At 49.1% G+C, this 68892-nt stretch overlaps 5 protein-coding genes and 1 long non-coding RNA gene across 9 annotated transcripts; 3 read left to right on the plus strand and 3 right to left on the minus strand.

Annotated features, from left to right (window-relative positions):
• The first annotated feature begins 2083 nt into the window (after positions 1-2083).
• Positions 2084-5851, plus strand: LOC114808945. Its single transcript, XR_003756703.2, has 4 exons — positions 2084-2116; positions 3497-3614; positions 5316-5336; positions 5434-5851. It is a non-coding gene; the product is annotated as an uncharacterized LOC114808945 (long non-coding RNA).
• A 6196-nt stretch (positions 5852-12047) lies between these two features.
• Positions 12048-17969, plus strand: LOC100085360 (myelin-oligodendrocyte glycoprotein-like). 3 transcript variants are annotated; one of them, XR_005659738.1, is made up of 6 exons: positions 12048-12404; positions 13722-13815; positions 14085-14177; positions 14414-14761; positions 16556-17295; positions 17395-17969. XR_005659738.1 is itself a non-coding variant. In XM_039911061.1 (5 exons), exons 1-5 carry the CDS (start codon positions 14075-14077, stop codon positions 17427-17429), a joined length of 624 nt encoding a protein of 207 aa, XP_039766995.1. In that variant the 5' UTR covers positions 13921-14074; the 3' UTR covers positions 17430-17969. The 3 variants fall into 3 exon arrangements, 1 of the variants encoding a protein (XP_039766995.1); XM_039911061.1 differs by lacking the exons at positions 12048-12404; positions 13722-13815 and having other exon boundaries at positions 13921-14177; positions 16556-16672; positions 17275-17295; XR_005659737.1 differs by lacking the exons at positions 12048-12404; positions 13722-13815 and having other exon boundaries at positions 13921-14177.
• Positions 17475-19705, plus strand: LOC120638208 (butyrophilin subfamily 1 member A1-like). Its single transcript, XM_039911063.1, has 2 exons — positions 17475-17552; positions 17865-19705. Exons 1-2 carry the CDS (start codon positions 17475-17477, stop codon positions 18492-18494), a joined length of 708 nt encoding a protein of 235 aa, XP_039766997.1. The 3' UTR covers positions 18495-19705.
• A 9158-nt stretch (positions 19706-28863) lies between these two features.
• LOC114805398 (butyrophilin subfamily 1 member A1-like) lies at positions 28864-37809 on the minus strand. Its single transcript, XM_029057221.2, has 7 exons — positions 37797-37809; positions 34922-35269; positions 32685-32966; positions 31296-31412; positions 30681-30701; positions 30553-30579; positions 28864-30055 (listed from the first exon to the last, which is right to left on the minus strand). Exons 1-7 carry the CDS (start codon positions 37807-37809, stop codon positions 29388-29390), a joined length of 1476 nt encoding a protein of 491 aa, XP_028913054.2. The 3' UTR covers positions 28864-29387.
• Positions 37810-54040: 16231 nt separating this feature from the next.
• On the minus strand, positions 54041-63277 carry LOC100081843 (myelin-oligodendrocyte glycoprotein-like). Of its 2 annotated transcripts, none has more exons than XM_029057226.1 (7): positions 63084-63277; positions 59542-59634; positions 58937-59281; positions 56253-56369; positions 55620-55640; positions 55493-55519; positions 54041-54913 (listed from the first exon to the last, which is right to left on the minus strand). In XM_029057226.1, the coding sequence occupies exons 1-7, from the start codon at positions 63103-63105 to the stop codon at positions 54627-54629; spliced, it is 912 nt and encodes a 303-aa protein (XP_028913059.1). In that variant the 5' UTR covers positions 63106-63277; the 3' UTR covers positions 54041-54626. The 2 variants fall into 2 exon arrangements, with proteins under 2 accessions (XP_028913059.1, XP_028913060.1); XM_029057227.2 differs by lacking the exon at positions 63084-63277 and adding an exon at positions 59901-60152.
• A 3096-nt stretch (positions 63278-66373) lies between these two features.
• On the minus strand, positions 66374-68549 carry LOC114808946 (butyrophilin subfamily 1 member A1-like). The gene is made up of 2 exons (XM_029057238.1): positions 68162-68549; positions 66374-67235 (listed from the first exon to the last, which is right to left on the minus strand). Exons 1-2 carry the CDS (start codon positions 68277-68279, stop codon positions 66655-66657), a joined length of 699 nt encoding a protein of 232 aa, XP_028913071.1. The 5' UTR covers positions 68280-68549; the 3' UTR covers positions 66374-66654.
• Between the last annotated feature and the right edge of the window lie 343 nt (positions 68550-68892).

Here is a 68892-nt window from a genome sequence, read left to right on the forward strand (position 1 = left end):
TTGAGGACTCCCCAATTAGATAGTGGAGGAGGAGGAGCAGCCAGAGAACTAGGAAAAAAATCAGGAGAGGACAGTTTCAGTGATGCCAAGGTGAGATAATGGAAAAGAAAGACTTTGGGTGCCCCAAACTTGCTGGTTTCAATTATATGAACGAAGTAGCTGGTGAAAGCAGCAGGGTCAAGAGAGTGGGAAATGGGAGTATGGAGGGTGCTTCAAGGGAGAGATAAATGTCTGAAATAGTCAATGGGGGCAAAGGGCATGGGCAGGTCTCCTGGGCAAACGTGGAGTGGGGATAGAGGCTCTCACCAGGAAACAAGACACAGCCAGTGGGGTCTCTGTAGACATAATGGGCTCCAGCTCCTTCATCTGCTCCCTGTCCCCCTACCCTGGATCAGTCATGGCTGCTGAGGGGTCCTGAAGGGTCACAGAACTGAGCACAGGGGGAACAGCCTCCCCCAAAAGTTTTATCAGGGGTTCCAGACTGGGTATTGCCCTCACACAATCATTTTTATCCCTCACCATAAGAGGGTGTGGTGGGGAATCCAGTACAAAGTCCGGTCTCCACCCTATTCTACTTTCACTTCTAGAGTGACATGTGGGGCAGGGTAAGGTTGTAGCATTTTGCTAAGAACCAGCTCCGTGGTGAGCCGCTCTGGGTTCTGGGACCCCTGCAGATCCTGATCCAAAGCTCGGCTCTGCACAGTTCCCTCAATCCTGACTGGGTTCTGTAGATCTCAGGAAGAGGCCCAGTAACTGTCTGAGGGTTTCTGATGACCTTTGGTTTCTGATCTCAAACCACCAACTCTCTGGTCAGTGTCCTGCAGCGGAGAATGTCCAGGAGATCCTGGTTGAGGGGGCTCAATTCTGATACCACTGCCTGTGTCCGAGCAAATAGCAAATCCAGATCTTCTCCCTGACTCACCCTGAGGGACAGAGATGGGAATGGACTGAGGGAGACCTGGAGGTGTTGGGGATTTGTAACTGGGCACCTGGAGGTGGAGATTTGGGTTGGGAGAATTGGTGACATATATGATGGGAAGCTGACCTGACCTGATCCTGTCCAGGAGTCTTCCACTGCTGTGTGCCCTATATTCTAGCCCCTGCCTGTCTCTCTGATAGTGAGTGATAGGGAAGCAGCATAGCATAATAGTGGATAGAGCACAGACCAGGGAGTCAGAAGGTCATGGGTTCTAATCCTGTTTCCACCAGTTGTCTGCTGTGTGGCCTTGGGCAAGTCACTTCACTTCTCTGTGCCTCAGTTACCTCATCTGAGAAATGGGGATTGAGATTGTGAGCCCCACATCGGACAGGGATTGTGTCCAACCTAACTTGCTTGTATCCACCCCAGCCTGAACCATAGCAAGTGCTTAACAAATACTGTTATTATTATTAGGTATTGATTGAGCCATCACAGTCTCTTTATGTCCCCAGCAATGAAGAAGATGGCGGGTTTCCCAGAATACTTCACAGCCAGACACTTCGTCATCTTCCTTCTCTTTCTTCAGCTGCCCACTCTGTGCTCAGGTAGGAGTTCCTTTTCCATTTCATTGCCCCAAAAGGACATCTCATCAGAAGAACATAATCCCCTCTGGGTCCTCTTTCTAAATATTTCTCTCCAGAGATCAGAATCAAGAGAGCTCTGTCATTAGGATGCCCTCAGGGTCTTTGGATGGTGGATGGGGGCAGATCTGTCCTTCTCCTAGAGATAGGAGTCTCACGCTCCCACGGAGGTCCCGTGGCAGCTCCTCTTGAATCACCTTCCTTTTACAGCTAGGTTTTCTGTGGTTGGACCTGCTGGGCCCGTCCTGGCCCGTTTGGGGGAGTCGCTGTGTTACCCTGTCACCTGGTCTCCAAGGAAAGCGCCGAGAAAATGGAGGTGCGATGGTTCCGAACCCAACCCTCTAACATCGTGCACCAGTTCAAGGACCAGAAGGACGTGTTTGGAGAGCAGATGAAGGAGTATCAAGGGAGGACGGAGATGGTGAAACATGCCATCGACAAAGGGAACGTGGCTCTGAGAATACGAAACATTGGCCTCTCTGATGAGGGAAAGTATCACTGCTCTTTCAGTGGTGACACCAGCAGGGTGAGACTACAATGGAGCTCCAGCTGGTAGGTGAGTGGCTGTTTTTGCCTGGTGCTCTTCCCTGGCTGTGATCAAGGCAGTTTATTCCTCTCCCCTGACTTAGATAGCAGTGCATATAGTCTCATCCCTATCCAGATTACTTTTCGGCTCAATGATACTGCAGTGTCCACTCCTGCTCAGGGTTCTATCCTGCTGCCCCCAAACTCCCGCTGGTTCACAAGCAACACTGCTCAGTGTAGCATTCCATGGAACCTTTCAAGGGATCAGTCTCTTCCTGGAGTCTGTTCCAGTCAGAATTCTTGGAATGCCCTGTAAGTTGGGGCTATGATGGGGTTTCAAAACAGGACACCCCCATCTCACCTACTGACTGGCTTTTCCCCAGGGGACATTCATGTTTTTTTAATGTCAAGGTCTTCCCTGTCCCGGGGGTTGTGCTGGACCAGGGGAAAGCTCATTTCTTGGTCACGTCCCAACCAGATCTGGTCTGAACAAGGTAAGACCAGTCTGAGTCTGTTTAAGGCTCCATCACTGTGGGGACCATAAGGATTACATGAGGTCAGAGAGGGACTGGATGGCGGTGGGGTGAGGGCAGGGTTGGCGTTGGGGCAGGGTGTGGGAAGGCATAGAGCCATCACAGCATTTTGAGCACCACACCCTCTGTTCATATGCTCACACACATATTCAAACTTAGAGTTGTAAAGGAAACATGGGTCTAGAAGGGGGCACTGGGTTTGGAAAGCCGACAATGAAATGTGGAGTTAAGGTTGGGAGAGAATTTTTGGGTTCAGTCCAAGGTAGAAACAGAGCCCAGGACCCTTCTACCCATACCACACCTTCTTCCCAGTGAGAAACCCTGGGTGCTGCACTGCTGCTCCTCTCCTCACTCCTTTCCCAGGAGAAACACTGGCAGGGTGGGACATTAGGAGCAGAAGCCCAAAAAGAAGCAACGTTTTCCTGGTTCCATGGGGATTCCTGTGTTGGGAGGAAGCAGTCGAAGTCCAAGAATTGAGAGAAAGGAAGACAGATCCTTCCAGCAAGGACAGAGCCCTCTCTCTGGGGAAATCACAAGAGGTCCCCTCTCCTCCCAGAGCCCTCTGTCCCCTCAGCCCAGTCTAGCCTGGCCAGTGTAACCCTCACCTTGGTCCTTCCCCACAGTGACTCTGGGCATTTTGTGCTCCCCAAACCACTGGGCTCTCAGCACTGGCCCCTCCTCGAAGAGAGGAAGGAAGTTCAGGATTCACTGCCCCTGCTCGAGGATCTTAGCTTGGCTTGGGGGAGACACCCAGCTATAACCTGGTGCCCCAGGTCATGCCTTCTCTCATAAGGCTTTAGCCCTTCCAGAAACCAGGTATTGGCTGAATTTATCGTATGTTCTCCCTGATGATAGGATATTGGGCAATTGTGTTTCAGGTCCCTTATTCCCGAGGGCCTATCCACTGAAGGTGGCTTCTAGCTGTGCTGCTGCCTATTCTCGGACTGATCATTGCTGGGGGTCTTTATGTCATCTGGAAACAGCACATGGAAAAAAGTAAGTGATTGAGAACATTTTTTGACATCCACATTGCAGCAGGCAAAAGCAGGAGACCAGAACTAGGGTGGGAAAAGTAAATAGACAAGTCAGAGGTCAGAGCTCCCAGCTGCCTGGGAAATATACCAGCCCACAGGCTCAACCTTCTGTAAATGACTCATGTCCTGACATTTCTATAGTAGAAGGGAGGGAGGAGAGGGTAGGGAGATGAGGGGTTGATTAAGAAAGTCTTCCTGAAGGAGATACGATTGAAGTAGGTCTTGAGAACGGAAGAGTGGTGGCCTGTGGATATAGAGGGGGAAGGAGTTCCAGACAGGTGGGATGCATGAGGAAAAGGTCACCAGTGAGAGAGACAACAGTGAGGCCGAGTAGTGGAGTAAAGTTTGTGACTGGGTTGTAGTGGGAGATGAGTGAGAAGATGTAGGAGGGGAACGAACTGATTTGAGTGCCTTAAAACCGTTTGTGAGGAGTTTCTGTTTGATACCATAATAGGAAACCACTGGAGATTTTAGGGGAAACATGCATAGAATGATTTTTTAGAAAGTAATAGTGGGAGCAGAGTGAAGTATGTGGGGAGGGGAAAGGTTGGAGACAGGGAGGACAGTGAGGAGGTTTATGCAGTAGTCAAGACCATTTGGACAAGCATGAGAGCAGTTTGGATAGCAAGGTGGGGCAGATTCTGCAGATATTGTGAAGATAGAATCGACAAGATATTGTGACCGGCTGAGTATGCTTATTGAATGAGGAGGATGAATTGAGGATCATACCAAGTTTACATGCTTGTGAGACAGGAAAAGGGGCTTACAACTTTTGCCTCATTTGGGACATGGACTATGTCCAACCTGATTGTCGTGTGTCTACTCCAGAGCTTAGTACAGTGCTTGGCACAAAGTAAATGCTTAATAACTACCATAATAATAATTATTATTTGGGATGTTGGTAGTGTTGTCAACAGTGATGGGAAAATCTTGGGGAAAACATAATAATAATAATAATGACGGCATTTGTTAAGCGCTTACTATGTGCAAAGCACTGTTCTAAGCGCTGGGGAGGATACAAGATAATGAGGTTGTCCCAAGTGGGGCTCACAGCCTTAAGGCCCATTTTACAGATGAGGTAACTGAGGCACAGAGAAGTTAAGTGACACCCAAAGTCACATAGCTGACAAGCAGCAGAGCTGAGATTTGGACCCATGACCTTTGACTCCCTAGCCTGTGCACTTTCCACTGAGCCACGCTGCTTCTAGAGATGAAGTGTTTTGTTTTGGACAAGTTAAGTTTGAAGTGTCAGTGGGACATCCAAGTAGGTATTTCTTGAATGCAGAAGGAAATTCAAGATGACAGAGGTGAGACGTTGGGGCTGGAGAGGTAGATTTGGGAATCATCTATGTAGAGATGGTAGTTGAAGTCATGGGAGTGAATGAATCCTCCCAAGAGAGTGGGTGCAGATGGAGCATTGGAAGGAGACTCAGGACTGAGCTTCAAAGAGTGTGGGAATCAGAAGAGGAGATGGTGAAAGAGACTTAGAAGGATCAGCCAGAAGTATAGGAGGAGAATCAGGAGAGGACAGTGTCAGTGAAACCCATTGGCAATGGGACTCTTTTTCCAAAGGTATAGTCCACAGCTATATATCCCAGATGTAGACTCTCACCCCAGTTCTTCCTGCTTGGAGGGTCCCTGACTTATTTCTTTTTCTTTTCAGAGAAACTCAGGGACGAGCTCAGTAAGTTCTGTGTTTCCTTCATTTCCTTCTGTAGCTTGTGTCAGTCTTTGTGTCCATTCATGCACTGCTGACGTCTCCTATCTCTGTTATCTTGCAGAGTCTAACCGGGAGAAGTTAGAAGCACGTAAAAAGCGCTGAAATTCTCTGAGGATCTCAGCTCCCTCCTGCCTGGCGGTCCGGACTCTTCCTGGTCCATTCCAGAAAGCCAGATCCAGGGCCACTCCCACAACTCTTTGCAGCCTCCTCCTCCTCCTTCACCCTGCTGCTGTTAGGGCTCCAGCAGCCTCCTGGAACGCCTCTACCAGAGTGGGGGAACAAAAGGGGGCTGAAAACCCAGGAAGGAATTGGGTATCCCCAGCAAGACTGATGTGGATCATTGGTTCTGAGCCCTGTGGGAAGTCAGCTTCCCTGAGGAAGGAGGAAGTGGGTGAAGGTGTCTACGCTGGGCATCTCCAACCTGGGTCTGTGTCCCTGTCTCTGTTTTTGGAGGAAATAAAGCATTTTTCTCAAGGGAATACCTGTTTCAGAATTTTTGTCAGTAATCCAAAATGCCATTCCCATGTGCCATTTGACATAACCATGCAACTCTGGATTCATGGTGTGGTGTAATGGTGTCACATTCATTCATTCAATCATATTTATTGAGCGCTTACTGTGTGTAGAGCACTGTACTAAGCTAACACATACTGTGTTTTGTGGAAAGGGCTTGTCTTCACCACTGGGTGGGTCCTGTGTGAGTACAGCAGTGCCCGCTGGTGCCGTGGGGTGGGTGCCACAATGCTAGAGTGGACTTTCCGGAACCATCCGGATGAGCTGATGGGATCCGGGCACCCCCCGGGGACTTTCTCTCAACCCGCCTCCCCCTCCAGGCACTTGCTACTGTTCTCCACTGCAGGGACACTCCCAGACTCCATCTTGCCTCTCTGGGGTCTCGGGGTCTTAGCCCCAAGACCCCAGCACTGACCCTGCAGCTGACATTACTCTGGATCTGGACAGGACTTGACTCCTTCTCATCCTGTTTGAGGAACATGTGATAGGAGGAGACACATGACAGAATCTGCCCAACAACCCTGAGAGATTTAATACTTGTTACTGTGCGCTGGACAAGGAGGGCTTCACCTCAGAGAGACCTTGATGGGAGATAAATGTGGGAAATGTCTGACTCAGATCTGGCTGTTTGTAGGGTAAATGTGAGGAGAAAAGGGAGAATTTCACGGTCCCCGGTGGATGGATTCTGGGCACTGGGGTAATTTGGAAATAACTAGCAAGTCCTCACTTACCCAAGCCCCCATCTCCCGTTGACCTCATGCCCCCACCAGGTGGGAGTTTATCTGGACTATGAGGATGTCCTGTTCTACAGTGGGACTGATGGATTCCATATCTACACTTTCCCCCATATAGTTTTCTTGGGGACCCTCTGGCCTTTCTTGACTGAAGATCAAATACATCTGACCATCCACCCATTTCTGGTGGTGCTGAGAGAGACCCAAAGCATCGTGGCTCAGTGGAAAGAGCATGGGCTTGGGAGTCAGAGGTCATGGGTTCTAATCCCGACTCTGCCACTTGTCTGCTGTGTGACTTTGGGCAAGTCACTTAACTTCTCTGTGCCTCAGTTACCTCATCTATAAAATGGGGATTAAGACTGTGAGCCCCATGTGGGACAACCTGATTACCTTGTATCTACCCCAGTGCTTAGAACAGTGCTTGGCCCATAGTAAGCGCTTAACAATGCCACTATTATTCATTCATTCATTCATTTAATAGTATTTATTGAGCACTTACTGTGTGCAGAGCACTGTACTAACCACTTGGAAAGTACAATTCAGCAACAAATAGAGACAATCCCTGCCCACAGTTGGTTCATAGTCTAGAAAAGGGGAGACAGACATCAAAACAAGTAAACAGGCATCAATGGCATCAATATAAATAAATAGAATTAGAGATATATTCACATCAATCATAAAAGAAATAGAAGTATAACTATGTACATGTATATACACAAGTGCTGTCGGGCAGGGAGGGGCATAGAGCAGAGGGAGCAAGTGGGGGCAATGGGGAGAGGAGGGGGGTGCAGAGGAAAAGGAGGGCTTGGTCCGGAAAGGCCTCCTGGAAGAAGTGAGCTTTCAATAGGGCTTTGAAGGGAGGAAGTGTGCTAGTTTGGGAGATTTGAGGAGGGCGGGCATTCCAAGCCAGAGGTAGGATGTGGGGCAGGGGTTGATGGTGGTACAGGAAAGAACGAGGCACAGTGAGAATGTTATCTCAACAGGCACTAGTTACCTCACCAGAAGCGGGACCAGCCTCAGCCTGGATTCATATCCTACCCCTCCTCCCTGTGTCTGAGTTATTCCACCTAGATAGTGGTCTGATATGGATTTGGCTGGGTGTTGCTGCTCCACCCTCTGGCTGGGCCTAGCTCCAGGTCCTGGAACCCCTCCTCTCTCATCTTTTATCCAGTGTCTCTTGTCTCTTATCCACTCTTCCCAGGCTTTGGCGGGTTCCTCTACATCATGACTTGGTCTGCCTTCTGGTAGAAACATTTTGCTTCGTTCTCAATAATTACCATTACTATTTGCTTGTATCCACCCCAGGCTTAGTACAGTGCCTGGACTGTAGTAAGTACTTAAATGCTGCAATTATTATTATTATTTTAATTATTATTATTACTTTGTGCCATGTTTCCCCACTCCTCCCACCTCCTCATCAAATAGGAACTTCTTACCATCATTTTTAAAGCACTCAATCACTTTGTTTCCCCCAACCTTTCCTACTATAGCCCAGTTCACACACTTTGCTCCTTAATGCCAGTCTACTCACTCTATTTCAGTCTTGTCTATCTCATCTCTGACCTCTCATTCAGTCATTCAATCATATTTATTGAGCGTTTACTGTGTGCAGAGGACTGCCTGAAGAGCTTGGGAAAGTACAGTACAAAAATAAACAGTGACATTCCCTGCCCACAATGAGCTTACAGTCTTGGGGGAAAAGGGATGGGCTGTGAAGACCTGAAAGAGAGAATTAAATGGAGAAACATATCCAGTTTTTGAAGTCTTCTCTTATGCTATCGAGTCATCTCTGACCCATAGCAATGCCTTGGACACTCTCTCCCAGGATGCCCCACCTTCATCTGTAATTGTTCCAGAAGTGGATTCATAGAGTTTCCTTCGTAAAAACACGCAAGAGGTTTACCATTGCCTCCTTCCGTGCAGTAAATTTGAGTCTACATCTTCAACTTTCTCCCAAGCCACTGCTGCCCAACACAGGTGAGTTTTGACTTCCAACAGATTGCCTTCCACTGGCTATCCATTGCCCAAGCTAGGAATGGAATGAGTATGCCTCTGCTTGACTCTCCCTCACAGAGTCAAGACTGATAAAGTACTGGAAACTCTCCAGGTGTGACCCTAAGAGGGGAGGTCTTGAAGGCCTAAGGAAAATTAAGGAGGATGTTTGGTATGAAGCCAATCTCTTCCCTCCAGGAGGTGGGACACAAAAATTTGAATGTTTTTTGTTTAGGAAGCTGCATTAATTGTTTCCAGGCGAGACTTTCCTCTTTTCCCTTTAAAGAGTTGCCTTCCTCTTTCAACTGTGAAATTGCAGCTTTTTAGGGCTATTTCACAAGATTTTTCTCTCCAGGGTCCAGGCATTAATGGAGGCGGATTTCTTACTTGGTTCAAGAGGGATTTTGAAGAGAAAATGAATTTCTCTCCATTCTTATCTCAAATTTTGCTTTTTTTCCCCTCCATGTTCCTGGCCATAAAGATCTAGGGTGGAGCTCTCACAAGCCTCTGGGATGTGCTAGGCTTTAAAAGAGTTTCCCTTTATCCATCTCTTGCCTGATTGTCTTCAACTTGATCTATCCTTCTACTTTCCTCTTCACTATCCTCCTTCTTCCACTTTGCTTTATTTTGGAGAATCCAAGCCTCTTGGAGTTTGGGACTTTTGGTCAAACCTTTCGGTATGCCAGCCCCCACGTCCTCCCTCTAGCTTGGAATGCCCTCCCTTTTCATAGCCAACAGACAATCCTTCCCACCACCTTCAAAGTCTTATTAAGAGCACATCTCCTCCAAGAGGCCTTTCCCGACCAAGTCCTCCGCTCCTCTTCTCCCACCTCCTTCTGCTTTTGCCCTTGCTCTTGGATTTGCACCCTTTAATCACCCCTCCCTCAGTTACACAGCACTTATGCACATATCAGTAATTTAATTTATTCATATTAATGTCTGTCTCCCCCTTTAGACTGTAAGCTCATTGTGGGCAGGAAACATATCTACCAATTCTGTTAAATTGTATATTCCCAAGTGCTTAGTACTCTGCACACAATAAGTATTCAATACATACAATTGATTGATTGCTAGATGCAGAAAAATTACCCCGGTGTATGGGCTAGCAGTGAATAGAGTATTGTCACTCAGGGTAGTGACTGAAGTGGTTGCCATCTAGAGAATGGGTGGAAATCTTTTTTTTCTTTTTTAATGACATTTGTCAAATGCTTATTATGTGCTAAGTACTGTACTAAGAGCTGGGGGAGATACAAGCTATTCAGGTTGGACATAGTCCATGTCCCAGATAGGGGCTTACAGTTTTAGACTCCATTTTGCAGATGAGGGAACCAAGACACAGAGAAGTTAAGTGATTTGCTTGAAGTCACACAGCAGACAAGTAGCAGAGCTGGGATTAGAACCTAGGTCTTCTGATTCCCAGACCCATGCTCTTTCTACTCAGCAACACTGCTTCTCTGACAAATGAAGTATGTGGTCTGTGGACAAATGATGTATATAGTTATATTTGAAGAGAAAAGGGTCAGTATGTCTGTTTATCTTTGAAATAGGGCTTTCTTTTTAAGAGACTGGGAAAAGTTTTAAGCCTTGATCCCAAGGACTTGGGAAGGAACCGATTTCACTTGTGACTGGGTCCCCCATCCAGTTGGGTTCTTAACTGCCTAACAATTATATGGTTAAGATTGAAACTCCTTAGGTTTTCTCCAGGTTCTGGGGTGACAAAGACAACATTTCAATCCATCAATCGTATTTATTGAATGCTTACTGAGTGCAGAGCACTGTACTAAGTCCTCGGGTGAGGACAATATAACAATATGACAGAGTGGGTAGACAAGTTCCTGCCCACAATGAAAGTAGATTCTAGAGGAGGAGACAGATATTAATATGAATGCATGAATTACAGAGAATGACATAAGTGCTGTGTGGCTGAGATGGGAGTGAATACAGGGAGCAAATCAAGGTAATGCAGAAAGGAGTGGGAAAAAAGGAAAGGGGAGCTTAGTCAGGGAAGGTCTCTTGGAGGAGATGTACCTTCAATAAGGCTTTGAAGAGGGGGGCAATCATTGTTTGTTGGATATGAAGAGGAAGGGTATTCCAGACCAGAGGCATGATGTGGGCAAGAGGTTGGCGGAAAGGTCAAACTAGGTAGAGGCACAGTGAGTAGGTTGGTACCAGAGGAGTGAGTATATGGGCTGTGTTGTAGTAGGAGAGCAGCAAGGTGAGATAGGAGGGGGCAAGGTGATTGAATGGTAAAGCCGATGATAAGGAGTTTCTGTTTGATGTAGAGGTGAATGGGCAACCATTAGAGGCTCTAGAGGTATTTCGTTCTTGATGACTCCCTGATTTTCCCTGTTTCAATGAACCTCTGTTCTTCAAGAAAAGAACCCAAGACCCCTAGCAGAGATCCTGCTGCTTATGAGACTCTTCAGACACTAAAGACACTTACTTCAGGAAGCAGTGTGGTCTAGTGGAAAGAGCACAGCCGGGGAGTCAGAAGACTCTGATTTTACACCAGCTCTGCCACCATGTCAACAAAAATAATACTTTGTTCTTAAGGTATCTTTGGTTTTCTCTGACTCAGGAAATCACTATTCTTCAAAAAAAGAAGCCAAACCCTCTCAAAGATCCCACTGCCTAACAGTCTCTTCAGAAACAAGAACCATTCACATCTGGAAGTAGGATAACCTAGTAGAAAAAGCATGGCCTTGGGACTCAGGGGATCCTGGTTTTAGTTCCAGCTTTGTCACCGGCCAGCTGTGTGTCCTTGGGTGAGTCATTTTACCTCTATGTGCCTCAGTTTTCTCATCTGCAAAGTGGGAATAACAGTCCCTACCTCTACCTCTTAGGGATGAAGTGAGAGAAGCATTAGAAGCAGAGATATCTAGTGGAAAGAGGGCAGGACTAGGAGCCAGAGAACTTGAGTTCTAATTCCCCCTGAGTCACTCAGCTGCTATATGACCTTGGCCAAGTCACTTAATTTTTCTGATCCTCAGTTTCTTCACCTGTGAAATGGGGATGAAATACCTGTTTTCCCTCCCCTGAGAATGTGAGATCCATGTAGAATAAGGACTGTGTACAGCCTGTTTTTTTTTTGCATCGACCCCATTGCTTAGGCTAGTGCTTGGCACATATTAAGATCTTAACAAATATCATAATTATTGTTAATGAAGTCCCTGATGTAAAAGTACTTTAATAGAAGGGTAAAACAAATTCAATATAATGTTATTATTGCAACCCAGAATCTCAGATGAAGAAACTTGTGAGAATGTATTGTACTCATTGCAAAAGACAAAACCTGAACTTCTCTTTTCCTTTAGCATCTGCTCCTTACTTCCCTCCCTTCAGTGCTGGGTACTTCAGAAACAAAAAGATCACATGGAAATAGCCTGTGTCCAGGACTGAGGGATGTTTGGCACCAAATTTCCTTTTTCCAGAGAGTAGAGCCCTGGAGAGTTTGTGGAGTTCTGCCTGCACCAGGTGACCCCACCCTGGTGGTCACGGAGCAACAGGACAGCCTGACTGACACCCAAATTCAACTCACAAGTTGCAATTCCTGTTCATCAGTTTCCCTCTCATTCTTCCATCTGCCTCTGGTGAGTTCTGCCAGTGAGTGATAAGATGTTCAAATGCCACCTTTCTATCAGAGGGTGGTGCCCATTAGAGTCAAGATCTGGAACTGATCCTGCAAAAGGAACTTCAGGCCCTGGTAGAGTGAGCCTGGCCAACATCAAATAACAGAGAATCTGCCCTGCTGCTGGGGCTGCTGTCTGTGAAGCCTGAGGGAGGAGTCGAACAGGTGAGTCTTGGGGGGACCCTACCCTTGGGGGTTGGAGCTGAATTCTGGGGAAATCTCTTGAAAAATGGAGGAGGATAGGGGTAGCCATAGGATGTAGAGGGTGATGTGGGGGGGATGGAAGATGTCCTAAGAGCTGCCTCTTCCCCAGAACAGCTCGAGGAAGAGGTGGCAAGGGTGAGGGGTGCACACAGGAAAGAAGTAGACGGGAATAACTGAACACCTCAATATCCCTGGAGTGGGTGCATTTCCTAATCCTCCCCTCCATATTTGACCACAGTCACACTGGGTTGTTCTGGTAGCTCCTGGTCTGTGTTGCCCTCACAGGGTTTGGGCACATGAGGATCAGGGTGGTGAGAAAGATAAGGTAACATGAGGGATGGCAGGAAATGGGGGGAAAGAGAAGAGTAAAAGACCTTCACTTAGCCCTCTGAACTTGATCCTCCTGGCCCCCGGATCAGAAGTGTGGGTCCTTCTCCTCCTCTTCCGTTCTGGACCCTTCAACCACCCTCACCTTGAGCCCAAGGAAGTCAGAGGCAGAGAACCCAGGCAGAACCAACGCCCAGCCCTGGCTTCCTGTGCCAATGCTGGGGGGCTGCTAAGGGGTAAATAAGTGGCCTGGGGAAGCAGCCGGGTAGCAGGGGAGAGAACAGGCAGATGGAGGGGGCTGTGGAGAGGGGCTGGTGTCCAGCATCCCTCTACCCCTCCATTCCCTCCAATGGCCCTCAGAGGGCAGTAGTATTTTATTGTTCGTTTGTTTTATGGCATTTGTTAAGTGCTTACTTTGTGCCAGGCACTGTTCTAAATGCTAGGGTAGATAATAATAATAATAATAATGTTGGTATTTGTTAAGCGCTTACTATGTGCAGAGCACTGTTCTAAGCCCTGGGGTAGATACAGGGTAAACAGGTTGTCCTACGTGAGGCTCACGGTTAATCCTCATTTTACAGATGAGGTAACTGAGGCACAGAGAAGTGAAGGTTACACAATAAGGTCACAGGTCACATAGCAGAGACGTGGCAGAGCTGGGATAAGAATCCAGGTCCTCTGACTCCCAGGCCTGGGCTCTCTCCACCAGGCCATGGTATTTAGTTTCATTACCAGAGTGGCTTGGGGGACCAGAGGGAGGTTGTAACAGTCTACTAAGAATCAGTTCCCTGGCGACCCCTTGGGACCCCTGGAGACCCTGATCCACAGATCGGCCCTTCATGGCTTCCTCATCCCTGAACAGACTCTAGAGATGTCAGGTAGAGAGACACAGGAACTGTCCGAGGACTTTTGCTGACCTTTGACTTCTGATCTCAAACCACTAACTCTCAGGTTAGCGTCCTGCGATTGGGAATGTCCAAGAAAACCCGGCGGAGGGGCCAGGCCCTGACCCTGCCACTCATGTCAGAGTGAAGAACAGATCCAGGTTCTATTCTTGAATTATCCTAAGGGAAAAAGACTGTGAGTAGTCTGGGGGAAGCTGGGGGGTGATGGGGATTGCTATATAGGTACCTGGGAGCAGAGATTTGGTTTGGGAGAATTGGTGACTTGTCACAGGAAGCTGACCTGTACCAATGTCAGATCCAGGAGTTTCCACTGCTGTGTGCTCCATGTCCCATGTCCCACTCCTGTCTGGCTCTCTGATGGTGAGTGACAGGTATTGACTGAGCCACCATTATCTCTGTATGACCCTAGTGATGAAGAAGATGGTGGGTTTCCCAGAATTCTTCACATCCAAGTCCCTCATCCTCCTCCTCTTCTTTCTCCAACTGCTCACCCTCGGCTCAGGTAGGTGTTTTTGTTTCTCTTTACTGCTCCATAGGGACATTTCAGAAGAAGAACAAACTCTCCTGTGAGTCCTCAGACTGAATGTTTCTCTCCAGAGATCAGATCTGAGGGGATTGAGTCCCCCCTCTAGGCTCAGGATGCCTCTGGGCCCCTCAGAGGGTGGACATGGGTTGGGGTTCTCTCTTGCCTACACAGACCCCAGTGCCAGCTTCTTTGACTGCCTCTCATTGTTGCAGCTCAGTTTTCTGTGATTGGACCTGCGGAGCCTATCCTGGCCCTGGAGGGGAAAGATGTTGAGTTACCTTGTCACCTGAAGCCCAAGATGAATGCTGAGTCTATGGAGGTGAGGTGGTTCCGATCCCAACCCTCTGACATTGTGCATCTGTATGAGAACAGAAAGGACCGGTTTCAACAGCAGATGGAAGAGTATCATAAGAGGACAAAGTTGGTGACTGACGCCATGGATTATGGGAGTGTGGCTGTGAGAGTATACAATGTCACAGTCTCAGATGAGGGACAGTATCGCTGTTCTTTCTATAATGGTCAAGTGAGTGAAGTTGCCACTCTGGAGCTTCAGGTGGTTGGTGAGTAGCTGGTTTTTCTTTTTGACCAATGGGGGACATTACTGTCTCAGTCTGAGGCAACCTCCTGGACTCTCCCATTCCAACCCAGAATCCTCTTCTGCTCCAGAATTCCACAGTATCCACCTCTCCTTACCAGCATCTGGTTCTGCTGTCCCCAGTCCCCTGCTGATCCACAGGCAGCATTGTCCAGTGTAGCATTTTCATACAACTGTTACCTTGGGTCAGTCTCTTTCTGGGTCTATTTCTGGACTGAATTCCTGTGATTCCCAGCAGTTTGGTGTTAAGATGGAGTTCAGGGCAGGAAACCCCCTCTCAACTACTGGCTAGGTCTTTCCCCAGGAGATGTTCATATTTTCTAATATTAGGATCTCTTCTGAACCAGGGCCTGTGCAGAGCCAGGGCAAGACTCAGTTCTTGTGGTCCCAACACAGATTGGTCTGGATGAGGGAGAGAGAGAGAGAGTAGAGGAAATGAGGGCTTAATTGGGGAAGACCTCATTGAGTAGATGTGATTTTAATAAGGCTTTTTTAAGTGGAGATTGTGGTGGTCTGTCAGATATGAAGAGGGAAGCAGTTCCAGGCCAGAAGCAGGATGTGGGTGAGGGGTTGGCATTGAGGTAGATGACATAGAGTTACAGCGATTAGGTTGGCAGTGGAGGAGAGAAATATGTAGGCTGGGTTGTAGTAGGAAATCAGGCAGGTAAGATAGGAGGGAGCAAGGTAATTGAGTGCTTTAAAGCTAATGGTAAGGAGTTTCTGTTTGATGGGAAACTACAGGAAGATCTAGAGGAGTGGGGATACAAGAACTGAAGAGTTCTGTATTAGAATGATCGCTCAATAAATTCCATTGATTATATGAGGTCAGGTGTTTTATCCCCATTCTATAAAAGAGGTAACTGAGGCTCAAAGAACTTAAGAGACTTGCCCAAGTTCACCCAGCAGGCTAGAGTAGGAGTCAGGATTGGAAACCAAGTCGCTGAGTCCCAGGCTCATGCTCTTTCCACTAGGCTATGCTTCTCTGTGGGGTTTCAAAAGAGGTTTGTGAACATTTCATAAACACACATACACACATTCATATAAACCTGAGTTGTGAAAAGGGAACAGGTCTGGATGAATGCACAGGTCAAGGAGGAAGAAAATGGAGATGTGGAATGAAATTGGGAGGGAATTTTCGGGTCCAGGCCAATGTAGGAACCGAGAGTCCAGGGCTCTCCTCCCCCTCCTGTCTGCCTCTCTCCAGATGAAAATACCTGGGTGCTACACTGCTGCTCTTCTCCCTGCTCCTTCCCTGGGGGAAATACTGGCAAGGTGGACACAGGGAGTGAGAGCCTGAGGGGAAACAGCATTTCCCTGGTTCCATAGGGATCCTTTGCTGGAGGAAACAGTAAAGCCGGAGAATGGAGATGGGGAGCCAGACCCTTCCACCAAGGACACAGCGCTCTCTCTGGAAAATCATGAGACACCCCTCTCCTCCATGACCCTACTGTTCCTTAACCCTGGCCAATCCAGGGAAACTCTAGCTCTTTGTTCTTCCCCACAGTGAGGTGACTTTCTGTGCTCCCCAAATTACTGGGTTCCCAGTCTTGCAATCTGCACCCCTTGCCGAGAGGAGGTAAGTTCTAAAGTCCTTGCCCCAGCACCGGGCTCCCAGAAAGGCTTGCAGCAGCAACACAGCTAGGACTTGGGGCCTTTGGACACGCCCTCTCCCATGGGGCTCTAACACTCCTGCAGCAAAGGAAACAGCTGAAATTGCTCCATCTTTCCCTCTAAGGGTATTTTGGGAATTCTGTTTCAGCTCCACTCTTCCCGATGGCTTTGTCCTTGATGGTGGCCCTGGGTGTGACCATCCCTCTGTTAGGACTGCTCATCGCTGGGGGTCTTTATCTCATCTGGAAACAGAACAGGGACAAAGGTAAAGAGCAAGAATATTCCTGTGACATGTCCATCATTGCAGGGAAATCAGGGAGGCAAATTGTGGAGGTGGAGGGCAGACAGACAAGTTAGAGGTCAGTGGTCCCAAATGCCCAGGGAAGGCACCAACCCACAGTTCCACCCTCTCACCAATGACCCACAACTGGACATTCCATTTCCCCCCAGAGAAAGGACAGAATGATCTTGTGTCTGTGCCAACTGTCACATATGGGAGAGGGAAGACCATAGAGAGTAAACACCCCATCTCTTACCTCTCCAGTTCAGACCAAAGCCCACCACTCCCTATCCCCATCCTGCCATCCAGTTCCTTGAGTGCAACCACAATCCTAGCAGAGCAGTGAGATCAGAGTTCTGGAAGATACTGGCTGATAATCAACCAGCTTTTCCTGGAGATTCCAGGGACAATAGTGATCATTCAGGAGCCATGGATCATTCCCTGGGCAGTGGGGATACTGTCCATGGGGCCATTTCCTCTGCTGTATATTCCAGAAATAGACTCCTCCTATTCCAACACCTCTCCTCTCAGTCCAACCCAAGTTTTCCAATCTGGAGGGTACCTGACTTATTTCTGTTCCTTTTCAGAGAAACTCCTGATTGAGCTCAGTAAGTTCAGTGATTCTCTATTTATGTCATTTACCTCATTTTGGATTTTGGGTTCACTCCACCACTCCAGTGATGCCTCCTTTCTCTGTTCTCTTGCAGGCTGGAGCCAGGCCCAGTTACACAAGGGTAAGTGACCCTGACATTCTCTGTGGTCTCTCCTTCCTTCCATCCCAGGGGTCATGGACCTTCAGGGCTCCTTCCTGAGAGCCAGACACCAGACTCTTCCCGGAACCCTCTCCTTCTCCCTGCTGCTCTCAGTGGCCCCAGAAGCCTAGTGGAATGGTTGAATCAGAGTTGAGGGATACACAGGAGCTAAAGCCCCAAGCAGCAATTGGGGATCTCTAGTAGAGACTGGGGAATCCTGGGTACTGAGCCCTGGGGGAAAGGCAGAGTGCAGTTTGATGACATCATGTTCCTTGTTTTGTTGGGGAGGGTCAGGTCTCAGCCTCCAGACAGGTTCTATGTGAGTGTGGCAGTGCCTGGTGGTGGGAGGGGGGTGGTGTCCCACAGGGTGGGTGCAACAACTCCAGAGTGGCCCCACACACAGAACTGTTTGGATCAGTGGATAGGGTCCGGGGTTGGTCCCGGGCTCCATCCTACCTTATGAGGGCCCCTCAACCCTGGGCCCTCCAGCACTGACCACTGACTGTGGGACTCTCTCTGCAGTGGACATCACTCTGGATCCAAAAACAGCTTATCCTTATCTCATCCTATCCGAGAATTTGAAACAGGTGGAAGTGGGAGATGAGGAAAAGGAACTGCCAAATAACCCTGAGAGATTTAATCGTTGTGCCTGTGTGCTGGGCCAAGAGAACTTCACCTCAGGGAGATATTGCTGGGAGGTGAAGGTGGGAGACAAGATGGGTTGGCATTTGGGCATTTGTAGGGAAAACGTGAAGAGAAAAGGGTGGATCTTCGTGTTACCTGAGGAGGGATTCTGGACTGTGGAGAAAAATGAAGACGGTTACTGGGCCCGTACTTCTCCCTGGACCCGTCTCTCCCTGACCAAACCACCACATCGGGTGGCAGTTTACCTAGACTATGAGGCTGGAGTCATCTCATTCTACAGTGGGACTGATGGATCCCACATCTACACTTTCCCCCATGTCACCTTCTCTGGAACCCTCCGGCCTTTCTTCTGGCTTTCGTCCACTGACCCGATCCCCCTAACTATTTTCTCTGTGCCTGGTAAGGCTTAGGGAAACCTTGTCCTTGCCTCTGGTCCTGCCCCATTTCAGGAGACCCAAGTTACCTTCCTAAAGGGTGGAACTGACTGCAGCCCCTAGGGATGGGGATCCCATCTCTGGTGCCGATGCCCCAGTGCTTCTCACCCAGCCCAGCCCCAAGGTCCCTCCTGCCCCTTAGGGAGCCGCCCAGCCCCTGCCCTCTGTGCCCTGCAGCTCTCTGTCCCCTCCCATGGCTGCAGTTGCCTGTGTCCCTGGCTTCTCTGCTGTTCCCCTGGAGCAGGCCCAGGCTGGAGGTCTGTGTCTGCTGCTGCTGCTCTGGGGAAGGGTCCCCGCTGGGGGTGGGACTGGGGGACATTATAGTGGCTGCTGCAGCTCTGGTCCATCACTGGAGGTTTCTCAAGTGCCACTGCCCCTTCTACTGCCTCCACCTCCTCTGGAACATGAACTCAGAGGGTAGAGTGTCAGCTCACATCCACAGCACCCTAAATTCAGTGGACAGAGGGGAAGCTCACCTCCACTGGACCCTGGACTCGGAGGGCAGAGGGGCAGCGCGCCTTCTTGGTGAGCTCTTTATAGGCATAGAATGTGTCTATATGTTGTTATATTGTACTCTCCTAAGTGGTTATTACAGTACTCTGCACACAGTAAGCACTCAATAAATACGACTGAATAAAGGAATGAGCGGCCCCGATTACCAGAGACTCCCACTTCTTCCAACTCTTCTCATGGCTGTGGGACAGCTTGGATCCTTCTTTTGGTCCACTATTCCAAAATCCCCATGGAACTGGGTTCTATTTGCATCTCAACCTGGAGCTGGTTATCGTGGGCACAGGCCAGACTTACACTTTAGCAAGTTCTGCACCCTGAATGATGACTGTCTTGGTGTTCTCGGTGCCCAGTGGGGACCTCATGAGCAGGACAAGAGAGTGTGAATGGTTTTGCAAAAACCATCAGCACTAGAATCGACTCATCTGTGCACATTTTCACCCTGTATTCTCAGAACTGAGGCTCATCTGTCATTTCTGAAGGGAGACCCCATCCCTGAAGACCTACTTGTGTGCAGCACACTCATATGAGCACAGAATGTGCACAGAGCGCTGTAGGAAGTGTTGGGAGCATTCATCATGCCTGCCCTCAAGAAGTTGACAGTCCCATGAGGGAGAGCAGTAGGCAGAAATTGTATGAACAAGATCAGCAGATGAAATAAACCAACCAATTACTTACGTGTGCTAATTGTGTCTGTTGGAGTGACATGACTGGAGAGGTGGGGATTGGTCAGAAAATGGGTCCTGGAGGAGGAATATTTTCAAGGGGGCTGTGAAGATGGGCTCAATGTTTTGGATATGTGATAGGTGAGAGGAAGCAGTAAAAAGGTTGCCTTGAGTGGAGTGAAGAGTTGGAGTGGGAGTGAGGACATAGGAGAGGTAAGAAGGAGACATTTGGGGGATAATCTAAATTCAAATGTGTTGAAATATTTATTTTTTTTGTAGAAATAGGTACACACTGGAGTACCCTGATCTTTAATCATGCAATCATTCATTTTTAGAATGCAATCCCCAAAGCAGAAAGTAGAAAAACCTAAATGGGGAAGAGGCTGGGGGTAGGGAGACTAGCGAGTTGCAGTAATGCAACTGAGAGGTGAAAAGAATATGGCCCAGCCTGGTGCTTGAATGGGTGGCAAGGAAGGAGTGAATGTAGAGAATTTTGTAAGGAAAAACCAGCCTTATTTTGTGTCAGTGTAGAGAAGCAGTGTGGTCTACTGATGCAAGGGCCCAAAAGTCATAGAATCTGGGTTCTAATCTCAGCTCTGCCACTGGTTTTTTTGTGACCAAGTCACATCTTCTCTGTGGTTTGGTTATCTCTTTTGTAAAATGGGGATTAAGACTGAAAGCCCCATGTGAAACATGGACTTTGTCTAACCTGATTATCTTGTATCTATCCCAGGACTTAGTTCAGTACCTGTTGGTATTTGCTAAGCACTTACTATGTGCAGAGCACTGTTCTAAGTGTTGGGGTAAATACAAGGTAATGAGGTTGTCCACATGAGGCTCACAGTCTTCATCCCCATTTTACAGATGAGGGAACTGAGGCACAGAGAAGTTAAGCGACTTGCCCGAAGTCCCACAGCTGACAAGTGGCAGAGCTGGGATTTGAACCCATGACCTCTAACTCCCAAGCTCGGGCTTTTTCCACTGAGCCACGCTGCTTCTTAGTAAGTGCTTAACAAATACCCTTTGAAAACAAAACTAAAAAATCACTGGTCTGAGTGCTGAGGCAAATCTAATCCAATTGTGTTTGACACAATCCCCTTCCCATCTGGGGCTCCCAACCATCTCTCTCCACCCCAGATGGTTGGCTGATGGTGATGATAAAGAGGCAGCGGGGCTCAGCTGAAAGATCCCAGACTCGGGAGTCAGAGATCATGAGTTCTAATCCTGATTCCATCACTTGTCTGCTGTGTGACTTTGGGCAAGTCACTTAAATTCTCTGTGCCTCAGTTACCTCACCTGTAAAATGGGGATGAAGACTGTAAACCCTACATGGAACAACCTGATTACCTTGTACCTCTCTCCCAGTGCTTAGAACATTGCTTGGCACATAGTAAGCGCTTAACAAATATCATCATTATTATTATCCGTGACTTCACAGAAAAGATCAAGACTCTTGGACTGGAGGTCCCTCTTTCCACCCTCCCTCCCCCTCTCCTTTCCCCGCTGCTCTTCGGTCCCCCTTTCTGCCCATCTCTGACCAGTGCTGCCATTCATCCAGTCCTAGTGCTAGTTCCCCTTTCTCCTCTAACTCTGCCTGAAAATGGCTCAACGTCTTTGCACTCTAACTGCTGCTCATCACTGTTCTTGTCTTCTCTTCACATTTAGGCTTTCTGTATTTACCCTTTCTTCATCTACCTGTCACTGTTCTTGCCCTTTTCTGCGTTTTCTCAGTAGCAGGGACCACACACAGAGATCCTGGGGTAAGAGGTGAAAAAATAATCAGACCTACTCTCCTACTACAACTCTGCCCACACACTTCACTCCTCTAAGGCTAACCTTCTCATTCTACCTTGATCTCATCCATCTCACCACTGACCTCTCACCCACATCCTGCCTCTGGCCTGGAATGCTCTCCCTCCTCATATCTGACAGACAATTACTCTCCCCGCCTTCAAAGTCTTAATGAAGGCATATTTTCTCCAAGAGGTCTTCCCTGACTAAGCTCTCCTTTCTTCTTCTCTGCATCACCCTGACTTGCCTCCTATATGTATCCCCCCTCCCATCCCCATAGCACAAATGTACTGTAATTTATTTATTTATATTTATGTCTGTTTCTCCCTTTAGACTGTAAGCTTGGCAATGTGTTTACTGATATATTCTACTCTGCCAATACTAATGTTGGTATTTGTTAAGCGCTTACTATGTGCAGAGCACTGTTCTAAGTGCTGGGGGAGATACAGGGTAATCGGGTTGTCCCACGTGAGGCTCACAGTTAATCCCCATTTTACAGATGAGGTAACTGAGGCACAGAGAAGTTAAGTGACTTGCCCAAAGTCACACAGCTGACAAGTGGCAAAGCTGGGATTCGAACTCATGATCTCTGACTCCCAAGCCCGGGCTCTTTCCGCTGAGCCACGCTGCTTCACTAAGTGCTTAGTACAATGCTCTGCACACAGTAAGCACTCAATAACTATGATTGACTGACCGACCTCCTATATTTTGGATACCCTTACTGAAGAAAGCAGCCACATCGCCCCGTCCTCTGGAGGGCATTACATGAAGCATGGACAATAAGGTTGGGAGCCTGGAGGTGGACAGAAAGGCTACGGATGCACTCGCAAGAGTAATAAGCTTCATTCAAACTCTGGGTTCTTCCTATTGTTGTTGTTATTGTTGGAAAATTGGGGGGAAGGTCCAATGGGGACATGAGCTAATTGGATCTTCTAACACCCCCAGCCTCCATGGCAGAGAGGGACCACCTCCAACATCCAGGAAAATCCCTGTACCTGTGAGGACCTCAGTTCCTCCCCTGCTCTCTGCCCAGCTGGGGTCCATCATGGCTACCGAGGACCCGGGAGGGACTCAAGGATCCTCAAAGTGGGGAAACAGTTCCTACCATGGGGTTCATACAGGTCCAATCTGAGTCTGTGAGAGGTTACAGGGAATGGGTATTGTCCTTCCCCAATCATTTTTATTCCTCACCATCACGGGGGGATGGGAGTCCAGGACAGAGTCCTGTCTTGTTGCTGTTCTGTTGTATTTTTTAGTTGTGGTTTTAGACTGTGGGCCCCATGTGGGACATAGACTGTATCCATCCTGATTATCTTGTATCTACCTCAGGCACTGTAATAAACGTTGGGATAGATGCAAGAAAATCAGGCTGTAACCAGTTCATGTTCCACATGGGTTCAGAGTCTTAATCCCCATTTTACAGATGAGATAACTGAGGCACAGACAAGTTAAGTTACTTGCTCACAGTCACACAGCAAGACAAGTGGTGGATAGTGGATGAGAACCCAGAGCCTCTGACTTTCAGGCCCACACTATTTCCACTTGGCCACACTGGTTTATTTTCATTACTATAGTGGCTGTGGAGATAGAGTGAAGTTGTAGCATTCTGATAAAAACCAATTCCCTGGGGTGGGACCTCTGCAGACCCTGGTCCATAGTTCGGACCCGCTTTTAATAGCATTTTCTGCTATTAATTCTAAACTTTAATTCTAGAAACATCAAGTAAAGACAGTGGAACCATCCTGGAGCTCCTGCTGACCCTTGACCTCTAATCTCAAACCACCAACTCTAAGGTCAGTGTCCTGCTACTGTGAATGTCCAGGGGAACCCGTCAAGGGGCCGGAGTCCTGACCCTGCCACCTGTGTCAAAGTGAAGAGCAGATCCAAATCATCTCCCTGAGTCATCCTGAGGGACAGAGGCTGGGAGTGCCTAGGGGTGGCCAGGGGATGTTGCAGATTGGTATCTGGGCTCCTGAAGCTGGAAATTTGGTTTGGGAGAATTGATGGTACATGTGACAGGAAACTGATCCCTACCAATGTCAGGACCAGGAGTCTTCCACTGCTGTGTGCCCCATGTCCCAGCCTCTATCTGGCTCTCTGATGGTGAGTGACAGGTATTGACTGAATGACCATTGTTTCTCTATGGCCCCAGCACTGAAGAAGATGGTAGTTTTCCCAGAATTCTACACATCCAGATACCTCATCATCCTCCTCCTCTTTTCCACCTTCTCACAATGGGCTCAGGTAGGAATTTCTATTCCCCTTACTGCAAAATGGGGATGGTTCAGAGGACCCTATATGTCCGTAGTCTGCATGTTTCTTTCCAGAGATCAAAGACGAAGGAACTGTGTGCCTGCTCTCAGCTCAGGATCATCATAATGATAATAACCATAGTCATAATAATGGTATTTGTTAAGCGCTTACTGTGAACCAGGCACTTACTAAGCACTGAGATGGATACAAGCAAATCAAGATGGATACAGTCCCTGTCCCACATGGTGCACACAGTCACACCAATTTTACAGATGAGTCAAATGAGGCACAGAGAAGTGAAGTGATTTGCCCATGGTCACACAGCAGACAAGTGGTGGAGACAGGATTAGAACCCATGACCTTCTGCCTCCCAAGCCTGTGCTCTATCCACAATGCCATGCTGCTTCTTATGATGCCCTGGAGACCTTCAGAGTCTCTGCCCTTCCCCTTGGGACACGGAGGTCTCTCCCTACCAGTGAGACCCCTGTCCCAGCTCCTCTCTATCTCCCTCTGTTACAGTTCAGTTTTCTGTGTCTGGACCAGTCCAGCCCATCCTGGTCCTGGAGGGGGAAGTTGCTGAGTTACCCCATTACCTGGACCCCAAGATGAGCGCTGAGGACATGTGGGTGAGGTGGTTCTGGTCCATTTTCTCTAACATCGTACACCTGTATGAGAAAGGACCAGTTTGGAGAGCAGATGGAGGAGTATCGAGGGAGGATGGAGTTGGTGAGTGACACCGTGGATTATGGGAATGTGGCTGTGAGAATACACAGTGTCAGAGTCTCTGATCAGGGGCAGTATCAGTGCTCTTTTGATAATGGCTTGCAAGAAGATAATGGCTGCAGCTGTTTGGTGAGTATTTGGTTTTACACTGTGACCAGTGGGGCACATTACTCTCCCAATCTCAGGCAGCCTCGTAGACTGACCTGTTCCTACCCAGAATCCCCCTCTATTCCAAGACTCTACCGTGTCCACTTCTGCCTGGGGTCCCATCCTGCTGCCCCCAATCCCCTACTTAGCCACAGGCAGCCCTTCTCCATCCATGGAACACTCTACATGTGTCAGTCTCTTCCTGGGGCTGTTTCTGGACTGGATTCCTGTGATTACCAGTATCTTGGGTCTGAGATGAGGTTCAGGGTAGGGTACCCTTCTTGCACCTACTAGACTGACTTTTCCCCAAAAGACATTTGTGTTTTTTAATGTTGGGGGTCTCTCCTGACCTAGGGCTGTGTAGCACTGTGGCAGGTTCTGGTGGTCTCAGCCCTACCTCGTTATGATAGGAAAAAGCTACATCTGGATCTGATTATGCTCCATGGAGGTGGAAAGTGATCAGGGGGCACATGGGGTCAAGGAGGATTAGGGAGGGATGGGTGAGGTAAGGTTGGAGTGGGTTGCAGTAAGGCTTGGGAGGCACTAAAAATAGTAATAAAAATAAAATTAATAGCGTGGCCTAAAAGAAAGAACCTGGGCCTAGGAGTCAGAGGACCTGGGTTCTAATCCCAGCTCCACCACGTGTCTGCTCTGTGACCTTAGGCAAGTCATTTAGCTTCTCTCTGCCTCATTTCCCTCATCTACAAAATGGGGACTCAATTCCTGTTCACCCTCCTACTTCGGCTGCATGCCCCACATAGGACCTGATTATCTTATCTACCCCAGTGCTTAATACAGTACTTGATTCAAAATAAGCACTTAAGAAATATAATAATAATAATAGTGATAATAATAATAACTGTCACTATGTGGCAAGCACTATACTAAGGACTGGGGTGTATACAACATAAGCAGGTAAGGCACGATCAATGTCCCACATGGGCTCACTGTCTAAGGTTGGAGGAGCAGAAGGGGCTTTAAGGCTTATAATCAACTCTTCCTTTCCTACCTAGTTTTAATAATCTCACACTACAACCCAGCCCACCCACTTCACTCCTCTAATGCCCACCTATTCCCTATACCTCAATCTCATCTCTATTGCCATTGTTCCTTTGCCCATGTCCTCCCTCCTGCTTGAAAGTCCCTCCCCATTCATGTCCAACACACCACTACTTTCCCCATCTTTTAAGACTTATTAAATTCACATCGCTAAGATCTATGAAATTGGGCCTGTTCCCATGAAGCACTTAGATACTCACCGCACACTTGACCTCACAGCACTTATTTCCATCCCCCTGTACTCTGCCATTTCCCCCCTCTTTTATTTATTTTAATGTCTGTTTCCCTGACTAGACTGTGAGCTCTTTATAGGCAGGGATCACGTTTTCCAACTCTCTTGTAGTGTAATTTCTCAAGCACTCAGTACAGTGTTCTGTGCAAAATAAGTGTTTAATTTATACCATTAATTGACTCACCAGCTACTTGAGGACCGGAATCATGTCTACCAACTCTACTTTTTTTTAAATGGTATTTTTTAAGCTCATACTATGTGCCTGGCACTGTAAAAAGGGCTGGGGTACATACGAGATCCTCAGGTTGAACACAGTCTTAATCCCCACTTGACAGGAGAGTTAACTGAGGCACAGAGAAGTTAAGTGACTTGCCCAAGGTCAAAGAGCAGACAATTGGTAGAGCTGGGATTAGAACCCAGGCCCTTTGCCTCCTAGGTCAATGTTCTTCCCACTAGGCCACACCACTCTACTGTGTTGTACTCTCTCAAGCACTTAGTAGGGTGCTCTGCACACAAAGCCTTCAATAAATAAAGACACACCCACCCCCCTTATATTTTGAAAGAAGAGGTCTGCATGGGCTCACGGGTTAGAGAAACAGAAAATGGAGGTTTAGAGTGAGGTTAGAGGGAATTAGGGTCTAGGCCAAGGTAGGAACAGAGTCAGGGTCATCTTCTCCCTCCCACCCTTCTCTCCCCTGGTGAGAACCCTGGGTGCTGTACTGCTGCCCCTCTCCCTGCTCCTTCACTGGCAGGGTGGATGTGGGGTGTGGGAGATGAGGAGACGCACCCTTTACCTGGTTCCATGGGATCCTGTGCTGGAGGAAACACTTGAATACTGAGAATGGAGAGAAGGAGAGCCAGATCCTCCAACCAAGGACCCAATGTTCTCCCTGGAGAATCATGAGAGTCTCCTTCTCCTCCCCAGTGCCACTGTCCCCTCACCCCATCCCAGCCTGGTCAGGGAAACACTCACCTTTTGCTCTTCCCCATGGAGACAGTGAGTTCTCTGTGTTCCCCAAACCACTGGGTCCCCAGCCCCAGCCACCCCAGAGAGGAGAGAGGAGTCCAGAAGTCACTGCCACTACCCTCGGCTCTGGGCTTGGTTTGGAGGAGAGACACAGCTAGCACGTGGGGACCCGGGTCATGCCCCCTCCTACAGGGCTCTAACTCCTGTGGGGCTGGAATTGCCCTATATTTCCCTCTGAAGGGATAATTTGGAATTTTATTACAGCTCCCCTCTTCCCGAGAGCTTAGTCCTTGATGGTGGCCCTGGGAGTGACACTTCCTTTTCTGCATCTGCTCATTACTGGGAGCAGTAATTGGAAACATTTATTTGGAAACACGACAGGGACAAAAGTAAAGGAACAAGAATATACCTGAGACATCCCCATTGCTGCAGGGAAAGTGGGAGAGGAAGTTAGACAGGCTGGTCACAAGTCAACCCTCAACCTCACCCTCCCACCAACAACCCACAGTCTGGCATTCTCTTTCCCTCAGAGAAGGGACCAACTGACCCTGTGTCTGTGTCAACTGTCACTCATGGGAGTGGGGAGACATTAGTGAGGAGAGATCCCAGCTCCCATCTCTCTGGTTTAAACTGGTACCCACCACTACCCATCTATTTCTTCTCACTACTGCCATTCTGCTGACCAGTTCCCTAGTGCGGACACAGGTGCAGTGGAATGTGAAGATCTGAGCGCTGGGAGATGCCAGTGGATACCGAACGAACTGCCTCTTTCTGGAGATTTTGGGGACAGTGGTCACCATTCCATATCCACGGATCCTTCTTTGGGCAGTGGGAATTCTTTCCCAAGGGTCAGTCCTCTGTTGCACATCTTAGGAAGAGACTCCTCTGACCTGAAATCTCACCCCCTCCCACCCCAGGGCCAGTTCTCTGGTTCTGAAGGGTCTCGCCTTATTTCTATTCCTTTTCAGAAAAACTCCTGATTAAGCTCAATAAGTGCTGTGTTTCTTCCATTTCTTTCATGTTGGTGTTTGTGTCTCCTCCACCAGCTTAGTGACATCTTCTCCCTCTGTTCTCTTGCAGGGTGGAGCAGGGCCCAGTACATATGGGTAAGTGACCTGACATTCTTTGTGGTCTTAGGTACCTCCTGCCCAGGAGAGAGCTGGCTCCATTCCTGAGGCCCAGACTCAGGGCAATTCCCAAAACCCTCTGTGACTTCCTCCTCCTCCTCCCTGCTGTTGTCAGGGGCCCCAGAAGCCTCCTGGAATGGCTAGACCAAAGGGGTGAGGGGGACACATGAGACCTGAAGCCCTGGGCAGGAATTGGGGATCTCCAGAAGTGACTAGGGAACCCTTGGTCTTGAGTCTAGAGTAAGGGTCAGAAGAGAGCATGATAACACCAGAGGCAGTGTTTTGCATGGGAGGGGCATGTCTCAGCCTCCAGATTGGTCCTGTGCGGGTGCTGCAGTGCCCGGATGGTCCCATGGGGTGGACGTCATAGCTCCGGAGTGGAACCCCAAACCAGAATAGTTGGCTGATGGGGTTTGGTACCCCCTTCCGGCCCGGGGCGGGGGGGTTCTTCTCACCCCGCCACTCACTCTGGGCAGCTGCTCCTGATATTAACAGCTTACTATGTGCCAGTCACTGTACTAAGCACTTAACAAATACCAACATTATTATTACTAAGCACAGGGGGAGGTACAAGGTTAGACTAAGTCCTTGTCCCACATGGAGCTCTCAGTGAAAATTCCCATTTTACAGATGAGGCAACTGAGGCACAGAGAAATTTAAGTCACCCACCCAGGGTCACAGAGCAGACAAGTGGTGGAGCCGGGATCACAACCCAGGTCCTTCTGACTCCTAGTACCGTGCTCTATCCACTGGACAACATTGTTTCTCTTCCATCCATATGAATGGAACTGTCCCATGTAATTAGGCTGACCATGCTGGTCCCTCTCTGCCCTGGTGGTCCTGGTAAGCAGGAAAGATGAATCCAAGAATCTATGCAGAAACTTCCTCCTTTATTTACAGATTGGGAAAATGGAGAAAAACATGTAGAATCTGCCCCTCTCCCCCATTAGATTGGAAACTCCTTGAGGGCAGGAAAAGATGTTTCTGGCTACTGAGGGACTCCCGCCAAGTGCTTGGCATAGAACCTAGGACTCCGTAGTTGCTCAATCAAAGCCAATAATTGGTTGATTAATTTGCCTGAAGGTGACAGCCAGTGGGGTTCCCCCTTTCCCTGGGTGCCATCAGCAGATGGATGAGGTATCCTTGTAGCCCTAGGGCAATCTAGGCTGGAGGGCCAGGCCTCAGGATCTATTTGAGGTTTAAGTAAAACCATCACAGTGGCCCCCAAGTGGGGACCCTCCCCTGGAAACAGTATCAGCAGAGAGTGACCCCCAGCCTGGCCCTGCCTAGGGGGAGCAGCAGAGGAAGTGGGGACACAGGCAGCTGCAGCCCTGGGAGGGGATGGAGGGCTGCAGGGGGCAGGGGGTGGGCAGCTCCCTAAGGGGAAGGAGGTCCTCAGGTCTGGGCTGGTGGGGGGAGCAATGGGGCATCAACTCCAGGGAGGGGATCCCCCTTCTGAGTGACTGAGGCTGGTCCTGCCTCTGGAGAGGGTTTCTGAGGTCTCCTGAGAGGGGGCAGAATCAGGGATTCCCTCAAACTCCATGGAACACAGGAGATGCTCATAGGGGTTGGGTCATAGAACCAAAGGTGAAAGAAAGGCCGGAGTGTCCCAGAAAAGGTGATATGGGGGAAAGTGTAGATGAGGCATCCGTCAGTCCCTCTGTAGAATGAGACATTTCCAGCCTCATAGGCCAGGTAAACCCCGACTCGACGAAGGGGCTCAGTCAGGGAGAGAGGAGTCCGGGGGGAGGTGAGAGCCCGGTATTCATTTTCATATAACTCCAAAGCCCAGAATCCATTCTCAGGTGACTCGGAGGATGACCACTTTCTTGCCACATCTTCCCTACAGATCCCCAGACCCCAGGACTTCCTGTCCCCTACCTCCACCTCCCAGTAATGCCTCCCCGAGGTGAAGCCCTCGTGGCCCAGCACACAGGGGAAGACATCAAATCTCTCTGGGTTGTCAGGTAGGGTTTGTCGGGTGTCTCCACGTGTCACGCGTTTTAGGTCCTCAGATAGGATGAGTTCGGGATGAGCCGTGTTGGGATCCAGAGTGACATCCACTGCAGAGGGAGTGCCGGCATCAGTGTTAGACTGAGATCTGGGAGTGATGGAAATTAACAAGGGAAATGCAGAAAAGCAGAGAAAGTCTGCATTTCCCAAGATGCAAAGGGGTGACTCACGACCTTTTAGCACCCCAATAAGGTGTAGTCCTGGATGAGGCCAAATTCTCACAGTTCTCTTGGAGAACCCGGGGAAAATCTCCTTTCTCCTCTCTTGGTGCTGGTGGAGCAAGAGCACACTGCATCCTACCCTGTGGAGCTAGCTCCCCTCAGGGAGAATGCCCCTACCTCCAATTTAGCTGATGGGGCTGATGGTATGGTAGGCCAGGGAAGTGGCGGTTGGAATTTTCTGATGTAAACCTTAGTGTTTTTTAAACTCTGTACTGTACTGAAGTAAGCCTCAGCACTTAGTACAGTATCTGGCACATCATAAATTCTAAACAAATTCCACTGAAAAAAAATAACTTTCTTGCTGACTGAAAATATCAGTCACTTACCAGCGTGTAACTGGGCCAACCTCCAGCCTATAAGAGAACAGAGAGAGGAAACGTCACCAGGCTGGTGGACAGGACATAAACACTAACAAAAAGTAAATGGGGAAAAATGAAGGAAACACAAAACTTACTGAGCTTGGCCTGGATTTTCCCTGAAAAGGAACAGAAATAAGGCAGGCACCTTTAAGACAGGGAGAACTGGGCATGGGCGGGGTTGGAGTCTCTCTCTGGGTCATGGAGCAGGAGCCTGGTCTCTTGGAAAGAATCTTCATTGCCCAGGTAATGACTCATGGATTCAAAATGGTGACATTATCCCTGGAATTTCACGGAAGAGTCAGTTGGTTTGGTATCAGTCACCATCTCCCAGAGCTCAGATCTCCACGCTCTGCTGGGATCGTGTTCGCACTGGGGAAACTGGGCAGTAGAATGGGGGTGACTGCAGGACATAGATGGGGAATGGTGGGCTTCAGACCGGAACTAGTGATCCAGGGACCCTGATCCTGTTCTCCAGCATCTGACCATATTTGAGAATTGTCCCAGCCAGATGTGAATCCTTCCCAGGGAAAAACTTAATAGACATTTGTGGTTGGGAGGGAAAGGTGAGAAATGATGACTTGGCATTTTCCCTAGGCTGCTGGAAACTCTGGGATCTGACTTGCCTCTTTCCCCTCTACTCCTCATCCAATCTGCCTGCCCACCTCCCCCTGTAGGAATGTGGAGTTCACAGGAAAATGCCCCTCTTTTACCTTTTTCCCTCTGCAGTTTCCTGAGGAGATAAAGGCCTCCAGCGATGAGTAGTACCAGCATGAACAGGATCACAGACAAAGCCACCGTGGAAGGAGAGGCCCGTGGGAAAAAGGAAGCTGAAATGGAATCCCTGAGATTGACACTGAATAAAAATAGGGGCAAATCCAGCTTTTTTTTCCCTGGGCCCAATGGATGCTCATCTACCTCTGCATCAAACAGAAAGAAACTCCATACCATAGGCTTTTAAAGCACTCAATCATCTTGCCCCCTCCTACTGTACCTCCATGATTTCCTACTGCAACTCAACCCACTCCTCTAATGCCAACCTATTCACTGTACTTCAGTCTCGTCTATCTAGACACTGACCCCTTGCCCACCTCCTGCCTCTGGCCTGGGAGGCCTTCCCTCTTTATATCCAACAATCACTCTCCCCACCTTCAAAACCTTATTGAAAACACATCTCCTCTATGAGGCCTTCCCCGATTAAGCCCTTGATTCCTCTTCTCCCTCTCCCTTATGCAGGGCCCTTGCACTTGGATTTTCTCCCTTTTCTCCCCTCTGTCAGTTCCTCAGCACTTATGTCCATATCAGTAATTTATTTATTCATATTAAAGTCTGTCTCCCCCTCCAGACTGTAAACTCGTTGTGTGCAGGGAAATACTCTCCCAAGCACTTAGCACAGTGCTCTGCCCACAGAAAGCACTCAGTAAACTCAGTTATTTGATTGATTGATTGATTGATTGATAGTGCTTCTGGGAGCCGCCCATGTCCATGCTGAGTGCTTCTTCCAATCCATTCGGAGGACACGCAGCAGAGGCAATGACTTCAGCCCTACATCAGTCTTTCCTGGGGAGGTGCCAGGATTGGGAGCCCAAAGGGATTGGGGATACAGGGAGCCCAGAATCATCATATGAGAGACATGTGAGAGAAGGAGTTGAAATGCGTAGGAGAAGCAACATGACTTGATGGATAGAACATGGGCCTGGAGTCAAAAGGACTTGAGTTCTAATCTCGCTCCACCACTTGTCTGCTGTGTGATCTTTGGCAAGCCACTTCACTTCTCTGTGCTTCAGTTACCTCATCTGTAAAATGGGGAGTAAGACTGTGAGCCCCACGTGGGGCAGGGACTGTGTCCAACCTGATTAGATTGAATCTACTCCAGTGCTTTGTACAGTGCCCGAAACATAGTAAATGCTTAATAAACACCATTAAACCCCCCCCACAAAACAATGGGCAAACTGGGCTAGAAATCCATCCCTTGGGACCCAGGACAGAGTCTGAGGTGCCAGTTGGAAGGAGGGGGGACAATGGTTCATCTTCAGTCCTGTCCAAGTCCTTGCCCAATGGACATCTCCTTTTCTGGAGAAGTGGTTGGGAATGACACTGACCTGCTATGGAAATCACTGCCCCCTTCTCCTGGTTGAGGAGGGGGTTCCGGATGGAGCAGGTTATGGTTCCCACAGAGTCTTCTTGGACAATCACAGAGGATGCCACACCAAACAGGTCGTTAAGGGTGTGGGGTTGGGACTTGGACAAGGATGGGACCATCTTTCCCTTGGCATCTCTCCACTGCACCTGGGGCTCAGGGTACCATCCGGCTGACGAGCACCCCAACTGGATCCCTCCATCCTTGTATCCCTCCAGGTGGATGTGGGGGTTGGAACCTAGAGCTGGGGAAGGAGAGATCTGCCTGAGTCCTCTAGAACCCATCCTGAGGGCAGGTCTTGTGGCAAGGGAGACAGCCATGAGAAGCAGCATGGCTTAGTGGAAAGAGCACGGGTTTGGGAATCAAAGGTCGTGTGTTCTAATCCCGGCCCCGCCACTTGTCAGCTATGTGACTTTGGGCAAGTCACTTAACTTCTCTGTGTCTCAGTTACCTCATCTGTAAATAATAATAATAATGTTGGTATTTGTTAAGCGCTTACTATGTGCAGAGTACTGTTCTAAGCCCTGGGGTAGATACAGTATAATCAAGTTGTCCCACGTGAGGCTCACAGTCTTAATCCCCATTTTACAGATGAGGGAACTGAGACACAGAGAAGTTAAGTGACTTGCCTACAATCACCCAGCTGAAAAGGGGCAGAGCAGGTGTTCAAACCCATGACCTCTGACTCCCAAACCTGAGCTTGTTTCACTAAGCCATGCTGCTTCTCTGTAAAATGTAAAATGTAAAATGGGGGTTAAGACTGTGAGCCTCACGTGGGACAACCTGATTATACTGTATCTACCCCAGCAATTAGAACAGTGCTCTGCACATAGTAGGTGCTTAACAAATACCATTATTATTATTTTTAGCATGGCAGGGTTCAGAAATTATCAGGAGGAATCTAACACTTCTAAAGCCAGTCACAGGGTTGGGCTGCCAGGCTGCAGAATAAACCAATCAACCACATTTCCTGGGTCAAATCAATTCATTATAACAAAGCAAGAGCTCCACCACTGAGTTTATCTTAGCTCCAAGCTTACTCCCCATCAAAAGAAAACTCACCACATATCAGACTCCAGGAGAGACTGACCCAAGGATAAGTTTCCAAGGTAACAGTGCATGGGGCCTTGCTGCCTGGGACCATGCTGTGGATTGGAGACAGCAGGGTTGACCCTGAGCAGAGGGAGTGGACACTCTGCAGGGGATTCAGGGCAAACATAGGACAGACTGCAATGGGACCTGAGACTGGGAGAGAAATATCCTTACTGCTACAGGCTCTCGTTATATCCCGGCTAGACTACTGTGTCAGCCTTCTCTCTGACCTCCCTTCCTCCTCTCTCGCCCCGCTCCAATCTATTCTTCACTCCGCTGCCCGGCTCATCTTCTTGCAGAAACCATCTGGGCATGTCACTCCCCTTCTTAAACAACTCCAGTGGTTGCCTATCAACCTCCGCTCCAAACAAAAACTCCTCACTCTAGGCTTCAAGGCTCTACATCACCTTGCCCCTTCCTACCTCTCCTCCCTACTCTCTTTCTACCACCCACCCTGCACGCTCCACTCCTCTGCCGCCCACCTCCTCACAGTCCCTCGGTCTCGCCTATCCCGCCGTCGACCCCTGGGCCATGTCCTCCCACGGTCCTGGAACGCCCTCCCTCCTCACCTCTGCCAAACTGATTCTCTTCCCCTCTTCAAAACCCTACTTAAAACTCACCTCCTCCGAGAGGCCTTCCCAGACTGAGCTCCTCTTCTCCCTCTACTCCCTCTGCCGCCCCCCCTTTACCTCTCCGCAGCTAAAAACCCTCTTTTTCCCCTTTTCCCTCTGCTCCTCCACCTCTCCCTTCCCATCCCCACAGCACTGTTCTTGTCCGCTCAACTGTATATATTTCCATTACCCTATTTATTTTGTTAATGAATTGTACATCGCCTTGATTCTATTTAGTTGCCATTGTTTTTATGAGATGTTCTTCCCCTTGACTCTATTTATTGCCATCGTTCTTGTCTGTCCGTCTCCCCCGATTAGACTGTAAGCCCGTCAAACGGCAGGGACTGTCTCTATCTGTTGCTGACTTGTTCATCCCAAGCGCTTAGTACAGTGCTCTGCACATAGTAAGCGCTCAATAAATACTATTGAATGAATGAATGAATATCCTTCATTGGTCACAGTGAAAAAGAGCCACAGGACCAAACCAGCCACTCACCTGCAACCTGCAAGATCAGATCAACATCATCGGAGAAGGAGGATTCTCTAAAACAGCAGCGGTACTCTCCACCATCAGAGATGCTGATGTTGTGTATCTTTAGTGCTACACTCCCAACAGCGATGGCATCTCTCAACAACGTAGTCCTCCCTCGATATTCCTCCATCTGCTCTCCAAACTGGTCCTCTCCTTTCTTGTACAGGTGCACAATTTTAAGGGTTGAGGATCGGGACCACCTCACCTCCATGAACTCAGCGTTCACCTTGGGTTCCAGGTGACAGGGTAATTCAGCATCTTCCCCAACCAGGGCCAGGATGGGCTTGGTAGATCCAATCACATCAAACTGAACTGGAACAAAGGGAGACAATCAGAAGGGAGTTGTGATAGACCCTAATGGGATGTGAAGCAGTATGGTCTACTATATAGAGCACAGGCCTAGGTATCTCTCCTCAGGCCCCTTATTCCTCCCCCTCTCCTATCCCTCACCTCCAACGATCTGGCCTCCTACTTCATTACGAAAATTAACACTATCAGGTCTGAGCTCCCCAAAGTCACCCCTCCCCCTTTTCCATCCCCCCCACTCCCAACCCTCTCCCCTACTTTCCCATCCTTCCCCGCAGTATCCTCAGAGGAGATCTCCTCCCTCCTGGCAAGTGCCACCTCCTCCACTGTGCTTCCGACCCCATTCCCACTCACCTTATAAAAACTATCGCCCCTTCCCTCCTCCCCTCCTTAACTTCGATCTGTAACCACTCACTCTCCAATGGCCTCTTCCCTTCTGCCTTCAAACATGCCCATGTCTCCCCCATCCTAAAAAAACCCTCTCTCGACCCCACTTTCCCTTCCAGTTATCATCCTATCTCCCTCCTACCCTTCCTTTCCAAACTCCTAGAATAAGTTGTCTACACTCGCTGCCTTGAAATCCTCAACTCCAACTCTCTCCTGGACCCCCTCCAATCTGGCTTCTGTCCCCTCCATTCCACTGAAATTGCTCTCTCAAAGGTCACCCTTGACCTCCTTCTTGCCAAATCCAATGGCTCTGACTCTATCTTAATCCTCCTCGACCTCTCAGCTGCCTTTGACACTGTCGACCATCCCCTTCTCCTCCACACTTTATCTCACTTTGGCTTCATGGACTTCGTCCTCTCCTTGTTCTCCTCTTATCTCTCTGGCCGTTCATTTTCGGTCTCCTTTGTGGACTCCTCCTCGCCCTCCCACCCCCTAACTTTAGGGGTTCTTCAAGGGTCAGTTCTTGGCCCTCTTCTATTCTCCATCTACACTCACTCCCTTGGTGAACTCATTTGTTCCCACGGCTTCATCTATCATCTCTGTGCAGATAACACCCAAAACTACATCTCCTCTCCTGTTCTCTCCCCCTCCCTCCAGGCTCGTATCTCCTCCTGCCTCCAGGACGTCTCCACCTGGATGTCTCCCCGCCACCTAAAACTCAACATGTCTAAAACTGAGCTCCTTATCTTCCCTCCCAAACCCTGTTCTCTCCCTGTCACTGTGGCTGGCATGACCATCCTTCCTATCTCACACGCCCGCAAACTTGGTGCCATCCTTGACTCTGCTCTCTCATTCACCCCACACATCCTATCTGTCACCAACACCTGCCGGTCTTGCCTTCACAATATCACCAAGATCTGCCCTTTCCTCTCCCTCCAAATGACTATCGTGCTGGTACAAGCTCTCATAATATCCCGACTGGATTATTGTGTCAACCTCCTCTCTGATCTCCCTTCCTCCTGTCTCTCCCCACTCCAGTCTATTCTTCATTCTGCTTTCCTGATCATCTTCCTACAGAAACACTCTGGGCATGTCATTCCCCTCCTCAAAAACCTCCAGTGGTTGCCTATCAACCTTTTCCCGAAACAAAAACTCCTCTCCCTAGGCTTCAAAGCTCTCCATCACCTTGCCTCCTCTTACCTCACCTCCCTTCTCTCTTTCTACTGCCCACTCCATACACTCCGCTCCTCTGCCGCTCACCTCCTCACTGTCCTCCATTTGCACCTGTCCCACCATCGACCCCTGGCCCACATCCTTCAGCTGTCCTGGAATGCCCTCCCTCCTCACATCCGCCAAACCAACTCTCTTCTCCTCTTCAAAGCCCTACTGAGAGCTCTCCTCCTCCAGGAGGCCTTCCCAGACTGAGCCCCCCTTTCCCTCTGCTCCTACCCCACCCAACCCTCTGCTCTTCCCCTTTCCCCTCCCCTCAGCACTGTGCTCATTTGTATATAGTATTTATTACCCTATTTATTTTGTGAATGAGGTGTATATCTCCTTGATTCTTTTTATCTTGATGATGTTGTCTTGTTTTGTTTTGTTCTGTTTTGCTTTGCTGTCTGTCTCCCCAATTTAGACTGTGAGCCCGTTATTGGGCAGGGATTGTCTCTATCTGTTGCCAAATTGTACATTCCAAGAACTTAGTACAGTGCTCTGCACATAGTAATTGCTCAATAAATACGACTGAATGAATGAAAGAAGGAGCTGGGTTCTAATCCGAGCTCCACTACTTGTCTGCTATGTGACCTTGGGTAAAACACTTCATTTAACTGCACCTCAGTTACTTCATCTATAAATAGGGATTAAGACTGTGAACCCCATGTGTTAGCTTCTATCTAGTCTAGCCTTTAGAATAGTGTCCAGCACATAGTAAGCTCTTAACAAATACTATTTAAAAAAATGAGAAAGCCACTCTTTATCCCAGCTTTGAAGACTGCATCTTGAACTAAGATGGGATGGGCCCTTTTCCATGGCCTTTGAACCTGCTATCTGAATTGAAATATTCAGACTAGAGAGCCCCAGGGATTGGATTTATTTCTCTGAAAGTCCCCATCCTAGGAAATAGGGGATGGAGAGAAGAAACTCTTACCTGAACCTAGCATGGTCAGTTGAAGAAGCAGGAGGAGGGAGTTGAGGCAGACAGGCAGAGGGGATGCTGGGAAATTCGCCATATCTATCACTGCTAGTCTGAGAGGCCAGCTAGTTCGTTGTCCCCTGGAGAAGGAACTGGAGCCTCATCAGCAACATTCACCTATGAGGGAGAGGCAGGGGGAGGTAGCCACATTGCATCTGGAGAAGACATTATAACATAGCTTAGTGGAAACAGCACAGACTTAGGAGTCAGAGGTCATGGGTTCTAATCCAGGATCCACCATCTGTCAGCTGGGCGATTTGGGGGATCACTTATCTTCTCTGTGACTCAGTTACCTTATCTGTAAATTGGGAATTAAGACTGTGAGACCCACCTGGGCCAACCTGATTACCTTGTATCTCCACCAGCACTTAGAACAGAACTTGGCATATAGTAAACACTTTACAAATACCATTATTATTATTATTATTGTTACTGCAGAATCCTGACTTCTACTGAAACATTTTGCACTCACCAGTCACCAGCTCTCACAAAACCAATCTGTCTTTAAAAACTCAAGACCAAATTTCATCATGCAGTAAGTATGTCTTTTTCTTACTTCCTCCCTGCTATGGCCTGGGTCTTCCTTGCTGATGGGTTCAGAGTTTCCCACCCCCACCTCCAGTTTCCAGGAGAATTTCCCCAGAATTCAGCTCCAACCCCCTGAGAACAGGGTCCCCCCAGGCTTACCAATCTGATTCCTCCCTGGACTGCCACAGCCAGCAGCCGCGGAAGCAGGACAGGTACTCGATTGTTTGGTGTGGCCAGCCTAACCTCACAAGGAACTGAAGTTTCTTTCACAAGATCAGTTCCAGGAATTGACTCAGATGGACACCACCCTCCAATAGAAAGGCAGCATTTGAATGTCTCATCAGTCACTGGGCAGCACTCACTGACACAATTTAAAAAGGGGGAAATTGGTGAGCAGGAATTGCAGTCTGTGAGCTGACTTTGTGTGTTACTTAGGCTGCTCTGGTGCACCGTGACCTCCAGGGAGAAGTCTCCTTGACCAGGCAGAACTCCACAAACTCTTCAGGGCTCTATTCTCTGGGAAATGGAAAACCAAATTTAGCGCCAAACCTTCCTAATGTCCTGCCCTCTGGCTGCTTCAAACTGATATCTCCATCCCCGAAGTATCCAGAATTGGAGGGAGGGAAGGAGGGAAGGATGTGAGGAGGAGATGGTAAAGGGATAAAAGAAATTCAGATTTTGTTTTAACTACTGTTTACAATTCAATCCTATTTATTGAGCACCTTCTATGTGCAGAGCACTGTATTAAGTGCTTGAGAGAGTACAGTACAACAATAAACAGACACATTCCCTTACCATAGTGAGCTTACAGTCTGGGGTCGGCCGGGTGGGGGGGGTGGTGATGACAGACATTAATATAAATAAATAAATTACAGATGTGTATATAAGTATTGAGAGGCTGGGAGTGGGGAAGTAAAAAGGGATCAAGTCAGGGCAATGCAGCAGAAAGTGGGAGAAGAGGAAAAGTTGGGGAATGTTAGTCAGGGGAGGCCTCTGGAGGAGATGTGCCTTCAGTAAGGCTTTGAAAGTGGAGAGAGTAATTGACTGTCAGATTTGAGGGGGGAGGGTGCTCCAGGCCAGAGGTAGGATGTGGGCGAGGGATTGGTGGTGAGATAGATGAGACTGAGGCACAGTGAGAAAGGTAGCATTAGAGGAGCGAAGTGTGAGGGCAGGGTTGAAGTAGGAGAGTAGCAAGGTGAAGTAGGAGGGGGCAAGGTGATTGAGTGTTTTCAACCAATGGTGTGGAGTTTTTGCTTGAAGGGAAAGTGGATGGGCAGCCACTTGAGTTTTTTGAGGAGTTGGGAGATATGTCCTGAATGTTTTTGTAGAAAATTGATCTGGACAGCAGAGTGAAGTATGGACCAGAGTGGGAACAGATAGGAGGTTGGGAGGTAGGCAAGGAGTAATGCAGTAATCCAGGTGGGATAGGATGTGCCTAGAATTCCTTAACTCCCATTCTCTCCTAGACCCCCTCCAATCTGGCTTCCGTCCCCTCCACTCTACCGAGACTGCTCTCTCTAAGGTCACCCATGACCTCCTTCTTGCCAAATCCAATGGCTCCTACTCCATTCTGATCCTCCTTGACCTCTCTGCTGCCTTTGACACTGTCGACCATCCCCTCCTCCTCCATACCTTATCTCACCTTGGCTTCACGGACTCTGTCCTCTCCTGGTTCTCCTCTTACCTCTCTGGCCGATCATTCTCGGTCTCCTACGCTGGAGCCTCCTCCCCCTCCCATCCTTTAACTGTTGGAGTTCCTCAAGGGTCAGTTCTCGGCCCTCTTCTGTTCTCCATTTACACTCACTCCCTCGGTGAACTCATCCGCTCTCACGGCTTTGACTACCATCTCTACGCAGATGACACGCAGATCTACATCTCCGCCCCTGTCCTCTCCCCCTCCCTTCAGGCTCGCATCTCCTCCTGCCTCTGGGACGTCTCCACCTGGATGTCGGCCCGCCACCTAAAACTCAACATGAGCAAGACTGAGCTCCTCATCTTCCCTCCCAAGCCCGGTCCGCTCCCAGACTTCTCCATCACCGTGGATGGCACGACCATCCTTCCCGTCCCGCAGGCCCGCGATCTCGGTGTCATCCTTGACTCGTCCCTCTCGTTCACCCCACACATCCTATCCGTTACCAAGACCTGCCGGTTTCACCTCTACAATATCGCCAAGATCCGCCCTTTCCTCTCCACCCAAACGGCTACCTTACTATTACGGGCTCTCGTTATATCCCGGCTAGACTACTGTGTCAGCCTTCTCTCTGACCTCCCTTCCTCCTCTCTCGCCCCGCTCCGGTCTATTCTTCACTCCGCTGCCCGGCTCATCTTCCTGCAGAAACGATCTGGGCATGTCACTCCCCTTCTTAAACAACTCCAGTGGTTGCCTATCGACCTCCGCTCCAAACAAAAACTCCTCACTCTAGGCTTCAAGGCTCTCCATCACCTTGCCCCTTCCTACCTCTCCTCCCTTCTCTCTTTCTACCGCCCACCCCCGCACGCTCCGCTCCTCCGCCGCCCACCTCCTCGCCGTCCCTCGGTCTCGCCTATCCCGCCGTCGACCCCTGGGTCACGTCCTCCCGCGGTCCTGGAACGCCCTCCCTCCTCACCTCCGCCAAACTGATTCTCTTTCCCTCTTCAAAACCTTACTTAAAAATCACCTCCTCCAAGAGGCCTTCCCAGACTGAGCTCCTCTTCCCCCTCTACTCCCTCTGCCATCCCCCCTTTACCTCTCCGCAGCTAAAGCCTCATTTTCCCCTTTTCCCTCTGCTCCTCCACCTCTCCCTTCCCATCCCCACAGCACTGTACCCGTCCGCTCAACTGTATATATTTTCGTTACCCTATTTATTTTGTTAATGAATTGTACATCGCCTTGATTCTATTTAGTTGCCATTGTTTTTATGAGATGTTCTTCCCCTTGACGCTGTTTAGTGCCATTGTTCTTGTCTGTCCGTCTCCCCCGATTAGACTGTAAGCCCGTCAAACGGCAGGGACTGTCTCTATCTGTTGCCGACTTGTTCATCCCAAGCGCTTAGTACAGTGCTCTGCACATAGTAAGCGCTCAATAAATACTATTGAATGAATGAATGAATGAATGTGTGATTGTATTAACATGGAAGCATTTTGGATGGAGAGGAAAGGGTGGATTTTAGTGATGTTGTAAAGCTAAGACTGACAGAATTTAGTTATGGATTGAATGTGTGGGTTGAATTCTCCTGAAGGTTGTCCATATGAGATTCTCTGTTGCTTTAATAAAAATATATTGCATGTAACTCAGTGATGTTCCCTTATCTCAACATTTTCCCTACAAATCCCCAGATAGCTGTCAGCCATATTCCCCATATCCACAGCCCAGCTATGTCTCCCGGTGGTGAAGGCTTCTCGGCCCAGCACACAGGTGGAACCATAAAATGTCCTAGGTTTTTGGGCAGGTTCTGCAGGATGTTTCCCACTGTCATGCGTTTCTGGTCCTCGGACACTTGGAGATAGCACTGAGCTGTGTCCAGATCCAGAGTGATATTTACTGTGAAGAGAGTTCTGGGGTCAATGCTGGGGGTTCAGGGTAGAGGAGACACCAGGGCCCTGGGTCCCATCTGCTGGTCTAGAAGGTTCTGGGCCAGGAGCTACTCTGGGGTTGTGGCACCCACCCTGCGGGATCCCTTGGGAAAGGCCATATTCACATAGGTACCCCCCCAGGACTCCACCCTCTCTTGCATAACATGGTGGGTGACATCATCACACCACACTCTGCCCCAACCCCCAGGGCACAGGACCCAGGATCTCCCTATCTCTGCTGGGGATCCCCAATTCCAGCATGGGTCTTCAGCTCCAATGTGTCCCCCAACTCTGGTCCAGCTGCTGTAGGAGATTCCTAGGGACTCTGACAGCAGGGAGAAGGAGAAGAAGGAGGAGGAAGAAGAGAAAGAGGAGAAGAAGAGGAGAAGGAAGAGGAGGAGGAGGAGGAGAAGACAGCAGAGGATTCTGGGAACAGCCCAGGGTCTGGCTCTCAGGGACGGGACCTAGGGCAGGAGGGAGCAGACACCACAGAGAATGTCAGGGTCACTTATCCTCATGTAACTGGGCCCGGCTCTACCCTGCAAGGGAACAGGGAGAGGAGACATCACTGGACTGGTGGAGGTACACAAACAGGAACATGAGATAAATGACAGCAAGGAAAGAAACAGAATTTACCTTGCTCAAGCTGAAGTGTCTCTGAAAAGGAATGGAAATAAGTCAAGGGCTCTCCAGCATGAGAGGCAGTCTGGGTGGGGTGAGAGAGAATGAGAGGAATCTATTTCCAGCAAATGTGGCCAGGGACTAGTCCCGTGGACAGGATTCCCACTGTCCAGGAAATGAGCATGGATACAGAATAGAGACAACTGTTTCCAGACTTATCAGGAAGAGCCAGTTGGTTCAAGATCCACTGGCATCTCCCAACGTTCAGATCTCCATGCTCTGCTGGAACTGTGACTGCAGTGTGGACCTGGGCAGCAGGATGGGATGATAGCAGGAAATAGAAGGGGGATAACTGGCTTCAGTCTGAACTGGAGAGGTGGGGGTTGGGTTCTTTACTCCCGTGCTCTCCCCAACCCCCATATGTTAGTTGGCACAGACACAGGGTCAGTCAGTACCTTTTCTGGGAGGGAAATAGAACGTGAGGTGAGGGTCTTGGTGGGAAGTTGGGGCTCTGGGCTGGTGACTTCTCCAGGCAGATGGGAGCTCTGATCTCTGACCTGTCTGCCCTCCCCCTCCTCTTTCTGCCCACCTGCCTTCCCAGCAGTAATGGAGATGTCAGGGGAATATTCTTGTCCCTTTACCTTTGTCCCTGTGCTGATTCCAGATGAGAGAAAGACCCCCAACGATGAGCAGTCCCAGCACAGGGAGGGTCACATCGAGGGCCACCATCAAGGCCAAAGCCATGGGGAATAGAGGAGCTTACAAAGAATTCCCAAAAATACCTTCAGAGGGAAACATGGAGCAATTTCAGACATTTCAATCAATTGGCCAGTTGATGGTATTTATTGAGCACTTACTGTGTGCAGAACATTGTACTAAGTACAATGACGAATCCACTGTAACAGAATTTCCTTGGCTCCAGGAGAGTTAAAACCTCACAGGAGGGGGGAAGGTAAGGGCCCCTAGTTCTACCTATGTCTGCTCCAAGCCACACGGAGAGCCCAGAGCAGGAGCAGGGACTCCAGGACTCGCCTCGCCTCTGCAGGACTGGTGAGGTTAGGGGGTGCTAGGCTGGGTACCCAGAGGTTCAAAGAGCACAGAAAACTCAGTCCTTGTGGGGAATAATAAAGGTAAGAGCTCCCTGATCAGTCCAGGCTAGGGTGAGGGGACAGTGGGATTAGGGAGGAGAAAGGGCGGGGGTTGGGAGGGTTGAAAAGCCTATAGAGAAACTTGGCCTGGTGGAAAGAGCATAGGCCTGGGAGTCAGAGGACCAACCAGGGTTCTAATCCAGAAGCAGCATGGCGCAGTGGAAAGAGCACGGGCTTTGGAGTCAGGGCTCCTGAGTTCGAATCCCAGCTCTGCCACTTGTCAGCTGTGTGACTGTGGGCAAGTCACTTAACTTCTCTGTGCCTCAGTTCCCTCATCTGTAAAATGGGGATTAAGACTGTGAGCCCCACGTGGGACAACCTGATTCCCCTGTGTTTACCCCAGCGCTTAGAACAGTGCTCTGCACATAGTAAGCGCTTAACAAATACCAACATTATTATTATTATTACCGGCTTTGTGACCTCGGGCAAGTAACTTAACTTCTCTGTGACTCAGTTACCTCCTGTGTATATGTGGATTCTATACCTCTCAATTAATCAATTTTATTTATTGAGTGATGACTATGTACAGAGTACCATACTAAGTACTTGGGAAAGTTTAATACAAAAGAGTTGGTAGACATAATCACTGCTCACAAGCACCTTACAGTCTAGAGGGGCGACAAGCATTAAAATAAATTATAGATAGGGGAAACATCAGAGTACAAGGATATAGATATATGGTACTGAGTGGTTGGGGGTGGCATGAGTAACAAAGGGCTTCAGGAGAACAGTCCCGAGTTCACAGGCAATGCTGAAGGGAGGGCAAATCTTGGAGGAGATATGAGTTTAGTAAGATTTTGAAGAGGGGGAGAATGGTGTTTTGTCTGACATGAATGGGGAGGGAGTTACAGGAAGGAGGGAGGACATGAACAAGAAGGTGATGGTGAGAGAGATCAGATCGAGGTACAGAGAGTACGTTGGTATTGGAAGAGTGAAGTAGGTGGACTGGGTTGTAGAGGGAGATTAGCAAGACTGGGTAGGAAAGGGAGAGTTGATTGAGAGCCTTAAAGCCCCTCCTTCTCCTCCAACCTTAGACTATAAGCCCATATGGACAGGGACTGTGTCCAATCTACATATGCTGTATTTACCCCAAAGCTTAGTATAGTGCTGAGCACATCTAAGAACTTAAATTTATCATCATCATCATTATTATTCCTCCAATTTCCCCTCCAGACCCTGCCCCAACCAGCCTTGAGATCCCCTCACCGCACCTCCACCCAACTCTCCCTGACCCCACTTGACCTGTGACAGATCCCTACAGTGATGGAGAATAACTGGACCCAGAAAAGACCTTGCTCTATCCTGACCAGACTGGGCTGCAGCCTTCATTTATTCATTCATTCATTCATTCATTCATTCATTCATTCATTCATTCATTCATTCATTCATCCATCCATCCATTCATTCATTCGTATTTATTAAGCACTTACTGTGTGCAGAGCAGAGCACTGTACTAAGCACTTGGAAAATACAATTTGGCAACAGATACAGTCCCTACCCAACAGTGGGCTCAGAGAACCAGGTCCTTCCCTGGTCTTGAACAGTTCCTGGGTCAGGAGAGACCCTGACCACTAGAAAACACAATGTCTCTTGTGGAACTAAAGGTTTAGGAGGTGTGAGAGGGCTGCCCTGCCCTGACCCCTATATTAGCCCCAAGTTCCTGGGCGACCCAGGAATCCAGTCTAAAGCAGACCTGGAAAGAGACTCATAGAAAATGTTCCCTGGAAGCACTGGGCAGTGCTGCTAGTGGGCCAGGAGTGGGTTGGGAGCAGCAAGGACCCTGAGCAGTAGTGGACACTGTAGAGTCCAGGACCCGAAGGGGATTCTGGGCTGGAACAGGTCAGTAGGGAAGGCTGCTGGAGAAGGGGAGAGAAACATCCCCATTGATCATAACAAAATACCAGCCACTCACCAACCACCTGCAGCTCCAGAGTGGCTTCTTCATGTTCTTGCCCATCAGAGAAAGAGTAGATATACTTTCCCTCATCAGAGATTCTGACATTGTGTATTCTCTCAGTGACACTCCCATAGTCAATGGCAACTCTCAAAAACTCCATCATCCCTCAATAATCTTCCATCTGCTCTCCAAGCAGATCCTCTCCATTATTGTACAGGTGTACAATGTTAGAGAAATGGGATCGGTACCACCTCCCCACCATGGATTTGGCATTTGACTTGGCATCCAGGTGACAAGTTAATTCAGCTTCTTCCCCCTCTTCCCCCTCCAGGGCCAGGATGGGCTCAGCAGGTCAAATCACAGAAAAGTGAACTGTACCAAAGAGAGGCAGTCAGAGAGGAGCTGGTACTGTTGGAGGAGAATGCCTCTACCCCAAAATGGGGAGGGTAGAGCCATCTCTTGCCACCCCAGAACAATAATTGTAGTATTTATTAAGCACTTACTATGTTTGAGGCACTGTACTAAGCACTGAGGAGGATACAAGCAAATTGAGTTGGACACAGTCGCTGTTCCACATGAGGCTCACAATTCCAATCCCTATTTTCTAGATGAGGTAACTGAGGTTCAGAGAAGTGAAGTGACTTGCCCAAGGTCACACAGAAGATAAGTGGCAGAGCAAGGATTAGAACCCATAATCTCTGACTCCCAAGCCCAGTGACTTTCCACTAAGCCACATTGCTTCTCCCAAAGGCCTGAGGGCTATTCTGAGCTGAGAAAGGATGGACAGTCTCCTAAACTCTGATCTCTTTTGGGAGATACATTCAGAATGTATATTCATAGGGGATTTTGTTCACGCAGCGCTGCATGGCCTAGTGGCAAGAGCACAGGGTTGGGAATCAGAGGACGTGGGTTCTGATCCCACTTCCACCCCTTGGGCAAGTCACTTAACCTCTCTGGACCTCAGTTACCTCATATGTAAAATGGGATTAAGACTGGAAGCCCCACATGGGATAATCTAATTATCTTGTAGCTACTCCAGCGCTTAGAAGAGTGCTAGGCATATAGTAAATGCTTAACAAATACCGTCATTATTACTATAGAGAAGCAGCATGGCTCAGTGGTAAAATCATGGGCTTGGGAGTCAGAGGTCATGGATTCTAATCCCTACCCCGCCACTTGCCAGCTGTGTGACTTTGGGCAAATCACTTAACTTCTCTGTGCTTCAGTTACCTCATTTGTAAAATGGGGATTAAGACTGTGAGCCCCATGTGAGACAACCTGCTTATCTTGTATCCTCCCAGTGCTTAGAACAGTGCTTGGCACATAATAAGGGCTTAACAAGTGCTGTTATTATTATTATTATACCCCCATGGATCAATAAGATGAATAAAAACTTCCTACCTGAGCCCAATATGAGTAGCTGAAGAAAGAGGAGGACAAAAAGCATCTGGATGCGAAGGATTCTGGAAAACCCATAATCTTCTTTATTACTGAGGCCAATGCAGAGACAACTGTGACTTGGTCAATTCCTGTCATTCACTTTCAGAAAGCCAGGCAGGAACTCGGACATGGAGAACAGAGCAGTGGGAGACTCCTGGACCTGACACCGGTAGAGGTCAGTTTCTTGTCACATGTGTCACCCACTCTTAAAAACCAAATCTTCCCCTCCACTTGCCTGGATACCAAACCCCAACACTGCCTGGGCTTCCAAGACCATTCACACGGTCTTTTCCTTAAGGAAAGCCAAGGTGATGACCTGAGTCTTCTCTTTGCTCCGACACAGGTGGCAGGGTCAGGGTTTCGTCCCATTGGCCAGGATCTCCTGAACATTCACAGATGCAGGGCAATGACCTGACAGTTGATGGTTTGTTATCAAAGGTCAAAGTTCGGCAGAAACTGTTGGACCTTTTTTATGTCTCCACTTGACAACTCCGGAGTCCAGGCAGGAGTTGAAGGAACCTTGTGGGCCTGAGATGTGAATCAGGCTCTGCAGGGGGTAACAGGCAGGGAACTGGTTCTTAGCAGAATGTTCAGGGTGCAAAGAGCCAAGACTGATCTCCCATTTGCTCCTCCAATCCCCTAGTGCCCCTAACCCACATTAGGAGAGAAATCTGATAACCCAGCTCCAAACTCCATACCCTTCCCATTCCCACCATTCCCAGACCAGTGAAAAACTGAAGTGGTGGGAGCAGGAGGTGGAGGAGAAGGGGACAGAGAAGCATTAGGAGGGCTCAGCACGCCCAAATCCCCCAGAACATGGCGCCGTCTTACAGCAGCCCTTGCACACAATGCCTGGGAGACCCTACTAATAGTAATAATAATTGTGCTATTTGTTAAGGGCTTACTATGTACCAACCATGGCAGTAAGTACTGGGTTAGACACCATATAAATATACTGGACATGGTCCCTGTCCCACCTAGGGCTCACAGTCTAATGGGAAAGGAGCAAAGGTATCTTATCCTCATTTTACAAATAAGAAAACTGAGGCCTAGAGAAGCAAAGTGACTTACCCAAGGTAAAACAGCAGTCAAGTTGTGGAGCCACAATTCGATCCCAGATCTCCTGATTCTCAAACCCAGGCTCTTCCTGGCAACACTGTTTCCATAACTGGCAAAGATCCAGGCAAGCAATTTCCTTTGGAGTCAGGGAGGCTATGGTTGGGGAGAGTCAGGATGAGGAAACCCCAGACTCTGATGTCTGTCTCCCCGGTGCCTTTCTGGACTCCATTGTGGCCAATGAGTTTCATCAGGAACCAACATCCATGGTTTTCTTCTATGCAGACAAATTCTGTGCAGACTCAACATGTCCAAGACTGAGTTCCTTCTCTTTCCTCCCAAACTATGTGCTCTCCCTGACTTTCCCATCACTGTGTATGGCACTACCATCCTTCCTGTCTCAAAAGCCAGCATGTGGCTTAGTGGAAAGATCCAGGGCTTGGGAGTCAGAGGCCATGGGTTCTAATTTCGATTCTGCCACTTGTCAGCTATGTGACCATAGGCAAGTCATTTAACTTCTCTGTGCCGCAGTTACCTCATCTGTAAAATGGGGATTAAGACTGTGAATCCCATGTGGGACAACCTGATTACCTTGTATCTACCCCAGAGCTTAGAACAGTGCTTGGCACATAGTAAGTGCTTAACAAATACCAACATTATTATTATTATCCTTAACTCCGCTTTCTCATTCACCCCACGTATACAATCAGTCACCAAAACCTGCCGGTCTCACCTTCCCAACATCACCAAGATCCGCCCCTTCCTCTCCATCCAAAACACTACCCCGTTAATACAATTACTCATCATATCCTGACTGGATTACTGCATCAGCATCCTTTCTGATCTCCCAACCTCCTATCTCTCCTCACTTTAGTCTATACATGACTCTGCTGCCTAGATTATCTTTCTACAGAAAGGTTCTGGGCATGTTGCCCCCTCCTCAAATATCTCCAGTGGTTGCCCATCAACCTCCTTATCAAGCAAAAACTCCTCACTATTGACTTCAGAGCTCTCCATCACCTTGCCTCCTTCTACCTCACCTTCTGGCCTTCTACAGTTCACCCCACACACTCTGCTCCAGGGAGGAGTCACCTGGTGCAGGCAGAACTCCACAAATTCTCCAGGGCTCTACTCTCTAGGAAAAGGAAATCCATGTTTGATGCCAGACTCTCACACTCCTGGACACAGGCTGCCTCCATTTGATCTTTTTATCAAACTATCACTCTATCAATCAGTAGTATTTACTGAGCCCTGAGTGTGTGCTGAGCTCGATACTAAGTGCTTGGGAGAGTACCACACAACAATATACCATACATTCTCTGCCCACAAGATGCTTACCATCTAGATGGGGAGACAGACAGTACTATTACTACTACTACTACTAATAATGTTGGTATTTGTTAAGCGCTTACCATGTGCAGAGCACTGTTCTAAGTGCTGGGGTAGATACAGGGTAATAAGGTTGTCCCACGTGAGGCTCACAGTTAATCCCCATTTTACAGATGAGGTAACTGAGGTCCAGAGAAGTTAAATGACTTGCCCACAGTCACACAGCTGACAAGTACTATAAGCTAGTCTTACAGTATTACTATATACTATTACTATATTATATAGTATAATATATACTATATTACTATAAACCAGTATAGTAAGTCTCTACCGAGACTGCTCTCTCAAAGGTCACCCATAACCTCCTTCTTGCCAAATCCAATGGCTCTGACTCTATCCTAATCCTCCTCGACCTCTCAGCTGCCTTTGACACTGTCGGCCATCCCCTTCTCCTCCACACCTTATCTCACCTTGGCTTCATGGACTCGGTCCTCTCCTGGTTCTCCTCTTATCTTTCTGGCCATTCATTCTCGGTCTCCTTCACGGGTTCTTCCTCCCCCTCCCATCCACTAACTGTAGGGGTTCCACAAGGGTCAGTTCTTGGCCCTCTTCTGTTCTCCATCTATAGTCACTCCCTTGGTGAACTCATTTGCTCCCACGGTTTCAACTATCATCTCTACGCAGATGACAGCCAAATCTACATCTCCTCCCCTGTTCTTTCCTTCTCCCTTCAGGCTCATATCTCCTCCTGCCTCCAGGATGTCTCCAGCTGGATGTCTGCCCACCACCTAAAACTCAACATGTCCAAAACTGAGCTCCTTATCTTCCCTCCCAAACCTTGTCCTCTTCCTGACTTCCCTGTCACTGTGGATGGCACGACCATCCTTCCCGTCTCACAAGCCCGCAACCCTGGTGTCATCTTTGACTCTGCTCTCTTATTCACCCCACACATCCAATCCGTCACCAATACCTGCCGGTCTCACCTTTACAATATTGCCAAGATCTGCCCTTCCTCTCCGTCCAAATGTCTATTGTGCTGGTACAAGTGCTCATAATATCCTGGCTGGATTATTATGTCAGTCTTCTCCCTGATCTCCCTTACTTCTGTCTCTCCCCATTCCAGTCTATTCTTCATTCCACTGCCCATATCATCTTCCTACAGAAACTCTCTGGGCATGACACTCCCCTTCTTAAAAACCTCCAGTAGTTGCCTATCTACCTCCGCACGAAACAAAAGCTCCTCACTCTTGGCTTCAAAGCTTTCCATCACCTTGCCCCCTCCTACCTCTCCTCCCTTCTCTCTTTCTACTGCCCACCCCGTACACTCTGCTCCTCTGCTGCTCACCTCCTCACTGTCCCCTATTCATGCCTATCCCGCCATTGACATCTGGCCCATGTCCTACTGCTGTCCTGGAATGCCCTACCTTCTCACCTCCACCAAAGTAACTCTCTTCCCCTCTTCAAAGCCCTACTGAGAGCCCACCTCCTCCAAGAGGCCTTCCTAGACTGAGCTACCCCCTTTACCCTCTGTTCCCCCTCTGATCCCCCTCCACCCTCTGCCCCTCCCCCTTCCCCCTTCACCTCATCTCAGCTAAACCCTTTTCCCCCTGCCCCTCCCCTTCCTCTTCCCCTCTCCTCAGCATTGTGCTCATTTGTATATATTTTTTATTACCCTATTTATTTTGTTAATGAGATGTACATCCCCTTGATTCTATTTATCATGATAATGTGGTCTTGTTTTTGTTTCATTCTGTTTTGCTCTATTGTCTGTCTCCCCCGATTAGACTGTAAGCCCGTCATTGGGCAGGAATTGTCTCTATCTGTTGCCGAACTGTACATTCCAAGTGCTTAGTACAGTGGTCTGTACATAGTAAGCGCTCAATAAATACTACTGAATGAATGGAAGAAAGAGACTCTAGTCAGGGAAGGCTTCTTGGAGGAGATGTGTCTTCAGTAAGGCTTTGAAGGGGGGAAAGAGTAATTGTCTATTGGATTTGAGAGGGAGGCTGTTTCAGGCCAGATGCAGGATGTGGGTGAGAGGTTGGTAGCGAGATAGACAAGATGAAAGTACAGTGAAAAGGTTAGCATTAGAGGAGCAAAGTGTGTGGGCTGGGCTGTACTAGGAGATTAGTGAGGTGAGTTAGGAGGGCACAAGGTGATTGAGTGCTTCAAAGATAAGGGTGAGGAGTTTTCATTTGATGTGAAGCTGTTTACTATTGACAGCTTACTGTGTGCAGAACACTATACCAAGCGCTTGAGAGAGTCCAATATAACATAGCATATAGACAAGTTCCCAGCCCACACAAGCTTACAATCTAGAGGGAAACATACCATACCTTCCCAAATACTTCCTGCAGTGCTCTGGGCACAGTCCATGCTCAGTTGTGTGTGATCAAGAGAATAAATGCTCAAGGTGAGAGCCTCCCATCAGAATGACAGATGAGCCTCAGCCCTCAGAATTCAAAGCAAGAACATGTATAGAGGAGTTTATTCTAATGTTGATGGTTTGCAGGGCACCATTCACACCCTCTCATCCAGCCTGTCACGTTCCAACTGAGGCACAGAAAGCAGTGAGAGAGTCAGCGGGCAGTGGGGCAGCACAAGATTCATTCATTCATTCAATAGTATTTATTGAGCGCTTACTATGTGCAGAGCACTGTACTAACTGCTTGGAGTGAACAAGTCGGCAACAGATAGAGACAGTCCCTGCCGTTTGACGGGCTTACAGTCTAATCGGGGGAGACAGACGGACAAGAACAATGGCAATAAATAGAGTCAAGGGGAAGAACATCTCGTAAAAACAATGGCAACTAAATAGAATCAAGGCGATGTACATTTCATTAACAAAATAAATAGGGTAATAGGGAGATGGTCCTCTCAGACCATCGGGGTTGTGGGGATGAGCTGCCCTTCTGCCCTCTGAGTTCAGCATGCAGTGGAGTAGACCTGTCCCCCTGCCCTCTGAGTTCAGCATGCAGTGGAGTAGACCTGTCCCCCTGCCCTCTGAGTTCAGCATGCAGTGGAGATGAGCTGCCCATCTGACCTCTGAGTTCAGGGTCTGGTGGAGGGAGGCAGCAGCAGCAGAAGGGCAGCAGCACTAAGGAAACACCCACTGACAGACCAGGTCTGCTGCAGCCACTTCACTGCCCCCCAGCCCAGCCCCCAGTGAAGACTTCTCCTCCTTCTCCTTCCCCTTCTCCTCCACACCTTATCTTACCTTGGCTTCACGGACTCCGTCCTCTCCTGGTTCTCCTCTTATCTCTCTGGCCGGTCATTCTCAGTCTCCTTTGCAGGCTCCTCCTCCCCCTCCCATCCTCTAACTGTTGGAGTTCCTCAAGGGTCAGTCCTTGGCCCACTTCTGTTCTCCATTTACACTCACTCCCTTGGAGAACTCATCCGCTCTCACGGCTTCAACTACCCTCTCTAAGCGGATGACACACAGATCTACATTTCTGCCCCTGTCCTCTTCCCCTCTCTTCAGGCTCGTATCTCCTCCTGCCTCCAGGAAGTCTCCACCTGGATGTCTACCCGCCACCTAAAACTCAACATGACCAAAACTGAGCTCCTCATCTTCCCTCCCAAGCCCTGTCCTCTCCCAGACTTCCCTATCACTGTGGATGGTACGACCATCCTTCCCGTCTCTCAGGCCTGCAACCTCGGTGTCATCTTTGACTTGGCTCTCTCGTTTCCCCCTCACATCCAATCTGTTACCAAGACCTGCCGGTCTCACCTTTATAATATCGCCAAGATCTGCCCTTTCCTCTCCACCCAAATGGCTACCTTACTGCTACAGGCTCTCGTAATATCCCGGCTAGATTACCGTGTCAGCCTTCTCTCTGATCTCCCTTCCTCCTCTCTCTCCCCCATCAGTCTATTCTTCACTCCGCTTCCCGGCTCATCTTCCTGCAGGAAAGCTCTGGACATGTCACTCCCCTTCTTAAAAACCTCCAGTGGTTGCCTATCGACCTCTGCACAAAACAAAAACCTCTCACTCTAGGCTTCAAGGCTCTCCAACACCTTGCCCCTTCCTACCTCTCCTCCCTTCTCTCTTTCTACTGCCCACCCCGCACGCTCCGCTCCTCTGCTGCCCACCTCCTCACCATCCCTCGGTCTCACCTATCCCACCATCGACCCCTGGGCCACGTCCTCCCGCAGTCCTGGAATGCCCTCCCTCCTCACCTCCGCCAAACTAATTCTCTTCCTCTCTTCAAAACCCTACTTAAAGTTCACCTCCTCCAAGAGGTTTTCCCAGACTGAGCTCCCCTTTTCCTTCTGCTCCCTCTACCCCCCCACCTCTCCGCAGCTAAACCCTCTTTTCCCCCCTTTCCCTCTGCTCTACTCCCTCTCCCATCCCATCCCCTCAGCACTGTACTCATCCGCTCAACTGTATATATCTTCATCACCCTATTTATTTTGTTTAAATAGATGTACATCACCCTAATTCTATTTATTTGCCATTGTTTTAATGAGACGTTCTTCCCCTTGACTCTATTTATTGCCATTGCTCTTGTCTGTCTGTCTCCCCCGATTAGACTGTAAGCCCATCAAAGGGCAGGGATTGTCTCTATCTGTTGCCGATTTGTACATTCCAAGCGCTTAGTATAGTGCTCTGCACATAGTAAGCGCTCAATAAATACTAATGAATGAATGAATGAAAGACTGTCCCCTGGCAGCAGCAGAAGCATCAGACAGAGACTCCCAATCAGGGTCTGCTCCAGGGGAGCAGCAGAGGAGGCGGAACACAGGCAGCTGCAGCCCTGGGTGGGGATGGAGAGCTGCAGGGGGCAGAGGGCAGGGGTTGGAGGGCGGGGCTGGGTGGCTCCCTAAAGGGCAGGAGGGACCCCGGGGCTGGGATGGGGGATGGGCAATGGGAAATCAGCCCCAAGTAGGGGATCCTCAACTCCATCAGCCGAGGCTGGTCTCTCCCCTTGGAGGGGTTATTGGGGTATCCTGAGAGGGGGCAGGGGCAAGGTCATACTGATCCCCACTGAGCATAGGACAGATGGTCAGGAAGGTATGGTGTGAAGGTATGAAGAAAGGGTGGAGGGTCCCAGAGAAGGTAGTCGGGGGGAAAGTGTAGATGTGGGATCCATCAGTGCCACTGTAGAATGAGACGCATCCAGCCTCATAGTCCAGGAAAACCACCACCTGGCGGGGGCATGTGGTCAGCTGGAGACAGGGGCGGGGGGGATTGTGGGCCCAGTAAGCATTCCTCTATCTTCCCACAGTCCAGAATCCATTCTCAGGTGAAAATATAATTGCCCGTTTTCTCACATTTTCCCTACAAAGCCCCAGAATCCACTCTTGTGAGTCTTCCACCTCCACCTTCCAGCAATGTCTCCCTGAAGTGAAGCCTTCACTGCCCAGCACACAGGGTGTCCGATCAAATCTCTCAGGGTTCTTAGGCAGGTCTTGCCATGTGGCTCCATGGGTTACCTGTTTGAGGTTCTCGAGCAGGATGAGTTCAGGATGCGCTGTGTTAGGATCCAGAGTGACGTGGGCTGCAGAGGGAGTCCCAGGGTGAGGTCTGGGGGCTCAGGGCAGAGGAGACCCCGGGGCCCAGGTGGGTAAGGATGGAGCCTGGGATGCTGCCTTGGAGAACAAGAGCGGCTGCCTGGAGGGGGCAGCAGGTCAGAGGAAATCCCTCAGAGGGAGCGTGGAGGGCCTTGACGTAATGGGCTGGTCCGAATGGTTCTGGGTAGGGAGGCCGCTCCAGAGCTATAGCATTACCTTGCTCACACAGGACGTCCCTGGAGGAGGAGGAGCCATGCCACCTCCTCGGAAAACAATGCAAGTGATGTCAGTATACTGCTCTCCACCCCTCCTCCAGTGCTCAGGACCCAGGTTTCCCAGGACTCAACTGGGGATCCCCAATTCGTGCCTGAGCCTTCAGCTCCTAGTTGTTCCCACTCTCTAGTCTAGCCATTCAAGAACACTCCTGGGGCCCCGGACAGCAGCGGGGAGGAGAGGAGGCCACAGAGCATTGTGGAAATGGCCTTGGGTCTGGGTTTCAGGGATAGAGCCAGGAATGGCCAGGACCCCCAGGCTGAGAGGTAGCAGAGAATATCAGGGTCACTTACCCTCGTGTAACTGGAACAAACTCTTCCCTGCAAGGTAACAGAGAAAGGAGATGCCACTGGGCTTATGCGTGGAAAACAAACATAAACATGAGAAAACTGACAGAAATGAAAGAAATACAGAACTTACTGAGCTCAATCTGGAGTTTCTCTGAAAATGAACAGAAAAAAGTCAGGGACCCTCCAGAATGGGAGAACTGGGGATGGGCTGGGACAGGATAAGATGGGATAGGAAAAGTCTATTTCTAGGAAATGTGGAGGGAATTGGCACCATGGGCAGGATCCCCATTAATGATGGATTGACCCATGGATTCGGAAAGGTGACACTGTCACCTGAATCTCCAGGAAGATCCAGTTTGTCTGTAATCAGTTGGAATCTCTCAGAGTTCAAGACCTCCACACTCGGCTGGGATTGTGGTTGCACTGGGGAATGGGGCAAGAGGACAGGGGTGGTGGCAGGAATGGATGGGAAGGGGTGGAACTGAACTGGAAGGTGAGGGCTGAGATCTCTACACCTAAACGTCTTCCCCACCCCATGTGTCAGTTGGCACAGATAAGGAGTGAGTCAGTCCCTCTCTGGGGGGAAATGTTATGTCATGTTGTGGTTCATTTGTGGGAGGTTGGGGCTTGTGAGTTGCTGTCTTTCCCAGGCAGCTGAAACTTCTGGCCTCTGACTTGTATGCCTGCTCTCCCCATCCCCATTCTGTCCTCCAGCCTTTCCTTCAGGAATGGGGGTATCATGGGAATATTCTCATTTATTTACCTTTGTCTCTGTACTGTTTCCAGATGAGATAAAGACCCCCGATGATGACCAGTCCCAGCAAAGGGAAGATCACACCCAATGCCACCATCAAGGGAAAAGCCCTCGGGAATAGGGGAGCTGAAATAGAATTCACAAAAATACCTTCAGAGAGAAACCTGAGGCAATTCCAGCTGTTTTCTTGGCTCCAGAGGGCTAGAGCCCGGTAGGAGGGGATGTGTCCAGGGGCCCCAAGTCCTGGTTGTGTTTCTGTTCCAAGCCATGCCAAGATCCCAGGGCAGGGGCAGTGAGACCTGGACTCCCCTCCCCTCTCCGGGAATGTTGGGGCTGGAAGCCTAATGATTTGGCGAGCATGGGGAGCTCACAATCACAGTGGGGAATGAGGAAGGGCGACAGTTTCCCTGGACAGGTCGGGCTGAGATGAGATGACAGTGTGGTGGGAAGAAGGGGCCTCTCGTAATTCCCCAGGGAGAGCACTGTAATATCGGATGGAGGGTCTCATTCCCCTTCTCCCCGTTCTTGAGCATCAACCTGCTTCTTTCGGGCTCCCACTCCTGGTGTCCACCCTGCCGGTGCTTCCCCCAGAGAAGGAGTGGGGAGAGGGGCAGCAATGCTGCACTCAGAGGGTCTCACCAGGGTAGAAGGGTGGGAGTGGGAGGATACCTAGACTCTATTCCTACCTTTGCTTGGAATCCAAATTCCCTCACAACCTTACTTCTGTATCTCCAATTTCTGCTTCTCTGACCTGTGCCCCATCCAGATCTGTGCCTCCTCACAACTCTGTGTGTGTGTGTGTGTGTGTGTGTGTGTGTGTGCATGAGTACATGATAGATAGTGTGTTGTCCAAAACCCTCTGTTGAAAATCTATAGAGAAACTTGACCTTGTGGAAAGAGCACAGTCCTGGGAGTCAGAACAAAAGGGTCTAATCCTGACTCTGACACTTGCCTGCTTTGTGACCTTGGGCAAGTAATTATCTTCTCTGTGAATTAGTTACCTCCTGGGTAAATTATTATTATTAAAAGTGGATACCATACCTCTCCTAAGTTAATCACTCAATTTTATTTATTGAGTGCTGACTGGGTACAGCACTCAATAAGAAGCACTCAATGAGAAGCAGCGTGGCTTAGTGGATAGAGCAGGGGCTTGGGAGTCAGGAGGTCATGGGTTCTAATCCCAGATCAGCCACATGTCGGCTATGTGACCTTGGGCAAGTCACTACACTTCTCTGGGCCTCAGTTACCTCATCTGTAAAATGGGGATTGAGTGTAAGCTCTATATGGGACAGGGAGTGTGTCCAACCTAATTAACTTGTATCTACCCCAGTGCTTAGAACAGTGCTTAGCACATAGTGAGCGCTTAACAAGTACTATTATTATTATTATTACATAGCACCATACTAAGTGCTTGGGAAAATACAATACAGTAGAGATGGTGAACATTAACACTGTCTATAGGACCTTAAAGTCTAGAGTGGGAAACAAACATTGAAATGAATTACACATAGGGGAAATGTCAGACTATAAGGCTTTGGGCATAAGTGCTGTGTGACTGTGGGTGGGGTGAGGGTCAGAGGGCTTCAGGAGAAAAGATCTAAGTGCATATATGATGCTGAAGGAAGGGCAAATCTTGGAGGAATGTGAATTTAGTAAGATTTTGAAGATGGAGAGGGTGGTGCTCAGTCAAACGTGAACAGGGAAGGTGTTGCAGGCAGGAAAGAGGACACAAGCTAGAAGGTGGTGGTGAGAGAGATGAGATGAGATACAGGGAGTAGGTTGGTGTTGTAAGAGCAAGGTGGGTGGGCTCAGTTGTAGGAGATTAACAAGGTAGGGTAGGAAAAGAGAGGGCTAATTGAGAGCCTTAAAGCCCCTCCTTCTCCACCAATCTAAGAACAGTGACCTCACATGGGCAGGGACTGGGCCCAATCTACATATGCTATATCTACCCTAGGGTTTTGTAAAGTGCATGGCACATATTAAGCACTTGACAAATAGCACTATTATTGTTGTTATTATTATCATTATTATTACTCCTATTGCCCCTCCAGACCCTGCCCTAACCAGCCCTGACCTCACCCCCCTCCACCCAAACCTCCCTGACCCTACGTGACCAATGTCTTGTCCCCACAGAGATAGAGCAGAGCCAGAACCAGATGAGGCTTTGCTCCATCCCTACCAGACTGGACTGGAGCCACCAGAAGGAGGCCCTGCCTTACCCTGAACAGCCCCTGGGTCAGGAGAGGCCCCGACATTAAAAAAACACAATTTAGTAGGAAAGAGGTGGTGTCTTGCCATGACCCCTATATTAGCCCCAATCTCCAGGGTGTTCCAGGACTCCAGTCCAGAAACAGACCCAGGAATACACTGACCCACAGAAAATATTCATGGAATTGGTGCACTGGGCAGGAATGTCTGTGGACCAGCAGGGTGTTAGGAGCAGCAGGACAGGATCCTGGGCAGAATCAGTGGACATTGTAGAGTCAAGAACCAGAAGGGGATTCTGGATAGGAACACATTAACTGCTAACTAATGTGTCAGTAATGGGTCAGCTAATGTGTCAGGGGTGTCAGTAGGTGTCAGGTTTTCAGTAGGTGAGGTGGTGAGGGTACAAGGAGCTAATCTCAGAGAGGCTGCCTGAGGTTAGGAGAGTAACATCTCCCATTGGTCCCAACAAAAATCCAGCCACTCACCGACTACATGCAGCTCCAGAGGGGCTTCTTTACGTTCTTGGCCATCATAGAAAGAGCAAATATACTTTCCCTCATCAGAGTCTCTGACATTGCGTATTTTCACAGCCACACTCCCATAATCAATGGCTTCTCTCAGCAACTCTGTCCTTCCTCGATACTCCGTCTGCTCTCCAAACAGATCTTCTCTATTCTCAAACAGGTGCACGACCTTAGAAGGCTGGGGTAGGAACCATTTCAAAGCCATATCCTCAGCACTCATCTTGGGATCCAGGTGACAAGGTAACTCAACAGCTTCCCCCTCCAGGGCTAGGATAAGATCGGCAGGTCCAATCACAGAAAAGTTAGCTGTAACAAAGGGAAATAGAGAGGAGCTGGGACTGGGAGTCTCAATTGGGGGAAAAGACCCCTCCCCAAAAGGGGGAGGGCAGAGCCTCCCCTTGTCCACCCTCTGAAGGCCTGAGAGCATCCTGAGCTGAAAAAGGATGGGAAGTCCCCTCAGCTCTGATCTCCTTTGGGAGATACATTCAGACTGGAGACTCACAAGGGATTTTGTTCATGTTCTGAGATGTTCCCATGGATCAGTAAGATGTATAAAAAATTCCTACCTGAGCCCAGTGTGAGCAGCTGGAGAAAGAGGAGGAGGACAACAAGGTAAGTGGATGCGAAGGATTCTGGGAGACCCATCGTCTTCTTCATTACTGGGGCCATAGGGAGACAAAGGTAGCTTAGTCAATCCCTGTCACTCACCATCAGAGAGCCAGACAGGGACTGGGACATGGGAAACACAACAGTGAGAAACTCCTGGACCTAACAACAGTACAGGTCAGCTTCCTATCACATGTGCTACCCTCTCTCCCAAACCAAACCTCCACCCCCAGGTGCCTGGATACCAATCCCCAATACTCCCCAGCCTCCCCAAGACCATCCACAGTGTCTTTTCCTCAGGGAAAGTCAGGGAGACAACCTAGGTCTCCTCTTCTCTCTGACAATAGTGGTAGGGGTAGGGCTTCCGTCCCTCTGCTGGGATCTTCTGGACATTCACAGTTGCAGGACAATGGCCTGAGATTTGGTAATTTGAGGTCAGAGATCCAATGTCAGCAGTAGCTCTGGGATGTTTTCTCCATCTCTATGTGACATCTTTGGAGTCCAGGCAAGGGTAAAAGAGTACTGTAGGAATGAGTTTTGAATCGGGGTCTGTGGGGGTACTAGCCCCCCAAGGGGCTCATGAGGGAACTAGTTCTTAGCAGAATGCTCTGACCTCACTCCTGCTTTCACAAGTCATTCTAAAAATGAAAACAGAAAAAGGTTCCCATGGTTATAGGGATTTTCCTGAGTGATGAGGAAGGAGCATGGAGGGGGAGGGGCAGGGACCACAATCTCTGTTCTGGGAATGTTCAATTTGGGACATTGTTCCCCACTGGTTCCTCCCACCTCCCCTGTGTCCCTGCTCGCCAGAACTGTTAGGGAGGGTGCAGGTGTTGGGGAGAGATAGGAAGAGGAGTGAGAGGAACCAGACTTCCCTCGACCTACACTCCATATCCTTTAGTCTCCTCCCTCCCCAGAACAGGGTTGGGTAGGACTCCCCTCTCACTCTCTCCATGGAGGTCAGGGGTGTCAGTAGGTGTCAGGTTTTCAGTAGGTGAGACGGTGAGGGTGCAAGGAGCCAAGTTTGTTCCCCTGAGCTGCTCCTCCGATTCTGCCGTGCCCCTAACCCACGTCTGGAAGAGGAATCTGCCAACTCAGCTCCAACCTCCCTATCCTCCCCTTCCCCACTTTTCCCAGACCAGTAAGAAGTTGAAGTGATGGGAGCAGGTGGTGGAGGGGAAGGGGATAATAGTAATAATAATGTTGGTATTTGTTAAGCACTCACTATGTACAGAGCACTGTTCTAAGGGTTGGGGTAGATACAGGGTAATCCAGTTGTCCCACGTGAGGCTCACAGTCTTACTCCCCATTTTACAGATGAGGGAACTGAGGCACAGAGAAGTTAAGTGACTTGCCCACAGTCATACAGCTAAGTGGCAGAGTCAGGATTCTAACCCATGACCTCTGACTCCCAAGCCTGGGCTCTTTCCACTGAACCATGCTGGATGGTGACAGGGAAGAATGAGGAGGGCCCAGCACCCCCAAATCTCCCGGAAAATGGTGGCTTCTGCAGGAGCCCTTGCACAGCAGTCCCTGGGAGACTCTGGCTCAGTGGAAAGAGCCCGGGCTTGGGAGTCAGAGGTCATGGGTTCGAATCTTGGATCCATCACTTGTCAGCTGTGTGACTGTGGGCAAGTCACTTAACTTCTCTGTGCCTCAGTTATCTCATCTGTAAAATGGGGATTAACTGTGAGCCTCGCCTGATTACCCTGTATCTCCCCCAGCGCTTAGAACACTGTTCCGCACATAGTAAGCACTTAAAAAATACCAACTTTATTATTATTATTAATAATTGTGTTATTTGTTAAGGGCTTACTATGTACCAAGCATGGCGGTAATTACTGGGATAGATACCTTATAAACTGATTGGACAAGGTCCCTTTCTCACATGAGCTCACAGTCTAATGGGGAAGGAGGAAAGATATCTTATCCCCATTTTATAAATGAGAAAACTGAGAGAAATGCCAAGAGAAGTGATTTACCCTAGGTAAAGCAGTTGGCAAGTTGTGGAGCCCAGGATTAGATCCCAGGTCTTCTAATTTCTAGAACCTGATTCTTCCCACTAAGCCATAGTGTTCCCAAGCCCAGTAGGGATCAAAGCAAAGTTCCTCTGGGGTCAAAGAGGCTGTGATCGAGGAAAATCAGATCATTACACCCCAGGCTCTGGAGTCTATCCAGTGTCTCTCTGGGCTCTAATGTGGGCAACAAGTTTCATCAGAATCCAGCATCTATGGGTTCTCTCTGTGCAGACAACCCTCCTTTCCCCTTTCCCTGTGCCCCAGAGGATGGTGGGTAACAACACAACTTTACACCTTGACTTTTCTACCCTTATTCCTGACCTGCTTCTCCATAATTCCTTCCAGGGCTTCTCAGCCTTATGGGGCTGGGATCAGCAGTGCGGTCAGTGAATGCTCCTTTTCTTTCAACCCCACCCTCCTCCCATTCTCCTCAGTCACTACTGCCCTCTAAGGCCTCATGAGGGGGCAGGGGGCAGGGCAAATATGTACATATCTTTAAATAATTTATTATCAATTACTCATACTTATGTCTGTCATTCACTCATTTATTCAATCGTATTTATTAATTGCTTACCGTGTGCAGAGCACTGTACTAAGCACTTGAAAGTACAATTCAGCATTAGAGACAATCCCTGCCCACACCAAGTTTACAGTCTCCCCCTCTAGACTTTAAGCTCAATACGGGCAGGGAAAATGTCTACTTATTATGTGGTATTGTGCTCTCTCAAGCACTTAGAATACTGCTCTACACATAGTAAGTGTTCAATAAATGCCATCGATTGATTGATTGATGGGAGGACACTGGACCTGGAACCCTCTCCACAGCCCTCTCCTTCTGTCTGTTCCCTCCCTTTTCAGCCTCCCTGCTGTCTTCCCAGACCACTCACCTGCCCCCAGCTGCCCCCTTAGATGAGAGAGGCAGACAGGGCTTGACAGTGGGTTAGTCAGAGTTTTCAGCCTTTGGCTTCCCCTGGCCCAGAGAGAGGTTGGATGGGCATTTCTGTGAGGGAGGGGAGGAAAGGGAGCTGCTCTCCCTATTCAGGGTTGGGAGAATCAGGTTCAGAGGGTCAAGTAAGGGTATATCCCCCACCTATCTTTTCCCCTGCCTCCCATTCCCCATGCTACCCAAACCTACAAACACTCGACCCTCATGTGTTCAAACCCTCTGGGGCAGGGTGGACCGGGAGCTACCTGAACACCCTAGGGACTGTGGTCAATGTTGGGGGGAGGCAAACTTCACCCATTCCAGGGAAATTGAGTTGTTGATCTTTCCCCTCCTCTCCCTTCCTGTGGGTTTCCCCCCAGCCCCTCCCTGGCCTTCTTTCCTCTAGCTGTTTTGGGGAAAGGGCAACCCTCAAGTCATCTCCTGTCCCTTGAACATTGCTCCCAACATCCTGTGGGTTCACCTACCCCCCTTCAGTTTCCAGGAAAATTTCCCCAGAATTCAGTTCCCATCCCCAAGAGCAGGATCCCCCCAAACTCACCAGCCTTACTCCCCCTAGTCATCACAGCAGAAAGCCCTGGCAGCAGGGAGGATTCTCCATTATTTGTTGGTGGCCAGGCTCACCTCATCAGGATCTGAAGCTTCTTCTGTAGTATCAGTTCCAGGACTTGACTCTGATAGGTAGCACCCTCTGATAGAAGGGTGGCATTTTAACGTCTTATCGGTCATTGGCAGAACTCACCTCACCAGGACCTGAAGCTTTTTTGGCAGGATTGGTTCCAGGACTTGACTTTGATAGGCACTACCCTCCGATAGAAGGGCGGCATTTTAACATCCTATCGGTCATTGGCAGAACTCACCTCGCCAGGACCTGAAGTTTCTTTGGCAGATCAGTTGCAAGACTTGACTTTGATAGGCACCACCCTCCGATAGAAGGGTGGCATTTGAACGTTTTATCAGTCATTGGCAGAACTAACTAGTGGCAGTTGGAAGAGGGAGAAAGAAACTGATGAAGAGGAACTGAAGCTTGTGAACTGAGTTTGGGTGTCAGTTAGGCTGTCCTGGTGCCCCAGGATCACCAGGGAGAGGTCATCTGATGCAGACAGGACTCCACAAACTCTCCAGGGCTCTACTCTCTGGGAAAAGGAAATCCACATTTGGTGCCAAACACTCCCACAGTCCTGGACACAGGCTGCTTCCATCTGACCTTTTCATCTCTGACGTGCCCAATATCATCTCTCCTTTTAGACTATAAGCTACTTGTGGGTAGGGAACCTCTCTGCCAACTCTGTTATATGGTACTTTTCTAAGCACTTAGTACAGTTCTCTGCACACAATAAGCACTTAATAAATTCAATTAATTGACAGATTGATTGAAGGGAGTGAGGTGAGGAGGAGATGGCAAAGGATAAGGGTATTTCAGGTTTTGTTTTTAGAAACGATTGAGATACATTCTCATGAATTCTTTCATCTGAGATTCTGGGTGGAAATAAATACACTGAATTTGTGTCACATTTTCATTTTTTAAAACATTTTTACATCATGGATCTCAGTCATGCTGATTATGAAATTTGTGAAGTTCTTAATATGTGCTAAGCACTGTATTAACACCCTGAAGTCTATACAAGCTAACAAGATGGCTGGACAGAGTCCCCGTTCCTCATGGGGCTCACAATCTAGTGGGGAGGGAAAACCATGTATTTCATCCTTATTTTACATCTGAGGAAACTGAGGAACAGAGCAGTTAAATGACTTGCCCAAGATCACACAGGAAATAAGTGGCAGAACTGGGATTAGAACCCAGGTCCTCTGACTTCCAGTCTTGTGCTCTTTTCACTAGGCTGTGCTGCTTCCGATGCTGTTCTTACCTCATCTCTAAGAGGTAGAAAGAGATAGGGATTATTATTCCCTTTTAGCAGAAGGGAAAACTGACACAAAGTGGTAAAATTGCACGCCTGAGGACACTGAGAGACACTGGCAGAGCTGGGATTAGAACCAGGGTTTCCTGAATCCCAGGGCTGTACTCTAAACCATGCCACTAAGCCATGCCACTTTGCTGACAAGATAAAGGAGGCACAGGCTTAACCAGAAAAAATTAGATTATTTCTTTCCTTTTTCATTCTGTAGTCTCTTCATTTCATTCATTCATTTGATCGTATTTATTGAGCACTAACTGTGCAGAGCACTTCAGCATTAGAGACAATCCCTGCCCACACCGAGTTTACAGTCTCCCCCTCTCCCCCACTTATGTAGTAAGTGCTTGGAAGAATGCAATGCAACAGAATTAGCAGACACATTCCCTGCCCATAGCGAGTTTAGTCTAGAGAGTAGCTCACTTGGAAAAGTGCTAGACACCTGGTAAGCACTTAACAAATACCACAATTATTATTATAATAATTGCTTTTATTATCATTATTATGATCATTTCCCATTGCTAAGCCATTCCCATTTCCCCTGGACCCCAGACTCCAGAAGCTTGCAACTTTGGTATCATCTTTGTCAATTCTCATTTTCCTTCCTCCTCGGGTCCACCACTAAATCCTGCTGGCTTTTCTTCTGCGAAGTTTACAGATTTGCTCCTTCCTCCTCTCAACCTCCAGGCTGGGTTCAATTCTTCTGTCATCTCTTGATTGCATTACTGTAACTCAGTAGTCTCCTGTCCCCAGCCTCTCCCCTGTTTAAGCTATTCTGTATTCTACTGTGGGGAGCGTGTTCTTAAAACGAGTAATTGAGTGACTGAAATTTAGAAAACTGGCACAGCTTCTTAAAAACCTCCAGTGGTTACTCATATCTCTCCAGACAAAGCAAACGTTTTTGATGGTTAGATTTAGGACACTCCCCCAGCTGTCTCCTTCTTACCTTCTCGGTGTTCTTACTCACTCATTCACTCACTCTCAACTCTCTTCACTCCTTCCAAGCCAAAGTTCTTATTGTGCCTTCCTCTCTCCTCTGTCACTTCTAAAACACTGGGTTCATCTTTCTTCCCTTCCTTTACAACCCCCTGAAAACACACTCTCCTCTAAGACCCATTTCTCAGTGGATCTTCACCTCCCTGGTCATGTCACCCCAACAGACACAATTAGCAAACGTGTGAAATTGGTTTGTTTATTTCGTCTATTAGTCTTATTCATACAATTTCTGCCTACTTCTCTCCCTGAAACTGTGAATTTCTAAAGGGCAGATACTATGTTTGTAATGCTCACAGCATGCTCCGAAATGCTTTCTCCAATGCTCTGTGTACAATCCATGTTCAGTCAAGTATACTGCTCACAGTAGATGCTCAGGGATGGAATCTCTCATCAAAATGAAGGATGAGCCTCAGCTTTGAGAATTCAAGGCGACAACATGCACGGAAAAATTGCTTCTAGTGCTGGTGGTTTGCATGGCACCATTCACACTCTCTCATCCTGCCTGCCACGTTCCCACTGGGCACAGAGAGGAGGGGGAGAGTCGACGAGCAGTGGGAAAACACATGGTGAATTGCAGAGGTGGCCTATGGCTATGTCTTAGTAGCCGGCTCCAGGTTGAGAGGGGAATAGAACCCAGGCCCCCATGAATGTTGGAATGGCAGTGCCTAAGGGGAGCTCTTAGCTGTCCCACCACCATACACGGAAGAGTGGGGAGAATCTGGAATCTCTAACAACTGGGGATGTGAAAGTGAACTGCCTCCCTGACCTTCGACTTCAGGGTCTGGTGAAAGCAAGCCTTTCCTCTTCCTTCCAAGTTAGGAGTATGGTGGAGGCAAGCTAACTCTCTGCCCTCTGAGTTAGAGGTCTGGTGGAGGTGGTGGCAGCAGGAGGAGGAGGGGAAACCCCCACCGATCGATTGGGGATGCAGCAGCCCCTTTACTTACTCTCAGACCTGGCCCCAGTGAGGACCCTCCCCAGCAGCAGAGACTCCCAGACTGCGCCTGCCTCAGGGTGCAGCAGAGGAGGGGACACAGGCAGCTGAAGTCCTGGGAGGGGGTGGAGGGCTGCAGGGGGCAAAGGACAGGGCTGGGAGGCTCCTTAAGGGGCAGGAGGGACCCCAGAGCTGGGTTTGAGGGGAATTAACAGGATATTGACACCAGGGAGGGAATCCCCATCCACTATGGCTGAGGCTGATCCCTCCCCTCAGGGGGTCTCTGGGATCTCCTGAGAGGAGTCATGGGCAGGGACAGGATCTCCCTCCGAACCAGTGGACATTGGGCAGATGGTCAGGGGGGTTGGATCTGACATCCAAAGCCAGAAGAAAGGCCGGAGAGTACCAGAGAAGGCAACATGGGAGAAAGTGTAGAGGTGGGATCCATCAGTCGCACTGTAGAACGAGACATCTCCAGCTTCGTAGTCCAGGTAAACCACCACCCGGCAGGGGTGTGGGACAAGGGAGAGAAAGGTGGAGGAAGAGTAAGTCCAGAATGCATATTTACCTTTCTGCACAGCCCAGAATCCATTCTCAGGTGACAGTGAGAGTGACCCTTTTCTCTTCACATTTTCCCAACAAACTCCCAGTAAACAGATATTGTTGTCTCCCACATCCACCTCCCAGCAATGTTTCCCTGAGGTAAAGCCTTCACAGCCCAGCACACAGGGCTCCACATCAAATCTCTGGGTGTCGGGCAGGTTCAGCCGTTTGTCTCCCCGAGTCATCTGTTTCCGATTCTCAGACAGGATAAGGGTGGGATGAGCCGTGTCAGGATCCAGAGTGATGTGGGCTGAAGAGAGAATCTGGGGATGAGCATTGGGGGCTCAGGGCAGAGGAGACCCTGGGGCCCCTGCAGAGAAGGATGGAGCCCGGGAGCATCTCCACCTCGGAGAACAGGAGTGGCTGTGTGGAGTGGGAGTAGGGGAGAGAGGAATCCTCTGGGAGTGTGGGGGACCCAGACCCCATCATCCAATCCGTATGGTTCTGGGTGGTGGGGGGAGGGGTGGGTAGAGCTCCAGAACTGTGGCACCCATTCCTTGGGACCCCCGGGCACTGCCGCACTCACACAGGACCTGCCTGGAAGCTGAGACACATCCTTCCTCCGCAAAACCCAGGCTGTGATGTCATCAGGTGATGTTCTGCCTAGAGAAGCAGCTCCTGCTTCTAGAGAAGCAGCGTGGCGCCGTGGAAAGAGCACGGGCTTTGGAGTCAGGGCTCATGAGTTCGAATCCCAGCTCTGCCACTTGTCAGCTGTGTGACTGTGGGCAAGTCACTTAACTTCTCTGTGCCTCAGTTCCCTCATCTGTAAAATGGGGATGAAGACTGTGAGCCCCACGTGGGACAACCTGATTCCCCTGTGTCTCCCCCAGCGCTTAGAACGGTGCTCTGCACATAGTAAGCGCTTAACAAATACCAACATTATTATTATTATTATTCTGCCCATTCCCCCAGGGCTCAGGATCCAGGGCCCCCTAGTCTCTGCTGGGGATCCCCAATTCCTGCTTGGGGCTTCAATTCCTGTGTTTCCCCCCAAGTCTATATAGCCATTCCAGGAGGCTTATGGGGCGCCTGACAGCAGCAGGGAGGAAGAGGAGGAGGCCACAAGAGAGTTCTGAGAATGGCCCTGAATCTGGCTCTCAGCAACAAAGCCAATGAGGGCCAGGACTCCAGGGGAGGGAGAGACCTGAAACCACAGAGCATGTCGCGGTCACTTACCCTCATGTAACTGGGCCCGGCTCCACCCTGCAAGGAAACAGAGAGCGGAGACATCACCAGGTTGGTGGAGTGGACATAAACACCAATATGAGATAACTGACAGAATTGAAAGAAACATAGAACTTACTGAGCTCGATCAGGAATTTGTCTGAAAATGAACAGAAATAAGTTAGGGACCCTCCAGAAAGGGAGAACTGGGGTGGACTGGGAGGAGATGAAATGGGTTGGAAGTGTGGGTTTCTGGGACATGTATGTGGCAGGGATCTGACCCCTCAGAAAGAATCCCCACTGCCCAGGGAATGATCCATAGATCCGGAATGCTGACCACTGTCCCTGGAATATCCAGTAAGAGATTGTTGATTTTGATCAGTGAGCATCTGCCAGGGCTCAGTTCTCCCTGCTCCACTGGGATTGTGGCTGCACTGGGGGTGGGGGGGTGGGGGGACGGTTGGGGGAGCAGCAGAAAACTGCAAGGGGATTGGAGGGCTTCAGTCTGAACTAGATCAGCAGGGGCTGGGGTTACTACTCCATTTTATCCCCACCCCTAAGAATGACAGTTGGAACTGATATGGGGTTGGTCAGTCCTTTCTCTGGGGGAAATATTGGGTTGTGGATTGTGTGCATGAGGTTGTGGTCTTGTCTTTACCAGGCATCTGGGGGCACTGACCTCTGACCTGTCTGTTTTCTCCTCTCTGTCTGGTCTACTGCCTTTCCCTGATGAAAGAAAGATG

The sequence above is a fragment of the Ornithorhynchus anatinus genome, unplaced genomic scaffold (genome assembly GCF_004115215.2).
Source record: "Ornithorhynchus anatinus isolate Pmale09 unplaced genomic scaffold, mOrnAna1.pri.v4 scaffold_687_arrow_ctg1, whole genome shotgun sequence".
Taxonomy (NCBI): domain Eukaryota; kingdom Metazoa; phylum Chordata; class Mammalia; order Monotremata; family Ornithorhynchidae; genus Ornithorhynchus; species Ornithorhynchus anatinus.

Excerpts from the sequence above, each read along its gene's own strand:
- LOC100081843 (XM_029057226.1), bottom strand. The coding sequence starts at position 63,105 with ATGACTAGGGGGAGTAAGGCTG. Across the intron at positions 59,635-63,083 it reads GACTAGGGGGAGTAAGGCTG|TAATGAAGAAGACGATGGGT; the intron begins GTGAGTTTGGGG and ends CTATGGCCCCAG. Across the intron at positions 55,641-56,252 it reads GAAACAGTACAGAGACAAAG|AGAAACTCCAGATTGAGCTC; the intron begins GTAAATAAATGA and ends GTTCATTTTCAG.
- LOC100085360 (XM_039911061.1), top strand. The coding sequence starts at position 14,075 with ATGACCCTAGTGATGAAGAAGATGGTGGGTTTCCCAGAATTCTTCACA. Across the intron at positions 16,673-17,274 it reads GAAACAGAACAGGGACAAAG|AGAAACTCCTGATTGAGCTC; the intron begins GTAAAGAGCAAG and ends GTTCCTTTTCAG. Across the intron at positions 17,296-17,394 it reads GAAACTCCTGATTGAGCTCA|GCTGGAGCCAGGCCCAGTTA; the intron begins GTAAGTTCAGTG and ends GTTCTCTTGCAG.
- LOC120638208 (XM_039911063.1), top strand. The coding sequence starts at position 17,475 with ATGGACCTTCAGGGCTCCTTCCTGAGAGCCAGACACCAGACTCTTCCC. Across the intron at positions 17,553-17,864 it reads CCTTCTCCCTGCTGCTCTCA|GGTCCGGGGTTGGTCCCGGG; the intron begins GTGGCCCCAGAA and ends ATCAGTGGATAG.
- LOC114805398 (XM_029057221.2), bottom strand. Across the intron at positions 30,702-31,295 it reads GAAACTGCAGAGGGAAAAAG|GGAAAATCCAGGCCAAGCTC; the intron begins GTAAAAGAGGGG and ends GTTCCTTTTCAG. Across the intron at positions 30,056-30,552 it reads GTTGGCCCAGTTACACGCTG|TGGATGTCACTCTGGATCCC; the intron begins GTAAGTGACTGA and ends CTCCCTCTGCAG.
- LOC114808946 (XM_029057238.1), bottom strand. The coding sequence starts at position 68,279 with ATGTTTCTTTCAATTCTGTCAGTTATCTCATATTGGTGTTTATGTCCA. Across the intron at positions 67,236-68,161 it reads CCGGGCCCAGTTACATGAGG|CCCACATCACTCTGGATCCT; the intron begins GTAAGTGACCGC and ends TTCTCTCTTCAG.